The sequence below is a fragment of the Limanda limanda genome, chromosome 2 (genome assembly GCF_963576545.1).
Source record: "Limanda limanda chromosome 2, fLimLim1.1, whole genome shotgun sequence".
Classification (NCBI taxonomy): Eukaryota; Metazoa; Chordata; class Actinopteri; order Pleuronectiformes; family Pleuronectidae; genus Limanda; species Limanda limanda.
Window position 1 is genome coordinate 10,864,488 of NC_083637.1, and position 60,948 is coordinate 10,925,435.

General features: G+C 42.4%; 1 protein-coding gene across 2 annotated transcripts; it reads right to left on the reverse strand.

Annotated features, from left to right (window-relative positions):
- Positions 1-29,208: 29,208 nt before the first annotated feature.
- hhip (hedgehog interacting protein) lies at positions 29,209-60,424 on the reverse strand. Of its 2 annotated transcripts, XM_061067462.1 has the most exons (14): positions 59,558-60,424; positions 55,484-55,676; positions 50,866-51,010; positions 49,321-49,522; positions 43,412-43,563; positions 41,915-42,088; positions 41,646-41,789; positions 41,362-41,480; positions 40,083-40,206; positions 39,652-39,797; positions 38,464-38,545; positions 32,017-32,165; positions 31,681-31,812; positions 29,209-31,257 (listed from the first exon to the last, which is right to left on the reverse strand). In XM_061067462.1, exons 1-14 carry the CDS (start codon positions 59,852-59,854, stop codon positions 31,100-31,102), a joined length of 2,217 nt encoding a protein of 738 aa, XP_060923445.1. In that variant the 5' UTR covers positions 59,855-60,424; the 3' UTR covers positions 29,209-31,099. The 2 variants fall into 2 exon arrangements, with proteins under 2 accessions (XP_060923445.1, XP_060923446.1); XM_061067463.1 differs by having other exon boundaries at positions 31,190-31,812; positions 59,558-60,423.
- Positions 60,425-60,948: the final 524 nt, after the last annotated feature.

Here is a 60,948-nt window from a genome sequence, read left to right on the forward strand (position 1 = left end):
TGATAAACTAGCTTCCGAGTTGTGCCAAGATAGATGCACTGTGTGTGAATGGGTGAATGGCGATAACCTGTTCTGTACTGTCATCAAGAAGAGCTCTATATAAATACAGACCTTTTATCATTTTACCATGATTAAAGCTTGCAAAACTTCAATGTTCACATCAGCACCTCCTCTTGAAAGATTTATCCTTTAAAAAATCTGTATTCTTCAGGACTGTCCCATACAATCGATGTGTTGCTGTAGAATCTTGTTTTGTGTTGTTCAACTGTGTTTTGCTTTGAGTGTTTTGATTGCATTTTTTTACATGATCATTTGAACATTCACTTAATGAAAACATTGTCTGGTCATTTATAGAAAAGTAAATAGTGGAAATGTTTTTTGGATGGCAACCGGACACTAAGTCTGACACGATGCCAAATTAATGTTGCCACCCTCAGACAAACGTGGCTGTAAAATATGTTTTGTGAGCTGGTGCTTACTTGAGACAGAAAACAGCAGCGAGTCACAAAGCAGAACATGAAGTAAAGCACACACACGATCGACCTGGGAATTCCCTCCCAACATGCACCTGGGGACAGAAACCGTACCCAGACACTTTGATGATGTCACCAATCATTAATTGATCCCTGCGGTTGCAGCAGTCATGTGACAAGGTCAGACGTGTGTGTGTGTGTGTGTGTGTGTGTGTGTGTGTGTGTGTGTGTCTGTGTGAGGTTTAATAGGGACTCGAAAAGGATCACACTTTTACAGAACATCTGCTGCCTTCGAGACAATGTCACCTCTCAACCATTTCGCTGTGTGAGTTGCTTTATCCATCTCCTGACTCCTCCTCTCCTCCGTCCTCAGTTTAAAGACTTGGCCCCTGGGGGGGGGGGGGGCATCATCCATCGATTCTTCACTCCTGCTCTGTCCAGTCAGCTGACACACCTTCATCAACACCAGATTTTCTGTATTTGTAATTGATATAGTCACAAAGTCCTTGTATTAACTAGATAAATATATGGGGCATTAACTTCAACCTACGTAAGTAAATCCAGCAAGACTGATTTGAACAGTTTTTACAATTACAATTATTTTTAATTTAGGTTTTTTGTGTAAGTCAACCTGCAGAGAAATAACAATTTGACCAAACAAGTGTAGACAATTGAGAACAACAACCAAGCATCATGAGAAAAACTGAAATGAAGACAAACAAAAAAATTGAGAAATAAACTAATAATTAATAAAGAAGGCAACAAATCTAAACAAGGATTACAATGAGTTTGCTCATAGTAAAATAGGTGTTGTGTGTGTACTGAGGGTAGTTGTGTGTGTATTTGGGAGGGAGATACATGATGGATATTTTATAACGTTGTACTCAAATATACACACAGTATCAAAACAATCGCATGAACCAGAGATGCATTTAATACACTAATTGATAATATACAAATAAAAGTGTTTAAACAAAGAAATAATCACGATTTAAATTTGCTTGACATAGTTATTAGTGAAACTCATTCGTTACCATTATTCATTTGTGTCTTTCACAAATCAAACAATGATCATTTGAACAGATGGAACTGATCCCTGCGACGCAAGAGGATGTTAAAGTAGATTCTGAGCATCACCCAGTGACCAAGTCTGGTCATTACAATATTTTGTCTCCAGGCTACAAGCTTCTCAGGATCACATGAATCAAGCTTTAATGGTGCATGAAGAAATTTACCCAAATATTCAACCTTGTCTAATGGAAGTATCCAACAGCAGTTTATATTTTATTGATAATTAAATTAAAAAATTGGGCCTAAAATGTTGACTTTACGTATTCCAATTACATATTAAAGATCCATGTAAATTATTACATAAGTTCAATGTAATGGTCACTTTTAATTAAATGTTTTCTAACATGTTGAATGTGACCCTAGGGTGAATAAATTGTGTGTTTGTTTTACTTTATTTAATCATATCACTCTCAGGTTATTTGATTAATTCACACTAACTCAACATGTACATGTGTACTTGGCATAAAGTACCTAAATGTTCAGTGTGTAAAATAAAGTGACATCTAGTGGTGAAGTTGCTTATTGCAGCTGAATACCCCTCCCCTCCCCCTCCCCTTCCAAACATTAGAGATAACCTTTGGTAACCTTCAGTTGTCATAAAAACTCAAAAGCTGTTTTACCAGTTTGGGCTTCTGTAAAAAACTCAACGTAGAGAGGTACCACTCCTAAGGTAAATATAAAGTATTTAAATATAAAAGGCCCATTCTAGGGTAAAGAAAACAACAATTTGTACAATTTAGATGAAACTCACTAATGAAAATATCACATTTTAGATACACTTTCTGACAATAGATCCATTTCACCTAAATCTTACACACTGGACCTTTAAGCTGTGTTTGTTCTGATTTTCCTGAAGCTGCAGGTTGTCACAACCCGGCTCTAGAGCCATGACAAACCGGAGGAAGACACAGGAAGAACTTGTTTATGTAAAACATATTAGAATATTTAACACCAATGAACTAAAGGTACAGTAAAGTCAGTGGTGAGGGTGCATATATGCATGAGAGAGGTGTTGGCTGTATGAACACACTCACACACAAACACACACACACACACACACACACACACACACACACACACACACACACACACACACACAAGAGAGTTCTGTCCAGAAAAGGTTATATCTTATAGGATGGCCAGGTCCAGATGCTTCCAACCAAGGACATCAACAAGACTCCGCCCTCAGAAAACCTGCTGCATGATGGGAAGAAAACATTAAAAATTAGCTTCTTATAAACAAAACACATAAAGATGCAGGAAGGGACATGTCACACAGGGTTTACTATAAAAACAAATTGCATTTTGGATCCTTTAAACTCTCAATTTTTCACATAATCCCATCACAAAAAACAATTCTGGTCACTCAAAATGCATTTAGTAAGATTAGAAGCATTTTCCTGCAGTTCAAATCTTTGGATTTGTGAATGCACATGTGCTGGTTGTCCATAAGATGTCAGTGTTGCACTGCAGACAGTTCCCTGCTCCAGGAGGCCGTGTCTCAGGCTCCTTGTGGAGTCTCTTGGCAGCACCTGAGTCGAAGCTAAACATTGGTTCATTTGGATGGAAAATCAGACTCTTGCTTCACGAAACATTCCACATCAAACTATTTAAACTTTTCTGTCAAAATAGACAAAATTCTTTTTTTTAAAGACCCTTTTTAAACTGAAACATTTTGCCAGTAATTCACGGAGCTAACGTGGATGACAGTGTTGATCTCTGTGGAGCCAAAGTAGACAGAGTGAAGCCTAAAGTAAAACAATATCTTCCCCGATGGTTCATAATGTCTCCGCGATGGGACCCACTGCCAGCGGTGGTTGCAGTGCGGTCAGGTTGAGGTGAGGTTTTGGGGTTGTCGGTTCCTCCTCAAGTTTAGTTTAAGTGGAAACTGAGGTTCGGTTTGGCCCGGCTCGTATGGCTTTCAGAAATGCAGCAGGAAATGGGGAAGTTTCATTGAGCAACACTTTGTCTCTTTTGCTTTGTCACAAGATCAACAGCGCTGCAATGAACACAGCATCAAATTATGTCTTCCTCAAAATCCTGTAAACACATAAATCATGTTGTGCTCCGCTCCTGTTCCTGTCACAACTGTTACATTTGACTTCAGATCAAGTGCAACGAACATGCAAACTGAGCGCCGCTGCGGTAATAAAACAATTTCCACCCAAGTTTTTTAGAAGAACACACAGTTTTTATTCCTCCATTCCACTCTGAGATCTTAGAGTGGGTCCCTACAGGGGACAGGGTGTGGTGGCGGCGCGGCGGAGTGATGGGAAGGTATTACACAGCGTGACTACAGTCGCTCTCTGTGTCGAGGTCTATGTTCCCCGGACGACTGCCCTTGTGAGATCACCGGCCACTGACAGGGAATTGGCCGCAGTCTGCTCTCACTGAGTGATTCCCCTGCGGGACGACCTGCCAAGAGACGAGCCTGCCAGCAAGCCTCTCATACATTCCTCAACATGGTCACCGCTGCCAGCTCGGCCAGTCTGGGTAGATGCCACCCAGTGCTTCCTCCGCTGCCCCAGACACCTGAACTAGCACAGGAGTGGAGGAGAAAGAGAGAGAAGTAGCTGGACGGGTGCACGGTGGGAGTGAGATCTCTGTTGGGCAGCCGGCAAACAGCCACTGCAGCTGTTGTGGCCTTTTCCACAACGATTCCACTGTTCCAGCTTCCAGAGGAGCGATGATTAAAACTGTGCCCACCTCTCCTCCAGCCAGAACTTTCCTTAAACACTCACATATATGCACACATGCATCTATACGTATCTATATGCATCCCAGCCTTCCCACCGCAGCAGCTGATTTGAATTAATTCACTATTGCTTGCTCTACTGATTGTTTGGGGCCAGCAGAACAGGCTGTAAACACAACAATGATATATTATCATCTTCTGGAGTTGATGTGAGATACATTTAGAAGACAATAGCTAACATTAAAATTCATTTGAAGTCTTGTATGTGGCCGCCTTTCTCGAGTGACTCCGATATTCACAGTCTTTAGCTCTAAGGTAAATATGTAGCTTAGCCACTATATGCTAAATGCTCCACTGTATTCACCACCTATGGTCGCTAGCTTTGATCAGGTTTAGTGTGGAGGTTTCATCAGATCTCCCCTCAGCTGCCTGTGTCTGATCTCAAAGCTGTGAGAGCAGGAATCTCATTGAAGCAAAACAAACCTGCAGATGATAGAACCAAAACAATGAGCTGAAAGAAGCTAAAATGATTTGTAGAGTCGTAGGGAAAAGTTGTGGGTTCATCGTATGACGACACATCTCCACCTCCTCTTAAGATCCAGAAATGAAGTCAAGGTTTTCAGGAAACGAACCCCTAGGGAACTGAAGCTGCAGTAGCAAGGTCAACCAATCACAAGTCAGTCTCAGCTGTCAATCATGACATTTCACACAATTGATTTTAGTTCTCATCAGTGGAATGTAAGCTACAATGACAGAAACAGTCTTTGAGAAAAGGAGAGGGGGACCAAATTGTACTTTTCAATTTGGTCCATGTCCCATCGACTAACATTTGGGAGGTAGGATTTATGACCAGCCACCAGGTGGTGATCTTGACACTTTGGCGTTTCACGTTTGGGGAAGTGCCATGTCGTCCATCTTTATATACATGTCTATGGATCACATAAGCATTTTTATTGTTGTTTGATTCATTCTTTTAATCAGTTTGTTGTGTAGAATATCAGAAAAGTGATGAATGCCCATCAAATCTTCCCAGACAATGGCGGCAAATCTTGCTGGAACCAGTATGCTTGGCAATTATTGACTGACAGATAACTTACAGAGTTTGTAATTTTTGATCAAATGACAAATCAATGAATCGAATTGATGTTGCACTAAACCAGAAAGAAAGCTCTTCTCTCTGCACCTTGGAGGACTCACACGATGTAAAAAGAACAGAAATATATTGCCTTTCTCAGCGGTTGGGCTCTAATTGTGGCACAAAAGAATAATGAAGTGTGTTGGCCTCTTTGGTCCCAGCTCCCCACTTCCCCTCACCTTCTCCGGAGTGGGCATTCCTGTATAGATTAGCTGGAAATCTTTCCTGTCCTATCGAGGATAATCCCCCCCGAACAAGGCCGCCCGGCTCTCATATTAAGAATGATTTAGGCAAAGTGGATTCCGGTCAGGTCAAGTCTCCACTTTCATGTTACGACGTGGCTGTTCCAGTTGTTATATGGACCTTGTGGGGAGAATATGAGCAGACAGAAGAGAGGAGAGGAAAAAGAGGGCAGTGTTTTTTTTTACTGTTCAAACAGAGTTCAAAGTCATCACGTGGACTTGAAACATGAATTAAGGTCGGTGATACACTGACGCTCAGTCCGTCTGAAAGACAGAGGAAGTGTGTGTGTGTGTGTGTGTGTGTGTGTGTGTGTGTGTGTGTGTGTGTGTGTGTCTCGAACAAGGGTGTCTGGGAGTTCCATTTTTTAAGACGTTTGAGGTTTTACGGATATTTCCACATCAGGTTGTTTTCCTTCAGCCTTTGACACACACACACACAAACACACACACACACACACACACACGCACACACACACACACACACAGGCCCACACATGCACACACATGCACACACATATAATGGTGTTTCCATGACTCCAGAAGACATAACATTGACTTGAATTGATTTTCTGGAGACTTACCTTAACCATAGTGATTACTTGCTCTAACCCTAACCCTAACCTAAACCTAAACCTTAACCTTAACCTTACCTGAAACTAACCTTAACTTGACCTTAACCTAACCATATCTCAACATTAAAACATAAAAACATGTCTTCACCTTAAAATGTAACGATTAACATCATTGGGACTTGTTTTTTGTCCCCATAAGAAAGACATGACCCCATAATGTGACTGTATGAACATATTTAGGTCCCCACTACATGAGTAATACCTGGAACACACACACACACACACACACACACACACACACACACACACACACAAAAACACACATAAAAACACACACACACACACACACACACAAACACACACACACACATACACACACACAGCAGGATTTTTATCAGGACTACATAGAGAATTACAAGAAAAAACACATGAAGCCTTTTCCCTCCTGGGGTCACACAGGAGAGCGTGACTCAAATGCATTACTCCACATAATGTGATTTAAAAGTGACTGAGAGGACACGGCTGCCTTCAAGATAACAGGAAGCTTGATTTATCCCCATGGTTGTAGGTTGGTTAAGCTGCTGTGGTGAGAAACTGAAACAAATGCGCCTCGTTTATTTCCTTTATTTTGCTTTTATTTTGGGCCGAGATTCACAAATACAGGGAATGATGTGGCAAAAGGAGCCAATAAAGCTCAGTTTTATTTAGTTCGGCTCATTTTAGCAACATTCAGTTTTGAATAAAAGGAATCTGAGGAGGTTGCTGGAGGCAGCGAGCCGTCACACTCTCTACACTGGTTTTGTAGGCAAAGGCAAGCAAGGAAAAATGGCTTCCTAACAAGATTCATAATTTTACACAGAGGGTTCAAACTTTGCCCCCCCCTGAGTGGGAGTGGTCAGCATTTATAATTTCAATTCATTCATGGAAACACTGCACTGTTTTCTTCCTTATAGGAGCATAACAAGAGAATTTGCTGTGCAAAAGACTTCTCCGACGGAGCACGGGGAAAAAAAGACTGGCTTATTTCAAGTTAAAGTGAAAAGGACAGTATGGGCAGGACAGGGGTTTTAGTGGTTTTTACAGTTCAGCGGTGGCGTTTTGAAAGCGCGCTCTTTCAGCAACGTGGGTGGCACGGTTGTTCCTAGCATCTCTGCTATTGTGTTGCCATTGGCTCTATGCACTTGTCAGCATCATTGCTCACTTTCTCAGGATAAATGTTGATTTTGCTTTATGCAAGGGAGAGCCGAGGCAGCAGCGCTTTGATTCGTGAAATTGCCATGGCCTCGGTGTGAGAGCTTGTGTCACTGCAGACGTCCAAATTCCTCTGACATGTTTACTGTTTTCTTTTATTTCGCAGAGGCTATTCTGCGCCAGCGCCACCGCTCCTGTTGCAGCGCCTCCATGTGAAATCCTGTGTGTCGTGTAAACAGAGGACCAGAAAATAACAAGCACAAGAAAAGGGAAAATTTTCACCCCGGCCTCGTCTTCTTCTTTTTTTTCCCCTCCCTCGCTCCCTTCAGTGTGCCCACCACTTGTTGTCCTTTATTTGTAGCCTAAGTGCTTTGGCATTAAATCTTATTATTTTTTGGTAAATAAACCAGTTTTTGGTCGGAATTACACACAACTTGGTGTGAGGTCCTTTTCAGAAAGGGGCCTGGATCCTTTTATCCAAAATGTTTTCTATTTCTGCTTTTGTAAGACACTTTTGACTGCTTTGAAAGGGAGAAACCAGGTTTTTCTTGCATTTCTGGGGGTGAGGTTGGGGATTTTTCTCAGCATTGTGGTGAGATTTATTCGAAGAGGCTGCATTTTTGTCTGATTTCCCTCTTTGTTCTCTGTAAGTAGTTCCAGGTCCCCCCTAATGTGCGCTGGGCTCGGTGATTTTGCACATGGGCGTGTGTGTGTGTGCGTGAGCCGGGAGCACATGTGTGAGTGTGCGTGCGCGAGGCTGAGGCGGGGACTTGGTGTGACACCTGCTGTTGGGATGAATAGGGTCAGTGGCAGGGCCCTTCAGCAGGCAGCAGCTGCTTGTTCTCACTGCAAAGCTCGACTCTCACGGCGTTCTCTAAAGCCTGCTCGACGACCACTGAGGCCCTGACTCCACGACACATAGTGCCCCATTCCACCATCGCCCATCATTACAGTTATTATCTTCAAGTATTGCAATTCCGCCGCTCCCGGGGTCACGATCCTAAGCGTTCGGAAGGAAATGTGAAATTGACCTGAGGAAAACATCAAAAACAAACTTCAATTTCCAGGCTTGCCCTCTCTGAACACAGGAAGAGGTTTCCAGACAGCTGCTGACAGACACAGATACTTGGTATTTGGTTGGTCTGACCTGTCTGCGCTCTCTCGCTGTGTGGTAGTGACTTAGTGGGTCTGAAAACATTCCCTGTGGCACAACAGAGGAAGAGGGCAGAGGATAAACAGTGAGGTATGAAAACATCTGTCTGTGTGCTAGCAGCGTTCAACACATGCCTGCAAAAACCTTTCATCCATCTTTTTGTTTTATTCAATTGTTCAATTCTTTATTTAAAATTCACAGTAGATATCTTTTCACCCAAATTCCTAAGTTTAGAGACATTGTTCCTTATCTAGCCACCAGAGGTCAGCCTTTTATTAACAAATTCTAATGCACTGCGTTTTAAACCTGAAGAGAACTCACACTTTCTGGAATATTAAATAAATTACTAATGATGCGCGTGCAGTGTTTGTATCTTTTGCACAGCAGGTTGTTGCCGGCTACAAAGTTTGTCCCACCGGCAATAACAGGGTTGAAGTTCCTGTGACACCGGTGATGCCAGTGTGAAAACCCCTCTGTCATCACAGGGCATTTGGTTCTTGGCTCACAAGCAAAGTACAGAGTACGTCCCTGTTGCCGTGTGTTTGTTAAATGATGGGTTTCTTCAACAGACGACAAACAGGCAACACAACTTAGCCTTGCTGAACAGGAAGAGAAATAACAGGTTTACAGGCCCAAATATTCCCAGTTGTCTCAAAGCATTTTCAACATCACTTGACAAAAAAAATAGCCAGTATGTTCTGAAAACCTCAACGAATGGTTTTCAATGATTCTCTAGAGTTTAATGTCCCTTTGGTTTGAGCCATGTAAGGTTCGAGCGGTGGCTCTAGGACGAAGGTCTTGTCTTCGTCCTTCTGGAGAGTTTGTAGTTGAAGTACATGAGAGCCTTGGACTGGGGGGCTCTCCTGGGCCAGCAGGTGCGTCCGTTGCCAGAGAAGTCCCCCAAACACTGACAGGTGTAGGAACCATCTGTGTTGACACACTGAGCGTGGCGGCTGCACCGGTGAGACCCGGTTAAACATTCGTCCTTATCTGTGCAGGGGAATAGAGGGAGATAAGAAATGTGAATAGGTGACTAATGCTTGTGAGATATTTAATCATCCGTTTTTTTTGTTTTCACAGCATGAATTTAAGCCAAAGCTGCTTCATAGTTAAGTCACATTAGATCAGTGTGTTGAAGGGAAAAGGGTTTTTCAGAACCGTCTCTTTCAAACCTGCTGGAGAGATAATGTTGCAATGCTCATCACATGGATGAAAACAGAAAACAGCTCGTGTGTGAGTGGGTGAGCTGCGAGTGATCATCAAATAAACATGGTTTGTGGATCCTCCGCTGCCAAAGCACATCTTCACTTGATCCCCCTCTCTGCCAATTAACGCAGATGAGGAGAACATGTGGAGCCGTGCAGTCGTTTGCAAGCTGACATGGAACTGGTCTGAATGTGGCTTCAAAAATATCTTGCTCATGGGCGAACCCTGTGAGCGAGTCCGGGTTCTGATAACACATCATCTTAACATGAGAGCTTCCCCTCAACTTCAGTGTTTATTTACACAAATGATGTCAAAATGTAAAAAACATAAATCTTATATTCAATAGTGTAGATGAGAAACCACCTGCCTCAAACAGACCAGGTTACTTTTACCTCGACATTGCAAAGAGCCCTTGAGCGTCCCCATCACAAAACCGTCCTGGCACAAACACGTGTAGCTGCCAAACGTGTTCCTGCATCTCTGCCGCGGTGGACACGCGTCCGTCTCCCTCTGACACTCGTCCACGTCTGCAACAAAACGCAAACACGTGGCCGACACCAGAGACACGTTTGTTTAATTTCATTGTGAAGAGGAACTGTACAAACTTTCCGTCCTTCTTACACACACATAAGGACTTTGCATTGACTTATTCATTCTGAACAGCTTAACCAAGATATTATCTCTAACCTTAACCATGACTTGTTCATGTCCAACCACAGCTCACATCTTACCCCTAACCTTAACCAGGACCTCAGAAATGACATCTTGCCCCATTATGACAGGGCTTTGGTCGCCATGAGGTCTACCGGTCCTGACAAGGTTGCTGTTTATGCTCGAAAAGGTCCTACAAATGCACACACACACACACACACACACACACACACACACACACACACACACACACACACACACACCTAACCTCTCAAGGACAAGGTGCCCAAATGTTTCTTGTCTCTGCTCAAAACAATAATTACCTTCAAAAAGACTCGAGGGGCACAAATTAGTACTTTGACCTTGCAACCACCTCTTTGTACTGGAGCTTTGAAAGACACACTGCTGTTCAGAAACGGGGAGTGACCCAAATGCACAAATGCTTTTCTTGAGGTGCTGTGTCCCTTGAGACTTATGCACTGTACATTTCTCAGTAATAAACAGATACAGCTCTTGAAATAATCTCACACCACTTTCCTGAAATCTGTTTAACCACCACCTATGTGAATTATCCTTATTTTAACAGAATAGTCTCTTCTACATGAGGGCATCTCTTTTTCGAGACAAAGACACAAGCGCAGATTACTGCATGAGAGTCCCCAGTGTGTGAGAATGTCTCTTTAACAGCCGTGAGAGAGGCTGAGGAAGGATCAGTTCATTACAGGACAGGAGGCGCCGGCTGCTGCCGAGGTATCGAGAGGGACTTCTGTCAGAAAGGAGAGAGTACAGGGTCCTGTTGGTTTTACATCAGGTAATTAAAGGCTTCTTTTTGTTTTGTAGGTGGACAGTCCCTCTGCGGATGTGCCATCGGAGGGCCAGCTGCAGGTTGAGGACATGTGTATGCAAATGAAGACATCTAGAACACATATCCCAAAAGAGGAGGTGGGAATAGAACCGGAAGAATGTGCTTCTAAGGCTAAGGAACGTGAGAAGTTACATATCTAAACATGTGAGGCGTCTACCTACAGGAGCTGTGAGTGGTTCACCGTGCTAATGAGCTGAGGGGGTGTTTTGTGAAGAGGCTCTACCTTCACAGGTCTTGTTGTCAGTGGCCAGGTGGAGGCCGGGGGGACACAGGCAGCTCGGCTCCCCCCCCCTCTCCATCTGGAAAGCAAACTGGCAGCGTGGAGAGGAACATGCGGCCGCTCCTGGAAGACAAACAGGGAAACACTGGCTGAGGATCCAACCGAGAAACGGGCCACTGGATCTCACACACACACACACACAACACAGACACACACACACACACACACACACACACACACACACACACACACACACACACACACACACAGACACACACACACACGAGTACAGGCTCGGCAGCACTGGGAGCGGTAATGAAGCCGTGAACAAAAATGGTGACCAAAAATCTGTATCTTACATAAATCACACATTTACATTGCTGCACTTGAAATACCACCTCACCACAAAGCTATGTTATGATATCACTTTCTATAACATAAACTGTGAATATCTAAACATTTACGTGAGCTAAGCAAGGTGTGTCAACTCGGTGCCAAGTCCTTGGATACTTTAATCTCCAATTATGGTATAAAGATGGCAGATGGGCTTTGGTGGAGAAAATGATGCAACGTCAGAAAAAATCATCCGTCAGCTCAGAGATGTCCTTCATGTGTGTTTTTTTAAATACCGGCCTGTTAGTTTTAAATGTTCTGTTTAAAGAGGAAATGACTCACTGGTGCAGGTGGATCCATCTGCGGCGAGCGTGAATCCAGGTTCGCAGTAACAGCGATAGCTACCGTGCGTGTTCATGCAGCGCTGGGAACACGGCCTCTCCGGCAAACCACATTCGTTCACATCTGGAGTCAATAGGAAACATTCTTCAAGCAGCGTATAGAAGTCCTGGTGCTAAATGATGCAGAGCAACACAGGTAATGGTGGAGAAATTAAAACCATAGGTCCGATAATGGTTAAACTCTACCTTCATCACACAGGAGGCCTTTGTAGCCTCTGGAGCACAAACACTTGTCTGGTCCCACACATTTTCCATGTATGCACGACTTTCCGCACACAGCTGTGGACGACAACAGACAAATATTAAAAAACAAAATCTTTTGATGGTAGATGTCAAAATTAAAGCGCATATGTTTTTGTTTATATAGTAACTGTGTTGGCAAACAGTTGCCTATTTAAATGCTGAAGAATGAGGGTTCTCCACTTGTAGAAAATTAAGCTAAAATATCCTGGTGTGCTGCCATCTTGCACTTTTGACGTCATAACAAAAGTATTAAATTATTTATTAAAACCAAACATATACATATCATCGCTGTGATAAGCACCAACTAAAATAACAGCAAAAATGATTTCGGATGTATTTTTACTTTCTTCCATGTCCCATCTACTAACATAGAGGTGGCGGGGATTATGACCTATACTGTAGCCAGCCACTAGGAGGCGTTCATGATAACTAGGCTTTACTTTTGGGGAACTGTTCTGTCGTCCATCTTTATTCTGTAAAAAAAACTAAAAAACTTAAATAGGTTCAAAACGCTGTAACATTTAGTAATTTGATGCATTGGCAATAAAACAAAATTGTATATGTAAAAAATAAAGTATTGCATTTAAAAATCTACTTGGCAAGAAACAGCCAAATTGACTTAATTATTTTAGTGTATCTAATTACAATGTATATAGATTATTAGTGATGCAAATGTAACATGCAGTTTTTAATGTAGTTGTTTGCTGTAGAAGTAAAATGACCCTGAAACTACTTCAGTGTAGTTTTTAGGTTAATTTACTTAGTTTGCTCCACTGATACTGATAAAGAGGAAAAGATGCATGGACATGAGGGTTAAAAACTTATATGAAGGAAGTTGCCAAGAAAACAAAAACCCTTTGGTCATTACATTTATTTCCTTGATTGTTTTGCTGAGATGCTGCACTGATAACCTGTGACCTCTGGGTCTGTGTCATTGTAGCTGTCACTAATCGGCAGAGCGACTTACGCTGACAAATGCCGTTAACATTCCTCCATCCCACACAACAGGAAGTAGTTTGACCATAGCTGCAGAGTCCCGGACGGGCGCGACCCCCGCTGTGCTCCGGCACATCCTCCACTGACCTGTGGAGACTGGGACAGAAGGTTATCAGATCATTAAGCATCGTCTCGCCCTCAGGGTTTCACATTCCCAACTCAGACTCATTCCCAATTGTGTGAAGACATTTTTTCCTGGAAGCAGTTGCAGTGTAAGTTTGAAAAAGGACAAGCGATTGCAAATCACAAAAAGATGATAAATCAAAAACAGGTAAGGATGGATGTATTGTAAAATGGATCAATATGGTGGATGCACACATACTGTAAGATAGCTTTCAAATTACTTACATTCACCTCATTAGTGGGGCTTTATTGAAGGCACAATATATTTTGCATACATTTTAGACTCACTGCGCAAAATAACAAAAAACATGATAGTTCACTTGAAATACTTTGTATTTGTTTCTAGTAATTTAGTAAAAAATTTAATCTAAATTTCAAATTAAGTATAAAGTTTTGGAGCATTCCTGCTTTATTCCTCTGAGACAATTGACAGTAAAAGGTTGACCTCCTGTAGGGGCATTTGCGCTTATATCCAGACTATTGTTATCTTTCTTAACTATTGAAATATTTAACTTTTTCCCTGATAGAAACCTTGAAATCGTCTTCTTCTTCAAAAACATTTTTGGGCATTTTTCATCCTTTATTGACAAACATGAAATGGTGACTTCCTTAGCTGGGGGAAGACACGCATCAAAAGGCCGGGGGGGCATTGAACCTTCGACTGCTGTAGGAGGATTCAAGCCTCTGTTTGTGGGGCGCTTGCATATGAACTCATTCTAACTTTCTCACTGCTTAAAGTCAAACTTCTTCTTGTGCTGCCATTTCAACTGCAATCTCAACTATATGTGTTCTGAATTCTGCTTCGGCTACAATTTCACTTGCTTCAAAAGTTAAACTGCGTTGAAAAGATCAAGTTTTTCAATTTTCTTCAGAGAATTTGTTTATTCCAGTCTTTCACATCTTTGATTACACATATTCTAATCACGTATAACAGGATGTTGGCAGATCCATGCACTGGAAACCACTGTTATTATGAAACACCTTCCTCATTCCCTTATTGAATTTCTCAGAAAACAGAAAAGAAATTCTGAGCAGCAATAATTCCTGCATCATTAAAATCTGCTGTCATAAACAAAAGTGCAATAAACTATATGGCATTCAAAAGCAATGAACAAGCTTCACTCAGAGCTGCTGTTAAATCTCCTCACACCCACACGGCAATAAGAGCCTGTTAAATGATTAGACCCGGGCCAAGTTTATTTCCTACTTGGCCTGAGAGAGAGAAATCCACAAACCGACATCATCCTCACGCAATATTTATCTCCGGAAAACTAAAGGAGTCCATATTGTTTAAATAACTTTAAAAACAGTTAAAAAATGGATTTTCTTTCTTACCTTACAGAGATGCTGATGAAATGCACCATCACCACAAAGACCGGCCGGCTTATTTCCACCATCTTCTTCCACCACGTTTTAACCTTTTAAGTACATATTTGCTTCTCCTTCGCTCCGACACCTTCCCTCTGTCACGGAGGCGCTCGTTTCGTGATGTGTGTGTGTGTTTAAAAGGTAATTTTGGACTTGTTTGTGTCGGTGTGAGTGTTTGAGGTGTGTGTGTTTTTTCCGGGGGGGGGGGGGGGGGGGGGGGGGGTCACATGGTGTAATTGTAAGGTGCTGAGAGAAGGAGGAGTGACAGGTCACCTGTGTTCAAAACAGAGAGGGCCAAAGGGGGGGGGGGGGGGGACAAAATGAGAAGGACTTCAGGGGAATTATGTGTTGAAGAATGCAAAGAAAACACCAGTTAAATAACTGAGTGGTGAAGCAATGATCTGCTCAAGGTCCACTTCTGCTTCACCAACAAGAACCAACAAATAGTTATTGTTATGTCTTCTGGTGTTAATGGACACTGGGAAGCAGAGAAACAGGAGGTGATCGAACTTTACTGAAGAGTCAGAGAACATGGAAACACAACCAAAGCTGCTTTTAGTCGAGCAAGTCCGGCACTTTTTGCGGATGTGAGAACATAAATTGGAGCTGAAGACATCGACGAAGATGTCAACTTGTAGAGACAATGAGATTTGAGAGCTTTTGGTGATGTAGACACACTTGTTGTTGTCTGCATGTTCCACCCAGGTGCCCTCGCCTCAATCTGGTGAATGTGTCTGACCTGTAGAATCTCCTGGTATGATCCTCATGTGTGAAAGGCCAAGGCTTCCAATTTTCCGGACATTTTCCAAAGTTCAATCTGGCAATCAATCACTCTTCTTTTTGTTTGCTGCTTGTCACATGAAAATACGTTTTATTAAAACAATAAAGGAATACTTAAAGTCAACGACGGACACAGAGGATGACTGAGTGTTTTATAAAGACTGGGGCCGAGATCTCAGGGTCGGAAATAAGCGCTGGCAGCTTCAGAGGTCGGGCCTTTGAAGCCGTAACCATTACCAGCTCTGATCAGAGTGCAATCAGTTGTATTAAGCTCAAAGGCGGAGTCCTTGTCTGGACGCCTGGTGGTCCACTCACCACACACACACACACACACACACACACACACACACACACACACACACACACACACACACACACACACACACACACACACACACAAGGCCATGTTGCGTCTGTCTAATGAATGAACATCAGCTGTTAGGAACTTGATGTCATGCTTTCGCTTCCCTGCAGCGCCACTGAAGGATCTGATTAGACCTCTCTACACCAGGGCCAATGTTATTTTGCCTGTTTAACCAGTTTACAGCGAACCAGAGTCTTCTGCTCTCAATTGACGCCGAAAATTGTGCGACCTCAAAACAACAAGCGGCAGATCTTTGGCAGCTTCTCCCAAAACCCACTCAGCTAATTATGAGATTACTTTTGGGGGTAGGTGGCCCCGGGGTAGAAAAAAACGTGATTGCATGAGGTGATGGACGACAAGAGCTGGTGTCTGTTAAAGGTGACGTGTGTGTGTGTGTGTGTGTGTGTGTGTGTGTGTAAAACTTGTGTGTCTCAGTTCAGTTTCAACTCTGTATCTCTCCACAACCACACACACAGACACACACTCTGTTCCTCCGCCCAAACCTCTGTCTTGAATGTTTTTTGTCAAAGTTGTCACCACCACACATCAGCAAGCGAGGTGGAAAGAAACCATAAAATAGCTCTGCATGCTCTGCCTTGAATTAGAGCCAAACCTCACTCCATATCTGTCATAAACGATACAATTAAACTTAATCCCGCCTGCCAAAGGGGAAAAGGAGCGAGGGGGAACGGAGTGAAAGAAAAAGAAAGTGGCCGTCAACAGTAAAACAGAATGATAAACGTTGTCGGTGCGAGCGCAGTGTGTGGCAAGTGCAAGGGTCTGATCAGAGAGCTGTGGGCTCTGCACCGGCTGCCAGCATGGACGTGGTGGGAGAGGACTGGGATTTCAAATGTGTGTCCGTGCCAAATCTGCAGATCTCCCTCTTCGACCACATTAGAGGTGTAACGCACTGGTGGTCTTTGATTCCTCAAATTGAAAAGGGATGCCCCACAAAGGGATCCGATGTCATTTCAAGGGGCCTCCCCCCCACCCACCCCCACCTGCTCAAAGAATATTACATATCGTTCATAAATGATGAGGTTGGAGTGAATCCCCCTCTCCCTCCCCCACACACACACAATGTGAATATAAGATTCCTGGAACAGTGTTGGTGGTCAGTCACACACGGCACATACAGGCAGCCCCTTCTGCTCTTATTAAAATGTACTGTTTCCTATGGGATACCGGCATGCGGCTGTACTACTTGAGAATTCAGATGCATTTGCAAATTTTGCTTGAGGTCACCTAGCAGTAAAAGAAAAATACCCACCAGCGCACTGGAAAGTCAAATTAAATTTAATGTTATAACTGCTCACCGTCGTTTCAGAGTTAAACACAGACACTAATGACTTTATTTGGACTTAAAATGTCAAGAGGCTGCTAAATATTAAAATGGCAGTAACTCTTTGCCCCCTTTCCCTTTAATCCTTTTAATGCTTTATATGTTGTAGTCACTGAAATATTGACACTTTCCAAGGAAGGTACAGGATTAAATCCACTGGGGCAGTTCCAGGTTAGTTTGGCCGGTGGTGATGCTGGTTGCAGCTTTCTGTCTGAAACTGTGAAAGTGACCTGCAGTGATAAGGTCAAGTCAAATAAAGATCAGCTGCATGGACCCAGTTCACAAAACCCTGAAGCTGCAACACCGCTGCTGCACAAAGAGCTGTTCACCTGATCCTTCAGAGTTCAGGGGACGAAGCAGAACCACGAACTGGAGAATCAATCGTCGTAAACGTGTTGTTGTCGTGATCATCGACATCTCTTACGTTGAGAAGTTCCAGCTGCTGCTGCTGCTGCTGAGCCCCTGGCGGAAATACACCAAATTTGGCACTGAGCTTCCTCAGGCCCTGAAACTGATGAGAGGAACAGTTCCACATAAAGACAGAAAGACAGAAAGACAGAAAGACAGAAAGACAGAAAGACAGAAAGACAGAAAGACAGAAAGACAGAAAGACAGAAAGACAGAAAGACAGAAAGACAGAAAGACAGAAAGACGTTTATGGAGTTTGTAGGTAGATGTGAAAACATATATGAAATAAATTACTTTGAGTGGACACCTACAGTTCTTTTTTACTTACTACATTATAAACTTAAAATGTATTAATTTACAAGTAAATGGGAATACAGTGTATCCTTATAAAATTACATTTACAAGTTTTAGATTTACCAACACTTCATATACAACTACATTATAAACTTAAAATGTATTAATTTACAAGTAAATGGGAATACAGTGTATCCTTATAAAATTACATTTACAAGTTTTAGATTTACCAACACTTCATATACAACTGTGGGCAGGTTCTCTATTCACACTGGAGCCAGACTGGCAGAGATCTGAGATAAACAAGGACACTGGTAGAAAAGGCGTTTTGCTTTTTGACTTTTCATAGCAGTGAATACTCACTATCCCTCACACATGACAAACAAACTGCAGATAGTGTAAACTACTTCCTTGTCTTTATCCATGTATGCACTTGTAAGCAGATGTCCACACATGGAAAAGTGCAGAAGTACATCTGGTTTTAATACACATACATGAATGTACATTATGAATGTGCAGTATGTAAGAATGAATATGTAAAGGTTATACTGGTATGTGCGTGTTTTCTTTCACTCCTTTTTTTCCTATTTTAAACATTAAGATCTGAGGAGGAGGTGTGGTGTACAAAATGGTGATGAATAAATGAATAACCATAATCTCTGGTGTATGTCCTTTTGGGGAAGTCCGGTAACATTCCTATCAGAGCCCATCTATGGAGAGTTTGTCCCCTTTCCTATTAACGGCTGCAATTCAGCTGGAGGAAGGTAGTCTTAAATGAACTGGAGAGAATGGAGCTAAATAAATAAATTAATCATACACACATTCTTCTAGATTAAAAGCCCCACATTTTATTAAACATTTTGCAAATACAGGATTGATTATTAACAGGGAGGGTGACTTCCCGCTTATAATGCATGTATCTCAATAAGGATTTCATGGATGCAACAGGAAATCCTTCCTCGATATCTCCTGGAGTCTACAAGCGGTGAAGTCACATCACAATGTAAAGGAGGATGAGGAGGATGATGAATTAAGACAAATGGAAATCGGGGTAATGTGGCAGCTGCTACTGGGTCATGCACTCTGGCGTTAATGACCATATACACGTTAAAAACAGGCTCTGGTGAAAGCCGTTAAGTTTCATGTGGTGCATGATGTCACAGAACGGTAAAGCATTGATTGAAAAAGCACAAATCTAATCTAAATGAACTAGATCTGTTGTTTCTATTATACCGAAAACATAAAGACCAATTTGTTTTAGGGTTGTAGCTCCATAGGCCCCCATTCATCCTGGACCACCCAGAGAGCGCCCCCTACACAACCTGGAAGTCGTGAGAGTGGAATATCTTTGTACTGAGAGAAAGAGAAATTCTCTGGCCGTGGTGATCGTGGGTAGATGGTGTTTCTCAGATTTTGGGTGTAGCTGTGTCGAGACTGTCATCACCACCGAGCTACTATCGTTTTTTTGCTTAATGTTTTTCACAGGTGACCTCGGAATGATGGACAGTCCGGGGTCAGAGTTCCGAGGGGGTCTGCAGAAGGGGGTCGTCCAGGTGTGAGGGGTGAGATGCTGGAGGTCAGGTGTGAGGGGTGAGAGGGTGGAGGTCGGGGGGTGAGGTCAGCGGGCGGGACACCTGCGAGGGCCTGATGAGGACAGCAGTGAGGTGGAACGAGGACGATGTAACAGATTTGAGGGCAGAAAATCGGGTGGACACCTCCCGCCATCCATCACCATGCTGCCGATCACCTGCATGGCTGCAGATGGACCATCTGAAATCATCTGACTCAGTCTGATCCTGCCAGTGATGGTTGATGTAAAACCACAAGTAGACTCCTTATTGGATCCATAGGAGAAGCCATAATATTACATTAATTTCATCTTCCCTCATTAGAATGAATAAAACTAAGTAAAGTAGCTCTGTGAGTAGTTCAGGGTTATTGAACACGACTGGGGGCAAGATTCAACATTTTCATTTTAATGGTTCAATGTACTGAGAAGAAAAAACTACATTTGTTAATTTCATTGACATTTCAATGTCTTCATGATATACATGTGGTACAACAGGTGATGACAATAATAACCTAACACAGCTGTAAGTGACTTATAAAATGTATTAAATGATCAAGAATAATTTAGATCAAGATTTGCTCGTTTGACTTTTGGACATTTTGATAATTTGAAGAGTTCAGGGACCCAAATTTCTTATCCTAAACTTTTAATTTAACATGGACAAAGGTGCTTTATAGCAGGGGGCGGAGCCATGGGACCAGGGAGGAGGGAGCATCCTGGGGAAGGACTGATCACTTCCTGTTTCCTGCCACAGGAGACCGCAACACTACCTTCAACCCTAACCCTAAGAGTTCACACTGGTTATTATTTGAAGACTCAATCCAATAAAACAATTATCATAGTTGCATCATTAAAAAAGGTGAACCCCACTACAACACAATTCATTCAACACAAGGCTGGATTCAGCTCTTGAAATTGATTGACAGCTCTTTTTATAATGGAGACTACACAACAATGCCTGAGTATTTCACAACAGTCACAACAGTAACATTTACCACCACACATGTAAAACAGAGAATGTTTTGTCTTATACGATGAGATATTAAGGTTATGAACATGGATAAACTGTATGATTATATAATTTCTGTAATCACAAAATTCCCTCCTTCCCTCATTCCTTCCTTCCATCCTTCCTTCCCAGTTTGTTTGCGTAACAACCTCTTCCTGTCACCACTTTGTCATGCCTGTTAGGTTATAGCTAAACTGGGAGTACACAGTGTACAGAGAGGCAGTGCAGCCATTAGACACAGAGCTTTGCAGAGATTAAGATGCAAACCAACCACCACAGGCTGTGTCGGTACCAAAATGAGGATTAGGTCTTTGTGAAGCGGCGAAGGCAGCAGCACCAAACAAGGCTTCACCGTGCAAAGGCACCCGAGTATCGTCCAGGAACATTACACGCCATATGTGTTTGTACCTGCTCATGAGTGGGCAATATTTTCACAGAAGAAATGAGCAAAATTTCTAATTTAGTTCAATATTTCACTGAGGGGAGAAAAAAGGAAATGTTTACGCAGGAATCTTCCATTTCTGGAATAACAGTGACTTGCTTTATTTAAGGCTCATTCTGTAGAGTGCACTATGACGCTGGAGTTGGAGTTATGAGGCTGCATTTGTGTGATTGTGTGTGGGTTTCATTGCACTGAGCCATAAAAATCTGCTTTTTTTCTGTTTATCCCAACGTTCTTGGCTTTTTGTTTCACAGTAAACGTGGATTCATTGGACAATTCTTTTCATTTTGAATATTGGCTCATTAAAAAGTTTCTTCAAATCTTAAAATCAGTGAAGGAAAAGTGATTATTTGCTTGTCTGGCAAAAACATTTTAATGGTGTTCAAGGCTGTACTGTACTGCTGCTTTGAGCTCATTACTGAAGTCAGCCTGTTCACATGTTAATGATATTAAGCAGACATATTGTTCACATCTTAGTTTAGCAGGTTAGCGTGCTGATAATTACTAATAAGTCTTAAAATAAAATATATTATAAAATACATCTGGGGCTTTTTGCATGCAGTAAATTCAAGAACCAGATTTAAAGACAATCCGATCAATAGTTTCACGTAAAAACTGAAATATTAAACTCATTTTGGGGGTATAGTCAAAGAAGGATTGTGTTAATGGAAAGCAAAATATAGGCGAACCCCAAACAGAAAGAAGAAAGCGAGAATCCTGGAAGATAGCTCCCATCCTCTTCTCAGCCAGTTTGAGACTTTGAGCTCTGGGAGGCGCTATACAGTCCCTCTAGCAAGTAGAAATGTCAAGTACCATAAATATCCTTAACTCTACAAAGTGACTGATGAGATTTACCCATGTTTATTGACATAAACTGTTTTTTTAATGTATCATATGACCCTGCCCATGTGTTTGTTTTACTAATTGTTTGTTTGTTTTTCTCGTGTTTGGTGAACATTCAGGTGACGGGTGAAACTAGCTGAGTTCAGTACATGTCTAAAAGCAACCGACCTTATGGGAACCGCCTCCTGGTTCAAGCTCCAAAAATGATTGCACAGGTAGGAGAAAGAATTGACTTAAGAAGACTGTGAATCTTGATTTAGATATAATATGTTGAAGTTATTGTATGATGCTGGATGATTTACGTTATGGGTGTTTCTGAGGGAAAGTTGGCAAATATGTCTTCGAACATGGTCAATGTGAAATTAATATTGCCTACGAAAGGGGCAGAAATTTTTAATGGAATTTACTCAATTTACTAGATTCAATTTTATCTGCCGTTGTGGTCAGGTGCCTGTTGGGTGGGCACTTTGAATCAACGTGCGGACCTTTTCTAGTTTTTCCCATTCAACATGGTTAATACACACACACGCACTGTTTGACCCCAGTGTTAGCTCGAGTGTTAGCGGCGAGGCTGCGGCGGATGTCCCTCTGTTGACTCTGAGTGATGTAAGCTCGAGATGAGCTTTGCAGATTAAGAGTGAAGGCAAACAAAGGGCCCTGCCAAGATGAGCCACAGTGTATACAGATTAATATAACAATACAGCCACACGAGCGCTGCCGTAAACCATTTGCATAACTCTTTTTAAAGTGTTTTGGAAAATTTTCTTGCTTTGCTTTGAGGAGATACCCCCCCACCCCACACACACACACACACACTCACACACACATGGAAACTTATACCTAGGTGGTCCATTCCCGCCGGCATCAGTTGTTTACCTAGCCCTGCTGAGGATCACACACGGACCGGGGAGCAGACAGCGAGCGACGCACATTCGTATAGATCGAACACACAGAAGTGTGCGATACGATGTAATCACATGCGATGATGGACTTTCCTGCCACTGCTCATATACACTCACGGGTACATTTAATTTAGTTTTTTTCTCACTCGTCTATTTTGTTTAAACCCATTTATTGTGGCACGAGAACTGATGAAGAATTACTTATGTCAGGAGGTAACATACAATCATAAACAATAGCAGCAGTCAACAAATATGTAAATCAAACAGCATTTTTTTCTATCTATCTATCTATCTATCTATCTATCTATCTATCTATCTATCTATCTATCTATCTATCTATCTATCTATCTATCTATCTATCTATCTATCTATCTATCTATCTATCTATCTATCTATCTATCTATCTATCTATCTATCTATCTATCTATCTATCTATCTATCTATCTATCTATCTATCTATCTATCTATCTATCTATCTATCTATCTATCTATCTATCTATCTATCTATCTATCTATCTATCTATCTATCTATCTATCTATCTATCTATCTATCTATCTATCTATCTATCTATCTATCTATCTATCTATCTATCTATCTATCTATCTATCTATCTATCTATCTATCTATCTATCTCTCTCTCTCTATCTCTCTATCTATCTATCTACCTATCTACCTATCTATCTATCTATCTATCTATCTATCTATCTATCTATCTATCTATCTATCTGAAATTACATATCATCACTCACAGAAATCAGTTGTGTGGTCTGTAGTCTGTGAGACGTTGTGGTTATTGGATGAAGGATGGACGAGCGTTTTTTACTGGGTTTCGAGAAAATGTGCCGTGAAGAACAGAGTAAGATGCTGTCGTTGTTGTCGGTGAGGAGGAGGAGAAGTTGACGGACAGAGGCTTTGGTTGGTTGGTTTTGGTTGAGGCTGTGACGTCCCGGGTCAAAGTTCACCAAGGTTGAACTCCACGCGAAGCCCCACTGCGGATTTGTGTGTTTTATTTGTTTTTTATTCGGGCCCTCGTTTGAGCAGGAGACAAGGTTCACCACTGATATATTTGCATATGTGTGACCATGTCCTCAGTCTCTCCTCACAAGAAAAGCACAGAAAACAACCCAACCAGGAAGAAATAGATCATAAAACGTCCAGAAACCCATTTACTGACACACTAACCACTAACACACACACCTGAGGGTTCTCCTTTAAATATTCTGCGTAAGCATCGTTTTCCACAAATTTTCTCTGTTACAGTTTGTTCCCTTCGAAGCACAAGACCTCACACTCACCTCTTATTTTTTTAAACCAGCCCTCATCCCCATCAGTCTTACCTGTCGCCCAACACTCTGCGGCTCTCAGCCCTCTGTGGGGGTTTAGCATGTGTTAACATGACAGATTGAGCCCCAGTGGGAACCTTAATTGCATCATTTCATGGATGCGAGTCAGTGCTGTGGTCCGGGAGAGTAAACAAGCTCTGAATCCAGGAGCCGAAAAATTGAGGAAGGAGAGGGATGGAGGGGGGAGTGATGGAATGAAGAGTGGATGGAGGGATGAGGGAAGAGGAGGACAAGGATGAATTGCAGAGCTGATGTAGAGAAGAGAAGAGGAACTGCTTCAGGAAGGGGGAGATACAGCAAAACAGAGGTATGAACTGAGGAGGTGTGAAATACAAGAGATTGGGAGAAGAAAATCCCCCCCCGTTAATTAGAAAAGCCGACAAAAAGCAACAGTCTACTTCCACCCGAACCTGCTCCGAGGTGGTCGCCCAGTGCGGTTTGTTGTGTTATGTGATAAGCTGAGAGGTTAGTGAGGCGGCGGAGGAGGGAGCGGCGCTGCTGCTCGGAAAGTGTGTCTTCATTAGTAAGTGATCGGGGGGGGCCGGGGAATATGAGATTTCAGCTGCCTCAGTCGTGCGTTTCAGCAGCAGCAGTGAGTAAACCCAGAGTAAACACATGAGGTCACACAATACACCCAGCAATTAGGACTGTGACAAAACCAGATATACAGCCGGCGGATTGACATGCACACACACACACACACACACATGCATGTACACACAGACACACACTTGCACTTCAATCTCCAGCCTAACCCCGAATCCTTTATGGGTTTTAACCTTTTAATGGTGTTTTTTTACTCTGCGTTTTTTTTAAATTTTTAATGAACCCTCCTGGGACTTTGAAGGATCTTAAGAAAGTATTTTAATACTTTAACTTCTTACGCCTGTTCCCCCCAAGCAATACTCATTTAGAGTTTTGTGTTTTTAACCTAACCTAACCCCAACCCCAACCCATACACCATCACAACTAAATGACTAACACTTACCTAGTTCTAACCCCTAACCCTAAGCCTAAAGCCCTTCTTAACCCTCAAGTTGCCCTTTGAAAAGGTGAGGACGGCCCAAAATGTCCTCTCTCTCCTTTGGGTCAATATTCAAAATGGTCCTCGCAAAGATATAAGCACACACACACACACACACATATACGCACACTTCACGTTTGTGCAGCTATCTTTATTAGGACTTTGCTTTGGCATTCAACTGCGAACAACCAAACCAAAACCTTATCCATAACCCTAACCATTACCAATTTATACCTAACCCTGACCTTAAACCAACCACAATTAACATCTTACCCCTAACCTTAATCAGGAGCTCAGATATAAAGTTTTAAGTCATAAGAGTGAGCTTTAGTCCCAGTGAGGTCTACTGGTCCTGAAGAGTTATAAGTCCTTAAGAGGTAACAAAGTAGTACACACACACACACACACACACACACACACACACACACACACACACACACACACACACACACACACACACACACAGACACACACACACACTATAACCCTAACTCTAACTTAGCAAGACACTCATTGGCATTAAGATATTCATTAGCCCCTTATCTTAACCATCGTAACTAACTGACAAACCTTTACCCTATCCAGAACCGAATTCTAAACCCTAATACTAAACCCAAGTCTTAACCCCCGGGGTTTGGAAAACGAGGGACTTGAACTCGACTCTCATTCAGATAAGATAGCAGCTATCTATGAGGGACTTTGCTGGTCCAGGGATTTAGGGTTAGTGTTAGTGTTATGGGTAACCACTAAAATAGTCAGCACACATTTTTGGCCTATTACATTTACCAGCATCTGACCCTGACCATCACAGCTGAATGTCTAACAGTAACTCTTACCTTAACTCAAACTAAACTTAATTCTAAAAGTCTTAACCTGACTTGCCCTGAAAGTGAGGACCGGCCAAAATGCCACCACTCTGTCATATATATATATATATATATATATACACACACACACACACAAAAACACGCACACAGGCACACACACAAACACACACAAGCACACACACAAACTTGTACTTCCATCTTTGTGAGGAGCCTCATTGATGTAATGCACTCCCTCATCTCCGACCCAAACCCTAAAACCAAGTCTTAATCCTCAAACAGCCCTTTGAAGGGCTCACAAAGATACAAGTACAAGTACACACACAACCACACACACTAAAGCAACCACCACAAATGTTTACACAGTCCAGATCCAATATTCTCACATAAATCAATATGTTGGAACGTGGGGGGGCCCAGTTTATATTCACCATCACAGGAGAGCGTTGCCAGTGTGGACAAACACAGAAGTTAATGCACCAGATTAATCAAAGTTGCTCCCCAGCCACGATCCAGCCCTGACAAGACATCATGACCTCATGTGTTAACACATGACATCAAATGCACGGCGCACAGTTAACAGTGATTTCCACTGAGTTGTGGTATTGTGGTGAAGCCGTAATGTACAGTTAGATCACAGTGGAAACAGTGGTTCATGGTGCAGGGAGAGTCAGACGAGACCTGAAGGGATGTCACAGTCGCCGTGAACATCAGCAGACGTTTCCAGAGAGGGGGGGGGGGGGGGTCGACATGGGTGGTATCAGAGGAATCAAATCATTTGAGTCAACAGTTAGAATAATGGGTCATAATGTGGGTTCGATGAAGGAGGAGTGCCAGACAATGGGAGGATGGGAGGTGGTTGTGGGGGGGGGGGGGGGGGGGGGGTGTTAAAGAAAACACACTAAAACATGGTGGTCCACATTCGAAAAACAATAATTCTACCAGCTTAATTCAAAGATCCAGCCGTTTTTATGCAAATCGGAAATATTGATTTATATTTTTCTTTATAAATAGAATTGCAGTATTAACAAGTTACTGTATTAGTCCCATCAATATCCCTTATTCTGGGCAGATTGTGATATCACAAAAAACAGCTTTAGATGGTGCGTGTAACACGCATCTGTTACATTTCCTATATTAAAAATAACCAAATTAATATAGAAAATTGAACTGATAAGCATTAAACAGACTTTAGATTAAATAATCTGCAGCTGGATAACAGGTAAAGAAACAACAAGTATAACCATGTGAGAAAACGTTTGTAGGGAAGCTCTGTTGTTGCAAAATAAAAGTATCTAAGTAAGTATTCAAAAGACAGAACAGATATAATAATAAAAATGACAGAATAGAAGTCGCTACAAATAATATTAGAATGATGAATTTAGAATACAAATAAATATGCCATAAATTTAGGACGTACAAATTACAGACCAGACAAAAGGAACAGAGCTGAGATTAATGAATTGTTCACTTTGTTCTGGATGAGAATAAGAAGAATGACGTCTCCTCTGAATCACGAGGCTATTGTTTTGTTTTTTTCTCCGCTCTCCTCTTGTTACCCTATAAGTATTGCTTGTGCTGCCTCTCTCACTCATGTATACAATATTATAGCATGCACTTCCAGCCATCTCAGTCCTACAAATATTTGGTATACAGGCTCCTCATGTTTATTCAAAGTACTGGGTTACACTGTTTGGGAGAGATAGCCAGACAAGGGCCCTTTGGGAAGGAAAAAGAAAACTATTCCAAATGAAAAGTAATGATTCATGCCACAGATAGTGTATAAACTAAAATATACGCTGGACCTCGCTGCACTATTGGACAGTTCCACCTTATGCAATTTTGATTGGATCGTAACAGTGCATAGACAACTTAGTATTGCATTACTCTAAATATGGCAGTGTGTGCGTGTGTGTGTGTGTGTGTATGTGTGTGTGAGAGAGAGAGAGAGAGAGAGAGAGAGAGAGAGAGAGAGAGAGAGAGAGAGAGAGAGAGAGCGGAGTGAGGTGGGTGGTCTCCACTCACTATCATTATACAACACAAAGCCTCATTGGTATTTTGAGAAGGAAATTAATATTGCCATCAGCACTGGCTCTTACGTGTGTGTGTGTGTGTGTGTGCGCCTCCAAGCATGAACGTGTTTGCGTACTTCCGCAAAACAAAGTGGAGAATTTCCACTTGGGGGGAGGAATTTTTTTTAGCATTTTAAACTTTGAGCGATGCCATGACGCTGCATGACGACATAGCAGCCATCACCAGGCTGTCAATCTGCAGGCAGCTTTTTCCATTCAGGCTGCAGTAAAAGGAAAAATCCTGGGACCGCAACCACATTGGCCCTCATTTAACTTAAACATTTTCTCAACGTCCTCCTCTTTATTCCTTTTACCTGGCTGGAGGGGAAACAAACATCAGTGGAAATGTTGCAGCTGACTTACTGGTGATGCGACAGTTCCCAGCATGGAGCCACGACCATATAAAGATCTTCCTCCCCAAATAGCCAAAATATTCCGGATGCTACCATCACGTCATTTGGAACCAATTTGTCCCTCTGACACACACACTCGAACAATCATGCGTCAGTCCGAGCTGTCAATCATGACTTTTCATCCTGTTATTATAGCAGAACTAATCAAAACCAAACTTACTGGTAACATCAACACTTCAAAAAACATCAGTGTGATGAGAGCTACCTAATATCACAGATAGCATCTTCGAGAAAGATGTATGAGATGTGCATTTTTGACTCTTTATAGTGTGTCCGACCCGCTAACATGGAGGAGATGTGGTTTATGACCAATAGTGCAGCCAGCCACTAGGGGGCAATCGATACACTTTGGGGAGCTGACATGCCTTGCATCTTTATATAAAGCCTGTTTATCATAACTAAAATCTGTGATTCAAATGACAACTGGACAAACCGATTAAGATCCTGTGATGTGACTGAAAGCTCTTGCACAGCTACTCAAGGAACTTTTTATAATTTTATTTTAAGTCTTCAACAATAAATCAACATACAGTTAAATATTTAATTGGGTGGGAAGCTAGTTCCTGAAATTGCTAGACAAATAAAACTATGAATATATACAAGCAACAATGTTAAAGCCCAAACAAAAAGAGACAAAAGTTTTTCAGACATGCTATAAATTTTAATAGACATATTGATATTTCTGAAGAGAAACAAAGTTATCCCTAGTTTTATTTACAATACAGGAATAAAAAAATTGTCACATACAGTACAATGTAAAAACAACATAGAGAACTTAAATAATTATTTTATTTGTGTAACTACTTAAATAATGAAAATGGTTATTCTATTCACACCACACCGTCTCAGCAGCTACAATGCAACTTTCACATTAAGTGCTAAAAAAAAAAAGGATAATTTTCCATTTTACAGCATGAATTCCATTTTGACTCATTTCGACCAGGTAGAGTTTTATTTCAGCAAACAAAAGTGAGGCGGGAGATGAACAACAGATACATCTTTTATGGACAATGAGCGTCAATTAATCATTATACTTGGGAACTGTTTTTCAAATAAAAGTCGGGGAGGAAGCAGAATCTAAAGTATTTGCCTTCAAACCAATAAAAACAATAACTGATGGTTCTGTGAAGTATGTTTTTAAAGGAATTTGAAATGGCAAAGGATCAAATGTAAAGTTTGTTGTAAGATTTGTAATTAGTCTCCAGGTAAACTTGGCCTGCATGTGTTTGTGCTGCATGTGAATGGCTCTGAATGAATCAAATTAACACATTAACACATTGATGTGGGTCCAGACAATCCCAGCCTGTGTTTAACTGTTTTCTAAGGGAAACGTTCAATCTTGCCATTTTTGTCAGGCTTATCTCTATTAGACAGACCCTCAGGTAAATTTGAAATCTGCTCTGCACAGATAAGATCTGACTCTGACTCCGAGCTGCTTCCACAATGACTTGGTGGCCCGACAGCATCTTTGAACATCTCACAACAAAGACACGTTTCTGACAGTCGTAATAAAATCATGTGTCAGGGGGAAAGAATTAGATGGACTCAGCCAACTGCTGTGAAGTTCTCAAGGCAGGCACAGACATGCATTACTTTCCTATTGGAATAAAACAAATGTAGAAAGAATTGTATCCTCACGTGTCTTTCTTATTGAAAAGCTGCATATGTATAAGTACAACATGAAATGACATGAACTGACAAGCTTAGTGTAAAACTGCTTTCTATAAACACCATTCTCTCCCATATATTATTACGCTTAAAAAAATAAACCCTCCTCTATGATAACAATAGTAATGCTATAGTTTTTTTTTGCAATGCTAAGTAGTACTTAGGTAAGCTCTATTGGAAATATACATCACTGCGCTATCTCTTCCCTTTGTAGTTTTGAGTCCGGGTTCAGTTTCAGTGTGTGACACCATGGAAGGAGTTTGTTGAACCATACCTGTTCTAGTGTGTGTGTGTGTTTGTGTGTGTGTGTGTGTTCGTGTGTGCGTGTGTGTGCATGCGTGTAACTACTCTCATTGCTCGTTTAATAAATGTTTAAATTCATTTTGAATAATAAAGTTAATAAAACAAAAATGAATACAGTGCATGGGAGCTAATAACTCCATTCAGATTGTATGAAACTGGCGTTGACAAAGTACAATGTTCTCACTCAGTCGTTCCGATTCCTGCATTAGGTAACAGTCCTCTGTTGTAGATCTATTCTGTACATTGATAGCAAAAGAGTGTTGCAAAACAAAGTATACACACAGTATACTGTTATAGCTTTTTATGACAATGTGCCCGCAAACTAAATACAACATCAAAAGTGAGACAACATGGTTTTATCCCTCTTGTGTTAGTGCCTTTAGAATAGTTGAGCACGGTGGGCTCTGACCCATGACTCTCAGAGACTTCTCAGCTTTTTACAGCTGAAGCTGGGGTTCCTTATAAGTCTGTGTTTTGTGTATACACATCTATTTTGCAGGCTTTTGAAGGGACCAAGAACACAAATTGGATCTTGAGCCACACCACTCCTCCTGAACAATCAACTGTCTCCACTGAAATGCCTCAAACTCCATTTTTTGGGGGGGCTCTTGAGTAAGGCAACAGACGGCCCCTGAATAGATCCAAAGTCCTGGGTTAAAATGGTCTTATTCCCTTGGAGGTTCTGTTCCTGTGGAGTCGGCCGTGTGCCGACGTTTGCTGAACGAGAGAGGAAATATATTAGTGGAACTTCCATAACTTGGCCATGCTTGTCAATCATCTCGCTGCTGTCTGCAGGTCTGTCTACAATGTGAACACGGCTTGGATGCCAGGCCTGGTGCTCAAGAGCAAGTAGCTTACAGGCGAAAAGAGGAAGAGTTTGGTTTGGTGATGTGGATGAAAAGAAGTCTGACGGGGATCCTGTGTGTATTTGTATGTTATGTATACATGCCTGTGTGGGTGTGAGGGAGGATAAGAGGCCATATTAATGACACCTCCTTAGAGTCTGCTGGTGGTGGTAGGTAGATTTGTGTCAACTTGAGGATGACGGCAGGGAGCAGCCCCCCTCTGCGCACCCCTATACGATATAGCTGGTCAGATCTAGGAGGTACGAGGTCATGTCAATGAGGTGGTCCAGTATACCGTCTTTCTCTTGGTCGTTGGGCATACCCCGCTCACTCTTCTCACACTGGGCGCCGGAGTAGCCGCTCTTACACAGGCACTTGTTGGGCTCCATACACACTCCTCCATTACGGCAGGCTGGCTCACATTTGGCTACATCACATGGAGGGAAAAGAGGAAAACAGAGGTGATTAAAAGGCAAATAGGAAAAGTTGAGAAGAGACACCCAAAAGGTCAAGATTCTGATGATTTAGAGGAAATACTGTGGCAGACCTTCTGTGAATCTTGTATATTACTAAACCTCATTTGGAAAAGAACTCGTGGATTTGTCCAGAAAATACACTTCAAGGTACTCACCAACTCGGCAGAATGGTCCCTCCCAGCCTGGGCTGCAGCAGCACTTGCCAGTCGGAGTGCAGTGTCCGTTCTTACAGTGTCTGGAACAAGCTGTCATCAGCAGCTCTGGAGGCTCCACCTGACGCTGGCACTCCTTAGGGGCGTGAGGCCTGCAATGGTGGTTAAAAAGAAGGAGGGAAAGTCAGTGGCCTGGTAATAAACTACACATGCTGGGTCAGGGCTTATTTTCATATTACTGCTGAACAAAATTGTTCAGAAGATCCCAACTCCAGTAACTCGTTCCCCAAATGCTGTTGTGGATCATCCTAGTTGTCTCATATGTGCAGGGATAGCCATGTCAGGGAACAAGCAAGACCAAGTAGCTGTGTTCTTAGATGTATTCTGCTGAGACTAAGGGGTCAACAGGCGGAAATAACAGATATAACTGGGTGTCATCTGCATAGTAGTGATACAAGAAGTCATGCGATTGGTAAATTTGACCTAAGGTAGTGTTGCACACTGGAAAGAGAAGGGGCTCTCGCATCCAGCCTTGGGGTACCCCTCTAGAGGAGGGGATGGAATAAGGTAATTTATACTTGTCAAAAAACATTGCACTTTGCCCAAGATGCCCATACTTGAGAATACAGACACCAGGATGCTGAAAGGTATCAAAAGCTGCCGATAGGTCCGGCAGATAGGAGCTGAGGAGTGAGCTGCCACAGTAGCTGCCCTTAGGACTTCTGACACAGATAACCGCTGTTTCAGTGAGTAGGTGCTCTAAAAGAATGAGAATTTCCTGAGACCTGATACCCTTAGATAAGAAGAACCAAGACCAGTCGATCGTTCTCAACTTGAGCAGCATCAAGTGAAGGCCGAGTGTTTCAGAGAACTGGCCACTGAAGTGCGATCGGTTCAGTCAAGAAGGAGGCAAAGATACTAGTTGAGACGTTCTTGTCTGAAGTAGGATTCAGTCAAACTTTAAAGGTCTAAAATAAATATAATTTCAGGTGACATACAAGGATTCACCTTAAGTTTTATGGACAGCAATTTTGTAAGAATGTATGTGTTGTTTTAAGTGGGAAAGCAGTTTTAAATGACAAATAGTACTAAGACATACACGTTTTTAAATCCTTGCAGCAAGTTAAGATGTGTTTATATCTTTATAATGTGTATATTTTCTTCCTAGATGTGATAAATTCATAACATGTCAATTGGGAATTTACTGTTTAAGATGAATCAAAACACTTCAGCTGGGATAATACCCATATTTTTATTTCACTCACGTTTTCCTAATTTCGCCCTTCTTGAAGAACAAAACACAGCATGAGGTCAACACAGGGCTGCCACAGATATAAACACGATTTGGAAAATGCACACTCTCACACATCTCCACGCCATGTGCGTAAAGTCTGAACACCACAGAGACATATTGTGATCGTTCCATATTAAGACAAACATGCAGACACGCACTGCAGCAAATGGGCTGAAACAGAATCATTTCATATCACGCTCTACAAATCTGGAACTAATACCGCGGCTGCGTAATCAAGTTCAAATTTGAAGCGTGTGTTACCGCCTGTTGCCCATCGGCCACACACACATTTGTCTGTGTCTGTGTGTGTTTTTGAGGAAGAAAGAGAAGAGGAAATATAGACTTGTATAGCAAAAGATTCTGTTGTACTGAGATAAACAGCCAAAGAGGCACTATTTGCTTAACACAAAATCTTTCTCACAGGCACGATATGGGGAGTCCTGTAGACGGATACTGGTATGATGACTGAGAGGCACTGGGCAGTGAGGTTAATTACTGTATGTACATAATCCCAGTTCATGGGAGAACGGGCCTCAATGCTCCCCTATGCAGAACAAATGGTCAATCAGCATTAGAAACCAGAACCAGGTGGAGGTTACATTCTCCAACCAGGGCTGAAATCAGCACTGTCTTTCATTAACTGTATTACTCTTAGATGCCCTAGCTCTCACCTGGTCTGACCTTTACTAGTACAGTAAATTTATATTTGTGTTCTACCTACTGTACAGATTTGACTTTGTGAAAAGATACAGATTCCAGGTCCCAGCTAGGAATCTGTCAATGAGTGTAACTACAACGTTGTGTAATGATGACTGCATTTATTTAACTGAGTGAGTGTTCACTTCCCAGTTTGATAAATGTGTTGCGAGGGCTCTGACAGACACACTGACTGATGGCAGTGACAATACTGTGACTGTGCGCGTTAAAGTTGCTTTAATTTTGGAGGATGGAGGGTGGGTGGTGTGGGGGGTGTCGATTCCCATGCTCCCATCAGCACCCAACTCCAGACTCCATCCACACTGGCTTTTGTTGTTGCAGGCTGCATGTAGTTAAAAAAGAGCGAAGGAGGGAAGCAAACAGAAAGAGAGGGAGAGAGAGAAAGAGTAAGAGTCCCTGGAGGATTGGGGGGGTCTGTAGCTAACACTGTTAATAGTAGGCAGGGGTCAGCAGCGCTACTAAACAGTTTGTACGACTGCCAGGGTGGCTGTGAAAACAGCACCTGCTGGTAGCGCCACTTGACAAAGGCAGCTGGGTCAACAGCCACTGTGGGAATTCATCAACTTTGGGAGGGGTGGTGTATGTGTGAGAGCGAGGGAGTGGGAGAAGGGCGACAGTGCTCACACACGAGGTGGCTACACTGACAGAGAGCGAGATGACGAGGAGAACAAAAAATGTGATAAATACATTGCAAATCCAGACTTAATTAAAAATGAAAATAGAGAGGAAAGCAAGTAAAGCGTGCGAGTTCAGGAATGACTGAAGCTGAGACAGAGAAATAGAGAAGCTGTTACGGGTAAAGAACTGAAATCCGTCCTGATAATAGCTAAACATTAACAGATCTTAACACATCCATTCGGGGCTGTGCCGTCGGAGCAGTGTGGCTGCTCCACCTCAAATTTGTTCCTGATATCTTTGATTATTATGTGTGTGTGCGCGCGCGTGTGTGCGTGTGTGTTTAGCTTGTTGGCTCTCAGGGGCTATTTGATTGACACGAGGTATATGTGAGAAAAGGGCTGTGGAGTGGTGTACATTGTGCACACCAACAATGGCTTAATCAAACGGCCCAGTGTGGTCTCTTTTGCTGTTTTGTCATCTGACTCCATTGTTTGGGGGCTTCTTTTGTAGCTTCATTCCCTGTTTTAATTGTGCAGGAAATTTACTGTGTATTGTAGGAGCCAGGGCTATTCAGTGGGACTGGCAAGCAGCTTTGTCAAGGGGAGGACCACAGCAGAGATGTAGGAAGATTTAGGAGGGATAAGAAAATAAAGAAAAGGCTTCTTTTTTCTTTCTGCGGCGTGCTGGGAGCTAGCATACCACACGCTCACAGATGTGCATGTTCGCGTGTACCCACCACCCACACAGTCAGATACAGAGAGGCACATATACAGATAAATATATCCACAAATGAGCACCCGCAGTCTCCTTCTCCTGCAGATCCAATGACTTGTGACTTCCATGCCTAATGCAGTTCATAAAAAAAAAAGAAAAAGATCCCTGGAACTTATATGAAGTTCAGAGTATCCTTAAGGTCTCTGCTCAATGTAATTGAATAGGTCCAGCCAGCAGCTGACAAAACCTGGACGTGTGAAAAGTCCATCGTGATAAAGCTTCTCCTCTCCTGAGAGGGGCTATAACAAACAGAAAAGCAAATTGCATTTCACACCAGAAATCAGCAGGAGGTTTTGGGCTTTATTCATATTAACATTACGCTACTGCCAAGGACCAACAGTCAGAGCAAGACAGATTCTGTCCATGCATGGATGGAGGGCAACATGTGCCTTTAGAGTAATATAATAAACATGTAACTTTATTACGTGGCTCCCGTGGTGTATTATTCATCCACAGAGGGACTGAAACTGATCCCCGTCTTGTGCTGCATCATCATGTCATTGTTTGTAAGTATGTTTCTTCTCTCAAAAAGAGAAGAATCTTTCTTGCATTATTTGTCCCTGGCATAAATATAATGCGGTCACTGTATACATAATTATGTTATTAAATGCAGACTCAGAGGGAATGAATAGCGGCCAAACTTGCCAATGAATACCTGCCTGCAATATTAGATTTGTTACTGAGTTTGAGGGCTACTGCTTCGTTGAATTACTGTTGTCGGCTCATGGGGGAAGAAGGGGAAACAAAACAAGCTAAATCTATATATTCACATATTTTACCTATAACATTAAATTTATTTTTGATTGATTTTAAGCCTTTTTATGTGTGATGTACTTTGAACAAACGTCTTTTGCATTAAATAAAACAAAGGCTACTCATTCTTCACATTTTAATTGGTTATTCAGAATCTAAACTTTTAAACCTTATTCTGAACCCTTAAATACATCTTCAGGTCATCACATGGAGATAATACGATTTGAGATATTTCTATCCCACTGCTGTACCACACACGGGATCTGTCTCGCTTTCCCTTCTTGCTCCTACACCCTCACACCACACCCATTCAGCGTGTTTCAAAATGCATGGTGGCCTATTTATTATTGGAGGGGTACTCCAACTGACAAACAAATACCTAGAAATGAAGTCATCTGGTCAGGACATGTTTACACAAACACTGCTGAGGGATTTTATGGCTGATGTTTCCCTGTTAGCCTCGACCGCTCTCCCCCACAGTTCCTCCTTCTCCCCCCCTCTTCTATGTTCCCAAACACAGTTGATCAAAACACAGCGCTCGATGCTATACTCGACCACAAAAACCACCATACTCTAAAACAAACCTCTTTCTGAGAAAGCTGTAGGGTCCAGATGTCCCGGCAGTATGGAAGAGAAAGAAGGGGAGGACCACCAGACTTGATAACGCGCTGAGGTCAGACACGTTAGCTACCCCATTTACTCTCCCCTGTCACCCCCTCTCCGTCCTCCCTGTAACAAGATCCTAATAACGAAGCCAGAATGTATTAGGAGTCAAGAATCCAACACCACAGGGTCCAAACAGACTAAACAGGTCCAGCTGATGGTGGAAAGAATTGTTCTTCGGGAGAAATGCATCCAACGGCCATGCCAGAAAACATAAATTTGGAGTGAGCCACCAGGGCCCCTTTGAAACATCTGTGGTGTAATTAATTGTGTTAATGCCTGGGTGGCACTGTCGTCACCCAGGAATAATCAGTTGTGGATTTGTTTCTATTATTATTCGGAGGTATGCAAATTCGCTCTCTCCGAGTCTGTTTCTCTTTCATTATCTGCCTCTCTTAATCAAATCTGATCCGGCCTGAAGAAATATTATTCATTTGGGACTTTTTCCTGTGCATCTAGTGAGTTCAGAGTTGGGCATGACCCACACAACGACCTGAGCAGATGGTCTTTACCCTGCGGGATCTCACTGTCAACTTCCTACCATAGTTCTGATAAAAAGATATGAATATGGGGGGGGCGCAGCATTAAATCTAAGAGGCGATTGGTTTCAATTACAAAGTCTGCTTATGTTTGCAGTGATTTATTTATTGCCATTCATATATCAGACAGAAAAGCTAATACATCCCTCCTGTGTCATGTGGGATGAATTCATGCCACGTCTGCATATTTCAGGTCTTGAGTGACAAATGTTTTCTGCGTGTACTCGGTTTTGCACAAACAGTTTACGGATCCATCATTATGGGAATCATTTCTAATACTGTGATGCATGTGGTATGTATTATGACACAGACACACACACACATTTGAATTATGAAGTTGCACTCTTGCACACATTCCAGTTGTTTAACATCAACTAATTAAGCACACGACTGGACGGAAATGGTCTAGATCGCAACACTCAGAGACTAACACCATTCACAGGATGACGAATAAGATGTGCACTGTGTTATAAGTATGAACATGTGCTTAAAGTGGAGGTCTCTTTGCTTGACAACAGGTGCCTTTGTAATACCCTTACTCTCAGCAGAATAAACCCTGTCGCAAAAGGCTCGGAAAATGACCAGCAGCCAATAGTAACCAAAATTAACATTGGCAGAAGCAAAGCAGGTGGTGATGTGATGACTTGTGTGCAGGGCAGAGAGGTTCTGGTCACACTGACGTGTTTGGGAAGGGGGCATGTGTGCAAAGTGAAGACTTCACAAAAGTATGTTACTGCTCTGAAAAGTTATTATTGATAGATCCATGGCTCCTGAATTTGTCAGATCTCCATATACTGTATAGCTGCTTTCAGACCCGTACTGAATTCTGGATTGTCTCCTGAAATTATCCAGAGGGGGTTTCTCTAGCCAGGCCCCAGTAAAAACTCTGGATAATTATCCAGAGGATTCACTGTGAGTGAGTGGAAACATGGATAACACTAAGCTAAAACTAAAAGGAATACAAATATACAAATGCAAGGATTAAAAAGAGGTGTCATACACATAGAAGACAGAGACGAAGATGTGAACTTGGAAAGACAAAGAGATTTGAGAAATTGGAAAAAAACTAAATGAGTATTTATTTGACTGTACCTTTTGGGATCCACCAACTTGAAGAGTTTCCCACTATGCGACTGTGCCATGTTTTTACTGCTTGCCAGGATGTAGACTTCGCCTAAAAAAGAAGAACAGACGGGTCACAAAATCCATCTGCATGATTTGCGTAGCATTCTTTATAAGGTGCTGAATAATTCTTGGTGATTAACCTCAAGCTTAAGGTCACAAATAAGTGCAAAAACACTTCAACATCAATTTAGTTAATGTGCAAGAAGGAGAAAAAAAGGACTCAGATGATGGATACAAAGATGTGAGGAGAACCGTAAGAAGCGAGTGAAGCTGAAGCTTCTGCAATGCCGCACTTGCCAAAGGACATGAAGAAATAGTTTAATTGGACAATTGGATACTCATGACTGGGAACCAGGCAGATAATTTAATGAGGAACAAGCCTGCGAGAAAATTCCATAAGAGGACAAATTGTAAACACGTGTCTGTGGGGCCCATACTTTGAGACACACACACACACATCCTTCTCATCCCCTCCACAATCCTTCCACCAGTTCGCAAATCATGATCAATTGCAGAAATAATAATAAAAACTAATAACTCCAAGACGTGGCAGACACTGTGATTAAACATTTCTGATGGCTGTGTCAGTGATCCACATCGTGTTTTCATTGTAATCAGAAACACCAGGGCTGACAGTTCATAATTCTGTCAGTGTCTGGTGGGGGTCAAACTGATGTTGTGTATCATATTGACCCGCTCACCTCAGCTCGCCCTATCTTATCTTATCGCTGCAGCCTCCAGATAAACAGTAACACATCTCTCCTCCCCTGCAAAACACTGCTGTGTAGGTGGCCCGGGATAAGAAGTGGGTCTTTGCAGTATTATTGCTATCTTATGGAAATGACAATTAATCCCTAAGGAAGTTTATACTATTTAATAACCTGCTGGGAATGTGACACAGAGGTAAAGTCAATCAGGGACTGGTCTCCCTGTTGTTCTGAATGTCTTCTTGTTGGCTAGGTGCTCTACAATCATGTTTCTATCACAAACAATGACTAAATACTCAACAAATTCTAAACCAGGATTTTACATGATTTTGACATCCACTGTTTTGTAATTTGAAGTCAGAAACGAAGAAAAAGGAAAGACAGAAAGTGCAGAGAGAGCAAGACTGAGATTACAGGAAGAAAAATGTCTTATCAATGCAGCACTGACCCAGTTCGTCCTCTCCGAAACCAAAGATGTGTCCCACAACCATCGAGCCACAGGAGCCGGCTGAGCCCAGACACAGAGCTTTCTCCTGCCACTGTTCACCACTTGCTGATGTTGACAACACAGACTTCTGGAGGATCCGCAAGTTACTGTGGGAAACCAAAACACACAGAGTCGGGTTATTTACTACAGCCATTGTATTGTCAGTAAATCTCATGCACACATACTGTATCAAGCCTTGAACAGCAGAGGCCATGAGCCTCATCTCTTGCTTGAGTTCAATAGCCACTAGATTAAGCTAGTACAATATATCAAATACAAAATGGAACCAGCTTTCTAACATAAAGTACACATTGAGGTCATTGAAGATTTCACAACATCATGTTACATTATTAATCAGTGCTGTTTCCAGAGTCAACCCTTTTGTTACTTACCCATTTTTATCTCCAAACACATAACTGCCGTACAGTCTTCTTGACTGGCAGCCCCTGTAGATGAAGCCTCCCACAGGTGGCGCCCCCCCACTGGACTGCAGGTCATAGACAGAGGGCTCATTTTCTAAAGGAAAAGGATGTAAAGGTCTGATTTAGCCGCTTGTCATCATCCCTCTGCTTTTCGTGAATGCACACATTACCAGACTCATCATAGAATATCCCATCCCGCTGAGATAGAATGTATTTATTACTAAATTCATCAAGCAAAATAATAATTTTATGATTATGACTTATTTTCTGCTTGTAACAATTTATGTCTGGAGCAAGTGTGGTTTTGTTTCTGTGGGAATCGTGTGGTTCTTATTAGAGACACTCACTTCTGTAAGAACAAAGAAAAAAGTGTAAATCTGGTTTTAAGTGGCACAGGAATTCACAAGCGTGATGTTGCGGCCACGTGGCACGTTTTTTTTTTTTTACAATAGTCTTGGCAGGGGGAAATATGAATGGAGGTTCGCTGCTTTTAAAACTTTATGATCCGAGGCCTGGGGCTCTCATTCCCTAACTGAAATCCCTTTGGAGTTTGGGTGCCTGGCTAAATCAAGGACGTTGCCAAGTGAGAGGTTGGTCTGTGACAAGAACCAGCACACTGAATGGGAGTGAGAGATCAAGGTTGAGAGATGCATTTGTGTTGCCAAATCAACTCCCATTGTGGAAAAGATAACCAACAAACCCAGTTTTATTTGGAACAAATTGCACCAATTTGTTTTCTTTGTAGGCGAGGCTTTGTCAAGACACTGGTGTTATTGATTATTCTCTCAATGTGGGATGAATTGGGCCGCTCTCAGCTGCGTTTTCAACAATGTGAAACCATCATCGAGACAGTGACTGTTGTAGACAGCTTTAAATCTTACTTGTGGACAAATCCTCACATTCCCTTGGCAAATCTGATCTCCACAAGGGGGGAATTGTACGAGATCACATCATTTTCACATTTAAACTTTACTGTCTCTGCACTCTACCCAGCGCATTTTGTGAACTCGCTGCCAAAACACCATGTTCTCACAAAACGAGAGACATTTGTAAAGACATGTCATTTTTAGTTGAATAAATGCAAAAAGTTACCCAAGAGGTTAATAGATCACCATTTCTTTCGCAAGACGTAATGACGGCAAACAAAACTCAGAAGATTGCACTCAGATGTTTTTGATCGTGAATTGCATTAACATTGCAAAAAATAATTCACTCCGACTCCAAACTTGTCAATACAATGATAACTCACCATAATCTTTCCCCTTGGTGATCTCCAGAATTCTTCCTGATGTTGTGTTTTTGCCACTGGCATCTGTACAGAGGATTAGGACAGTGCCGTTTTCTGTCTGAAGACGATCCACTGCACACCTACAGTACAGAATATAGGATATCAATACAGGGACAACACCAGCTAACTACAATGTAGGAGATCTACATAAGATCATACATGGTTGTAGCTGAGGTTTGAAGAGAGCATCTTTTTTCCCCAGGAACATCTGTTAAAGAATTCAATCGTTTAAGTGTTTCACTCACCTGCCTGGGTCATGTATTCCATGGGCAAAGATTTCAGGTGGCTGGTTGGTGCTGTTGAAATACGGGTTGTCCCGTGGTATTGAATATGGTGACGTACAACAGTCCGTGTCCACATCTACCCTGAGTACGGACCCTGTGAAATCACTGGATTCAAACACACAAAAAAAAAAAAAACTTCACGATGGTTCAAGCTAGAAAAGGATTCAATCTTGGGATTTTAGGAAAACAACTCCAGCATTCATACATGATTGTTTGAGTTGTGGTCTCACCTTAGTCCATCCATTTCCTCCATGTCATCCAGGGTGATCATGCCATCTCCCAGGATGATGTGCAAGAGACCATCAGGGCCGAACAGCAGTTGGCCTCCGAGGTGCTTCCTATGCAGTTCTGCTACTTCCATTAGCACCCGGACTGTCCTGGTGTCCACTTGGTTTGGGTTTTTCCTGAGGAAAACGTGACACATCATTGTCAATGGTTCTGTCGTCACGTTAAAACAAGTATGATTGCTATGCGGCAATGTGACAGTTAACCCAAAAGTGCAGCTCAATTGGGAGAAAGGTCACTGAAAAAATTTGATGGTTTGAAATATGTAGGACTATACATTTTTTCTCTCATGAGCACACACTAGAAAATAATTGGTGTTGGTGGGAAAACGCTGACATCACACCCCGAAAGAAAATCCAACATTTAACAAGAGACATTAAGTCTGAATCTAATGCGAAACCTCATTAAGGAAAAAGGTGGAGTTGTGGGTGAAACTCTGAAGATGTTAGCGGTTTCAAAATGTTGCACAATTCTTTGTGCAAAGTGTGGATCTGGCTTCACAATATCAGCCGCAAATATTACATGATGTGTTATTTTGGTTACTCCTGCAATTTAAAAAAAGCTGTTTGCCAAAGAAAAAAAGAAAATTTAACGACCATCAAGTACTTTAACTGTCATTTCTCTATTGGAACCTCAAATTAAGGACTGCAGTCACAAAGACTGCACGCCAAGACTATAATTTAAGATTAGATCATTAAGTCAAACATACAATTGTGATTATGCAAATTAAAATTCAACACTTAAACACGTTCGTGAGAAAAGATTGTTTTCAAAATCACGGGTCATTGTGAAGGGTGTGTGAAGCATCAAGACGGCAAGAGGGAAAACACTACTGTCATCAGGCTGCGTGTTGCAAAAGAACGGCAATCACGTATTTCAGCACCGCAGTGAGAGTCAGCTCGCTGGGACGTTTGACCTACATTCTTAATCCCCATAAGACAGAAATTGTTTTCATTGCATCTTTAGAAAAAATTACTCTGTGTCGCTGAAGCTTTTCTATTTACTGTGATTAACCTGGTTCCTGGTAAAAACTGTGTCTTATGAATGTTGTTAGTTTAAATAGACATAATGTCAATCCCTCGAGGATTCTGTGATCAGAGGGATTTCTCTTTATCTTGCTTGCATGAGGGATTTTACCTATTTAAACATTTCACTATTCAGGAATAAGACAATTGATGATTGTGAGAAGTTTCACTCTCTTTCACTTTCTCAGATCGCTGCAAACTGAACACATTGTAAAATGCATGCAAATTTATGTATCATAGTTCTGTAATATGGACGAATATTATAATTTTTTGTTGAATAGGTGCACTTTGCATGTGCTGTGTATAATAATCCACAGTCATTACAAAGTAAGTTGGTGAAGACAGTGAAGCAGTGGAAGGTTATGGGCCCTTTCAGACATTTGAGCAATACATACACACACACACTTCTCCCATTACCTTGAAACGGTGTATTCAACCACACGGAGAATGTGGTCGTGTGGTCCGATGGCCCAGCGCTCTTGGTTGGTGGTGTAGGAGACGTAGAGTTTGCCATTCTTCTTGTAATTGGGGTGGAATACCAGGCTTAGCAGGCCCCTTTCATCTCCGCCCTGCAGTCAGATGAGAAACACAAAAGATCCAGGAGTTAATTATGTCCCTCCTCGGCTTCTGCTCGCCTGTGTGTGGGGTTGGAGTCGCCCCCCTCGGTCATCTTCATCATCACCAAGACCACTAACATGCAATCCCTCACACACCCACCACCCCCCTACCCACTTTAATTCTTCCACCTCTCTAATCCCTTTTTTTATTTATCCATCACATTCCCTTTCACACCCCTGCTATTCTCTCATTCTTTCTTTTTCTACCCTCGCCTGTTTCACTTCACACCTTCACCAGCCTCCTTGAATATACCATTACCAACCATTATAAAGCATTTGACTCTGGGTAGAGCTGCACCTCCTCTACAAACCCCCCGCCTTCACCCCGTCTTCCCTCCAGCCTGGTTATGTGCGCTTGTCCTCAGGGTCGGGGGCCCCTGTGACGCCCGGGCCCTCCCGGTGGCCTCCATTGTGCAGTGATTTGTGTGTGTAATCTTTGGGGGATATCCGTGAATGCTACGCTGAGTGGCTGAAAGAATTTATTAGCTCACTCACAGTTCATAGAGAGCACAAAAGTGCAGAGTACTTCAGTCCATGCTTTTTGCTCCCCTGTCCCCTCGCTCTTTTCCGGGTTTACACAGAATCCACGCAGAATTCGAGGCTTGGGTGGGGGATGGAGTAAAAGAGGAAAAAAGAAACCTAAACAAGGAAGAAGCTGCCAACTCCCACTGTCTTGGCAACATGTTTAGAAAACATCTAAATTGCTTGTGTAATATGTAAACCTTTGTCTCACCCCGGAGGCAGCTACATCACTTGTCACCACCCTGGTGGTCCTCCCATCATAGTTAGCTGTAATAATCAGCTATTGCATTTCATTCCCTAGGCAAGAAAGCCATGCCGGCCCTTTATTTATGTTGTACTCCGCCTCACTATTTCTTCTTGACAAATAATAAACCGAATGCCAATCTCAGGTGTGAAGAATGTTTAGAAAGTGGTTCCCGTATGCGAGTGTGTTCTTCCAAATCCACTGGATTCTTTTTTACTTTCACAAAGTAGTAAAACAACAAAAGTCAGCATCTCGTCAAAAAACTCGTCCTTCAGGTATTCCTTCTCAAAAGAGTCAAACAAATCTTGGTGTGAAAAGGAGTAGCAGGCGGTGGGTAGGTGTTGTCCACATCACAGGGCAAGGAACATAGATTGGTGCATCTGATCTTGTAGTTCTGCTTGGATTGTGTTAGTCCTGTCAAACACAGCAAAGACACAGGCCACATGCAGATGCAAAAGAGATGACTCTTTGCAAAGGAATGCACTCGAAGTACCAATGAGCAACAACAGGGGCCCACATGATAAGCCACAGGGGTTCTATAAATCTGAATTTAAAATGAAATGTTGTGAAAGTTGACAAATAAATCTCCACCCCAAAAGGCAGGGAATTTATGAGCGCTACTTAATGTCAGATCATTGAAGTCAAATAAAAAAAGGAGTTATGTGGGAGTGAATGCAGAGCACTATACAGCTGCACGTTAGTTGGGAGCAAAGGTGAACGCGAACTTTCATCATGGAAAGAGAAATCCTGCACCTCACCTGCAAAAGGCTGGATCCACATGTTGGATTCGAGGGAATGCAGTGACCCACAACCACAAAATAAAGTCACCACAGGGAGTGGGTCAAAAACCACAAATCCAAAGAGGCTTAGATGCAGAGCCAAAGGGGGGACCACCAGGATACACAGCAGTTAAATGGGCTGAAATATTAGCTGCCTTGCTAATGACCGGCTCCTTCAGGGGAAGGGCGAACAGCAGAACTGGCACCATAAGAAACAAACGCTGCATCAGAGAGCTTTACACTGCAGAGCTAATCCAAGGAGATACCCTGATTAAAAAAGACAAAGTGCCAAACTGATTATGGTAAAACTGCTGCCAAAGCTGCAGTAGGTAAGATTAGCTTGGCACAGCCCAGGGACTAATAAACAAGCTTGTTTAGAGAATGCACAAACTACAGGTTTCACATAGTGTAGGCTGAGAAGTTAATTTAAAGGATGCACTTACATAATAATAATTCATGGCTTTAATTAAATTAATTAATAACATATGCATCATTGAATAGATTTTCATGAACAGTATATAAGCATGAAGATCAGGGAAAATGTAGAGGTTGGCTGCTATATTTAAGCTTCATCTCATATCTCTCGGACTTTTGTGTGGGGTTTATTTCTACATATTAATGTTTCTGGTTGTCGTGCCTACCATATTCAAACTATACAGATCACTTTGCTGAGTTAACTTAAATAACATCCCCTCCATTTCCCCCTAAAAACGTCTTTTTTTATGACCACCATCATTCACCCACAGCCGGGCAAGGGTTTTCTGATTGAATCTCCCATGAGGTATTATCTCTTCATTTTTCACAAACACCTGCCTCTGCATTCCTCTTTTCCCTCCAATTCTGCTCTCTGTGGGGCTCCGGCTTTGGCACTGTCAAAGAGTTGGCGTCACTCCACAGAGAAAGCAGGGAGAGTGAGGTTGCGGGGATGAGGAGCCGTTGTTATCTCACATCTCACGGTGCGTTACATGAAATGCTGACCCGGTGTGAGTGGCAGCGGCGGTGACACACAACTACGCTGTGATTCCCAATTCCGCGGGGGCAGCTGTCTTTTGAGTCTTGGTGACGCCGCATGTGTCGGCCCGTGCATTGTTACCCTGAACCTTTTGATCCTTCCTCACTGGCTCGTGGGCATTACTCCATCAAAAGACATTCCACACGAGTTGATTGGAGCACAACAATGTCTACGCCCTTCACTCAAAGACCATCTGAAGCGAGTAAGCTCTCACAATTAAACATCCATTGAAAGCCCTCCACCTGTTGATACAGAAATCCAACGGCAAAAACGTGGGGATCCCATAATACAATATTGCTTTAACCAATAATGTTATAAAACCCAATGTCTGAACTGTTCGATTCGCAATAACAATATTTTTGCAATATCTAATGACTGTATAATGTGATGCTATCTATCACATCGATCATAAACTGATTCAACTCAATATGCGAAATATGTGTGAGCTAGATAGTTAGATAGATAGATAGATGGATACTTTATTAATCCCGAGGAAAATTTAGATCATCCAGTAGTTTATACAGATAACACTTAAACACCTCATTGACATACATACATAAATCACATACGGAGAATATACGGAGAATATATTACAGCCTCACAGTGGAGACATGTAAATTATTTAACAGTGATTGGTAACATCACTTATTTACACCATATTATCTGAACTGATCTGTACGATATCGATTCAATAATCCTTTTAACTGTTATCATCGGTAACACTACCTACATATCCAAACACCCCCGATCTGAGGCATAGAAAGTTCTTAGAGAGACGTAAAATGTCAGTAAGCACTTCAGATGTCATGAGCAGACATCCCACTGTCTGAAGATAATGATGAGATCAACACGAGTGTGACCCCACCCCAGCTTCTCCGCAGAGTAAATAGTGAAGATGAGCGAGGCTACTTATTTTTAGTCTGGATGGGAGCAGCCCAGACTCCCTGATGACTTTGACAGTGCAGAGCAGCAGACTGAGAGAATAACACGCTTTGAGTTATTTCTTTAAGCATTGATATGTTTTGGAGCCCCCCCGCTCACTACTGTTACACAGGCTAATACGTGTTAGTGCTACCAGATGTCTTCATGTTTAAAAGCCACTGTCACTATCACACAGACCCTTGAGTTCTTTACCGAAGCTGTACAGGGCAGGATGCTGTCAGCGGAGGAGGCAGCTTGGCGTATAAAAAAACACTATACGCCATAGAATATAGAGGTTAAGAAAAAGGTATGGTGTGTTGTGTTTATGTTTAAATGTTAGTTCTGTTATCTTGTATGTTGGAAGCTTAGCTCTCCAACAAAACAAGTAGATCTCAGGAGATTCGAGTCGTACACAACCTGCATCACACTAAATTTAACTAAAATCATCTTAATGTACCTTTTTAGTTAGCTGCATGCTGGTTCTAGAAGCGTTGAAATATAAATATGTTGGTTATTAACTTTCTAGTCATGTGGTGACAGAGGTGTATTGTTTAGTCTATGAGTTTTAATTGACTGTTCGTTATTTTATATATTGTATTGGTTTTATTTATAGAAAAAAGCAAACTGACTGACAAGTGGAGTGTGAACTGCTAATGAAAGTGTGAGAAATAGTGAGTTTCTTTTAAAGTTTTCCCTAAAATATTCACATTAGTCTTGTAAAAAGAAGTTTGTATTGGGTGTAAATGTGTGCAACATAAAAATATTGGTCACTAAATCTTGAAAACAAGATAATGACATTGATAGTATGTGTAGGAATTGTGACTGTGTGCGTGTGTGGTTATGGTGGTGGTGCGGTGGGGACTGGAGTAAAGAGATTGAATTTCAGGAGAACACCCACAGCGCAGCTCGGAGCCCACAACACCGCAGCGCAGCATTGTTTCTGTGCAGTTCAGCTTAATTGGCACCGGGGGAATCCGTGGAATGGGGGGGGGGACAGAAGAGCAGGAGGAAACACAGAACATTACAATCAAAGCATGTGCAGGGGGCCGATGATAGACCTGCTATCTGCCCTGTCTCCTGGGTGCCTGGGTTCCTCTCTCTGTATAAAGGCAGCTCCATCCTGTTGATGCTGCCAGTAAACACCTCAGCCCCCCCCTCCCCCCCCGGTCCCGTCTACCCCGTGTGGCCGGGAGCCCGTTCTGGCAGCCAACATCTCAGAATGGGACCCCTGGGGCCTGCGGGGGATTGAGCCACGTCTAATTGTCGTGATGACTTTATCCAAAACCCTATTGGATTGAACGATGATAAGAAAGCTGAGCTGAGTAGGGAGAGGAGCATCCTGCGAGGAGGAGCAGCTGCATACTCAAATGCTGTGCTCGGTTTGACTCCTTGTAAGCAAAGGGTCTTGTCATTGGAGGAGCAGGAGGCATGCGTGATAGATAAACTTCCTGTCTGGAAGTGTGCCTCCTAAACGTCCCAGCTTCCCCATCTTCTGGTGCGATCGAAGACAATTAGTGAACCATTTTCAAAATTCTTAATCTGAGATTCAGTAATGATTATGGATACAAAAATAAATATCAAGTTCAAATTACAGCAGAGGTTACAATGTCTTTGCAAGGGAGATATCCAGAGAGATTTCTTTACAGCAAAATAGGGCAAAAAAGTATCCCACAAACCTTTAAAAAACTTATTTGAATAGTTTTTAATGGCCATTCAAGGGTATTGAGTTAGGCAGAACTAATTAAAGTATTAAGTAAGTCACCATCGATATTAGAACCCTTAAAGGAACAATATGGGATAGATTAAGAAAGCCGTTAACCCATCTTGTGATAATTAGCAGAACATTTGCAGTGAGCTCAATGTGTGCTGTACATACAGTTAAATAGCAGATAATAGCATAATGATTAGGTGCCATCAGATTTGATGAATGGCTGCTTGTTTGGTGCAATTACATAATTGAATGCTAATAGTGAGCAGGCACTGCTTTCAAGGGATTTGTCTTGGCCGGAGATGTTCCCCACACGATTACATAGGTGCAAACAGTTGCGCTGTAAAGACGAGGTTTCAGGCTCTACAAAATTACTTCCCTACTTTAGAAATATTTCACAAAAATATTTCATACTTCCGTCAGCCAGATTCCTTCCATTTTCTCTTTTTCTCGTTTTACATCTGGGCTCGAAATCGAATCCATATTATCATACTGTAATTCCGTCAGGTAGCGTCAGTCCTACCTTCAGGCCGTTCTGCACCAGCTTGTGGATGTCCAGGAAGGGCTCTTTGATTAGGTTGAGGTCATGGTTGAGTATCCGGACAGTTCCCTCCCTCTCCAGGACAAAGAGCCGCTGAGATCCGTCCCCACAGTGCACCACGGACACCGGCTGCCGCAGACCGCTCAACACCTCCTGGGCACAGTAGCAGTTGTGTTTGTGTTTCCTGGGTAACAAGGAAGATACAGAAGATCAGAGGCTGATCGGCAAGGGAGACAAGGGTGAAGTTGGAGTATTTGTAGGGAAGCTTAAAAAAGAACCAGCAGTATGTTTACATTCATAATCATTTTCTATTGACAGGGATCTAATTAAACTTTGGAATTAAACATCTATCACTCTGCTGTCTAGGGCAGTAGATATACAGTATTAAAAGCTCTACTACATTCACTTTTTCAATCTCAAGGCTTGGTTTTGACATAGGAAGTCAGATGTTGCATTTCTATTTTCAAGATTTTAGATGGCCAAGTATTATTTACATTTTAAGGAGGTTTTTTTCAATAAATTGTGCATTCTTAAACTTAAAAGCTCAGCAAAAGTTCATTTTTCTTCCTAATTCCAACCAGTGTCCCTTAAGTGTAAAGACCAAAGTGATGTGTGATGATATGATAATAATAAATATGATGATATACCAAAAAGTTTATTAACACTCCCTCTTTGTGCCGCATAAAGAGCACATGAACATTTGAGCTCTGGCCCAAATAAACAGGGCATATTTGTGCCTGAGTAAACGGGAAGCAGATTATTTATTCTGCAGGTGGTTGCCAGTTACAGAAAATACCATAAACCAGAACAACAATAGTAAAAACTAAGAGCAAGGATTTCTCATTTTGGACTAACGACGAGGTGGAACTATAGTATCAACACAGGAATGCGAATATGGGTGACAGCGTCATCATTTCCAAAAAACTTTATCTCCATCTTTCTGCCTGTCCACATTACAATGCATTTTCAAACATCTCCATTTTAGGTGCTCAAAAAATCTAGAATAGTGTGGACGACCGGGATAAACATACAACCAGTGATGCATTTTTATATTAAGTAAGTTGTGTGGATGTAGCCTCAGAGTTTAAGGTGCAAAAGCATCAAACTATTAGAAGTCATTTGACTGAATGTTGGTTGCTGCTATTCAGGGGCAAATGCTGAAGCTTGGTGTTCTTGCCTTAGGGAAAACAGAGATGAAAGACAGCCCCATCCCCACACCCACCCTACCCCCCATGGACAAAAGGGCAAAGCCGCCCTGTGATGTACAGACCTTTGCAGTGAGGAAGGCCAACAGAATGATGCAGGATAAGCATTTTCATTATGTGAGCAAAGCTGAACAAAGGCAGTCAAGACAAACTTTAGGATTAGACGAGTAATTCTGACGCAAAGTATGGACCCACGTCAAAATCGACCACTGAACCCAAAACATGTGACTGCGCCTGTTACTACAAAAACAAAAAAAACAGGGCTGAACGTCATGAATTTGAACTTTCCTCTCAATCCTCAAAAAAAAATGAAACCACAAACCTGCTGATATCTTCTAGTTTCTCATCTCCCAAGTAGTTGGAATCTTGCCCTTGTGGTTGCTTTCGTTGAAAATCTGGAAAGCATAGACTGGCATCTCTCCTCCCATAGTATTGGCAGAACTCGTCCACATCGGCTTGAAACAGTTCTGGCAAACAGAAACAGACAAAGGCTTACTGTACATTCTGCATTGTTACATGACTTCCCAATCTGGGCCAACAGAGCCACAGAAAATCTATTGGATACTCTCCCAACCTTGTTTTTAATGGTACATTATGTTGTAACTCGTGTCTGCATTGTGTGTGTGTTTGCATGCACGAATATGAGCGAGAACGAAAGAGTAAACGCGAGACAGAGGAGGAGAGAAAGGATGTGATGTGTTTGTGTGTTGGGGAGGGCTGAAGATGTGCTTGACGAGCCAAACCAAATTCTGGCTAGACTGGGCTGAAATGAACAAGTGAAGAGAAAGTGGGCCAAACCAAATGCATCACACATTTTACACGGTGAACTATGCCTCCACCAGAGAGAGAAAATGGAAAAGCATTCTCAATTCTAGTTGAATTTCTCTGAGGAAAAAAACTGAGCAACACTTTCATTAAAATCTGTTCTGCAACAGAGTAGTAAGAGATGAGGCTCCTGGAGGATCACTTCATTTATCAATAGGAACTTCAAATAGTTTGTTTGGAGTGATAGTTTACACTGTGTGCCAGTGTTTGATGAATTTTAATGGCAAATGGAAAGTAAAGACACACCTTGGCAGTGGCTTTACGACACATCAGGTTTCATCGGAAGGTGGAAATCTAGGCTGCATTACATGATTAAGAATTTGAACCGAGCCCAGTATGAAATCAGGCTCATTGGTCTTTTGAGAGTTGACTTGGTATCTTGGTGGTTACTGATGCTTTATCCGGAAAAAACTATAGATTGTAGACCTTTACCATAGTATTAAACGGCTTATGATAACTATTGGATGTCCCATTTAAAATCTCGACAATAGAATTCCACTTTTTATTCAAACCAATATGCCTCCTTCCACATTTTCATTATGAGGAAATGGGGCAAACCACTAAAAATACTTTCCTGTATTTTCTGCAACTAATTACAGTATAAACAGAAAAACCAAACCCAGGCGTTGATGCCCAGACATGCCAACACAAATCAACAAAGGCCTGACCTTTCAGCTGGTTAAGTCACATTCTCAAATCCAGCTGGTTCGAAGGTTCTGCTCAAACAGTCAGAACACACCCCGAACACAAGCTCAATCAAATTATCAACAAAAACTTAACTACATTCAGAATGAAGAAAGAAGGTTAATGAAAAACACTGACACTAAGACTGAGATACATTTCTTACAATGTAAAATTATGGTATTAATAACTTTAAGACTACATTTAAAACAGCACAATTTGTGGTACACACTGTGTCACATGTCAAAGTTCACTCCACATTAGTTATTGACAGTTTCCTTTTTAAAACTGAGTTTATTCAACTAATTGGAGCTAAAACCCTTTTCCTTATTGCCTCAATTCTTCGACATGCAAACCTGTTCCTGTTATACGACCATTTCAGACAACTCTGACTGTTTTGCATTACTGAGCAACACATGGGCACAGCATGGGAAATGAAGTAATCAACCTGTTAAATATGGCATGTAATTCTGAATAAACAAAAGTGTTTTCAGGGTGAAAGATATTCTTTGTTTCCGCTGCCAAACAAAGGCACGATGTGTCCAAATACTGACTGGTTGTATTTTACTAATTCAGCATGTGAAGTCAAGGTAAAAGTGCCATCACATCATTCCTCATTTCCCGTTGGCCTGTTAGTTTATTCAAAATGTTTCATTGCCAAGGCAAAAGTAATCTGCATAAACATGAGAGTCGTACACGGCTACGCCTCCAGTCACTGCAGTCACAACATTATTCCCGGGCAAAAAGCAAAGTGTGCAGAGGTTCTCAGAGGCCCTCTGTGACCTAAAAACAATCCTGACATTATTGTTTCCTTTAGTCGGTCCCTCGGAGGACAGAGGAGAGCAAATACACCAGTGATAAAAACACAAACAGGGCTCTCCCTGTGCCTACTTTCATCTCCCTCTCTTGCCACACACCGACCGCAAGGGCTGACCGCACCAAATACTGGAGGTGATAGGATATCCCCTCAAACATCTAAACACAACATGGAGATCAAACACACAGAGAAACACACACGTCCCTGGCTTTACCACCCACCCTCTTGTGTCTGCAGTTATCTTAACCATGCTGGTTGGGGACCTCGGGTGCAGGGTGGTGGGCCGGGGGTGAGAGAAGAGGGGAGGAGGATATAAGGAAAAAAAGGAGTGCAGAGAAGGTGGGGGGCCTCATGGAGAGAAGTGAGAGTCAAGGCAGTAAATGTCTTTACGGAGAAATAGGTGCTAAGCACATGGCCTAATCAAGGGCCCGGAGGAAGTTTCATGGGCGCGGGATGACAGTTATGGATGCTGTAAAGGCTACTGTTTCATTTTAAAACCTGTGGCCTGCGGCTTTGAATTCACAAAGGTTAAGGACATGTCATAACGTCTCATGTCTGTGGTCACATTCAATGTTACTGCTCCGCGTGATAAGATCCAGATCCACAATTTTCAAAATGTTTTCCTTAAATGTTGAAAAAAATGTCTGTTTATGCAAATGTGCAAATGGAAAAGGAGAATAAGAGAGGAATGGAAGTGCATGGAGAAGAAAAGATATGCAAAAAAGAAAGGGAGAGGAGAAGAGGATAGAAAGGGAGGAGAGACAGAGGGAGGGAGAAAGAGGGAGAGAGAGAAAGAGAGAGAGAGAAACAGAACTGTGTCCATATTCCTGGCTCCCCAGTGTTGAAGTTATACTTCCATCTGGTTATCTTCCAAGGCAACCTGGGTGGCCCACCCTAAGTACTTGACATCTTGATGCACTTCAGCAGTTTTACATACACACAACCTTTGTAGAAAAATAAATGTGTCATTCGTCACCACATATGCTGATCTGTGGAGGGCTGGGTGGGGGGGGGGGTGTGCGGGGAGGAGCACGACAGCAAACAGAGGGAGGGGGATCCTTCTCATGGATTCCTCTCATGAGCTTTTTTGGTTTGACTCTCCGAGCCCATATGTCTGTCAGCTTATGAGACAGTAATGTCATCCCAGACACGTCTTCTTCTTCCCTCCTTTCTGTGCTCTGCGGGACTCCGCCATCCTCAGTGTAGAGCAAGTGTACGCGATATGCCGGCAGGCCATTAGACCGAGACTTGGATGGACTCGGATTGGAATGTGTGTGTTTGATATTTGACTTGAGCTCCAGCGCACCATGTGGGTGGGTTGCAGACAAGTGTGTTTGAAACTGTTCTCTGTTTGCAGATCTCGGAAGATCTAATCAGCTTGTGGCGACAGAGATTGGAAGAAGACTTGGCTGGAGGAGAAGAGACACTCAGAAAGTGTTTGATCATGCTTGGTATGCACTCTGAAGGCACAGGTACCAGTGATCCTGCATCCCTTCAAAGGGAATTCTTCTGAAGACCAGATGCTTTCAGGAGGCAGAAGGGCTCCTATCATTTAACAGAAACATATCCAGGAGGAAAACAGTTACATCAAGGTTTTTTTTTTTCTTCCCTGTTCTGTGGATCTGTCATGTCTTATTAGAGCTCTTAGTCAGAGACAGCAGGGGCCCATTAAAGCAAAATTTCCACCAATATTTAAATTAATGTGATTTTAATACCTCAATGAAAACACAGCGGTGGCCTAAGAGCACGAGACACATGTTTTTAAGTGACGGTTTATGTCTGAGGAAGGTGAATGTTAGGTAGTCATGTCTGGACCGCAGCTAGGGTGAGTATGCATCCCAAATACAGAATCAAGTCCAGGAGTTGAGTCTGCAGAGAAACAGGTCATAAATAGTCCAGTCAAGTTGTCTGGTACACCGGTCATACTGGACTTGCATATAGGGGGAGTTTATTCCCATGTCTACCTTTGATAATTTAGTATTTTCTTTTTCAATTGTAGAGAAATGCCTCAAATGTAATCTCGGTAAGCTTATGCAGCAAAACATGTATTTCCCTAATCTAAACAAGAACAAATGTTTCTGCACATAATGCCAAAAACAAAATACTGCAAAATAAGTAAATCGCAAATCTCGCTCTGCTATTTTCTGAATCAAACAAGCTGGATCAGCATACAGTGTTTTTGTGTCTGTATAGGCAGAGAGTGGTAATTTAACTGATGCATTAGAGTGCAACAGTAAAGCAAAGAGAAGGCAGCGAGCAAGCAAACGGGTGAGACAAGCTCAGCAACAAACGGAGGTGAGGTCAGATGAGGTAAGATTTGGATAAATAAATATTCACCGACCAGACTACTGACGCACCATTTCTTGCATATGTCCAAAAATCTGCCACTTCTACATGTGCAGGCTGAGTCTCAATGAGAACATGAATTTTAATTTATCCCAATCAGAAGGGTCCGTTTCGTTTCAAAATGTAGGAGGAACTGAAGAGAGCATGTATAACGTATGCCTGCTTTCACAACCTGTATTCATGTGTATATATTTGCTTGTGTATCGCCAGGTAACCGAACAGGAGCTGTAATTAAAGTCGCATTCACAATCATTATTATCTGCGTAATTACCTGGTATGTGCCCCCTGCAGGTATAGTAGAACTCGCGGCAGAAGTCCTGGCAGAGCCGCGGCAGGTCTGGCTCCCTGTGTGGCATCTTATCCATGTCCGAGGAGTGGAACAACACCTGGGCATTGGGGGAGCAGCGAGCGCACTTGATCTCCTCCAGCAGACGTCCACATTCTGTGTTGTTGGTGGAGAAAATCTGGAGACCACACGCAAACAAGGGCCAAGGCATGATTAAAATGGTTTGGCTGTAAACTTTTACCTCTGAATACACATTAGCCAGTCAAGCCAACATTTGGAAAATATTGACATCATTTACATTACACCATGTGGCAAGGAAAGTTCAGATGGCAGAGTGCGTTTTCAAATGTTCATCATCAGAAAATCCAGATGACTTGAGACGCTTTTTAAGATTTTCAAGAGCTTTAACCACTGATCCCAGTGAGCCCAAATGAACTTTTATGGGCAAGTAAAGGTTTGTAATTGACTTTGTCAATGTGTACGTATACAAGCCCCATGCAATGTGTAACATTAATGGTTTTAATTAAATGTTTAGATTCTACTCACAATAAAAAACAGATGTCGTAGCAGTTTCCACCCCTCGCCACATTTTTCCTTTTAACAAATTAGCCAAACCTGCCCCCAGGTACCACACAGACAGGGATCAGGGATTTCTAACCAACAGAATTACTCTTGAGATACAACAGCACATTCAGATAGCAACTGTATGTTTACAACACCCTGCTCTCATATGTCACATGGAGAGTGAGACGGTCTCTGGCTGGCAACAAGGTGTGAAGCAACCAGTTGTTGCTGCTTCCTGCTGCCCGAAGCATTACTTCACACATCACGTTGTATGTTATCATGGATTTTGTTTATATTCTTCACTATCTTAGCAAGCAGTTAGGTTCGGACAGTGACGGTACAGTCTGGTGTTGTGCTGAACAGTTTGTTCAGACAGCAAATTTATTTTTCATTGCATCATCAGTAGAATGAAGAAATAAGGAGATGGTCACTTGCAGAGTATGAAAGTCTGCAGCATCTCTTCATTACCAGTATCAACGCACCACAACTCACACTGCAGTGGAACTCCAAATTCACACAAACTGAATTATATCAAAACCCTGCAACTGGAGAATTTGAAGTTAACCGACACTAATATTTTCACTTTTACTATATGATTCTAACAGAATAATATCACACTATAATATCAGATCTGCAACATCCACTGCTATATCATCTGATATCAATTTATAAACACTGAGGTTGGAACACCCTGTGTGTTTGGAGAAACAGACGGGGAAATCGCACTCGCTCGTTTAGCTGCCTACTCACCAAAGTTCACAAACAGTAAAAGTCAAATTGTCGACTCCCATGTCTGACAGATCTCAGGGCATGAAATGAATGAAGGCAAATAAGAGCCTCAAAGGCTGAGTTGGGGTCATTACGCAAAGGTACACAAAGAGTTAATCCAAAAGAAATTAGCAGAATTATTTACATAACAAATTAGCTGTAATATAACACAATGTAATCTGTTTTAGGTCAAGAGCCGTGCTGCTTGGGCAGTCAGGCAGGGAGGCAGGCAGGCTGGTAGTGCTTTGGCTCTGTGTGAGGTCCATGTGTAAACACCAATTTAGAGATAGACAGACACATCATTCCCACTCTGGTATCAACAAATTAGCAGTCTGTCGAAGTCAATTACACCAGCGGACCCAAGGCCAACATATGGACGCCTTACACTTCACTCTGATTGCAGAACAAACTGCAACTGGGGAAAGAGTTTCTGGTTAAGTTGCACAGAGCTGTGTTTACCCAACAGGTGGCAGAAACCTCTGGCTTAAAACCCTGAGGGTCAACCTGAAAATATCCTGACATGCCAGAGTAAATCAAATCCCTCGTCACTAAAGGCAGAGTGGAGAACCAACTGAAGAGAGACAAATAAGCGTATCTGAATTTCCAAAATAAACTCCAAATTGAATCATATCATTGCTCTACATTTCATCAAACTGTTGACAAAAAAGGGAGCTCCCAGCTCTGGCGTTGACCCTGTGTGTGTGTGCTGTGTTTCTCGCTCTCCCTGCCCTCCACACTCATGCCATGTAGTGTTGTGGGCATGCCTGCCCTCCTGATCTAAATTGCCCATTGATTCCGTGTGCCATGGGCTGGCACAGGGTCTGCGGAGAGTAGCATTTGTGTTCTCTCAGCCGTGCCCTGTGTCCATATGTTGCTGGGACAGGCTCCAATGTTGCCATCATCCAAACCAGGAACAAGTAGACCTTTGTTTGTTGTCTTTTGCTGAATCTCGGCGAGCGTGTTCCTCAAAAGCAGGGAGGAAAATGGCAATGAGGCTCAGCTGTTGCACTTTTGCTGAGGACACGCTAAAGCGCGTCAAGAAGGGAAACGTGGAGCCTAAATGGCGTAAGATGAATTTAAATGTCAGTAGCTCACATGTCGCTAAAGTTGGCTTCAAGCTAAGCAGCAATGGCTTCATACGGCAGAACGTAGGGATTGTGTTTTTGCTGCAAATCTGCATAATGGATTTTGCCAAATTGCCGGAACAAACATATTAATAGAGAATGCCACACTCGGTAAAAATCACTTGTCTTTAATTTGTGAGAAATCTGTGATGCTCTGCAGGCCTCATATGGTCAGAGAGACTGGGGGAAAGAGAGATAGTTGGGGAGAGAGAGGGAGAGAAGGGGGGGGACACTAAGCTTTAACAAAGCACTCCTCCTCAGGGGAATAGGTGTAAGTTAGTTGGCAGGAGGATATAGTGAGGGACACACACACACACAGACTCACACACACACCCTCTCAAAGGCATTAACACTTGGACAGGGCCGATGACTGGGGGAGAGTGATGTTCTCCAGCTTCTCCCATTAGCGAAACCAACTAACACAATGGTGTTGTTGTTATTCTTTTGCCATAATCAGAAAGGGCTCCGTGTGTGGGCAGTGTAGTGGGGAGGAGGAGAAGTCGAGTTCGTCCTATTCACTCCTCTCTCTCTCCCTCTTTCCCTCCCTCTCTCCCTCCCCTTCGCTTTTTTTATTTGCATGACTTGAGCAAATTAAATGATGCAATATGGCTTTTTGTCGCGAACACAAAGTGAGATACCACCCAGCCACTGAATATTTCCAGGGCTGGTTTACATGAGAATGGCCCCGGTGAGGATCCAACGGAATCCTCAACACAAGTTGCAGCTTTTTCCTCCCACGGAAAACCAAAGCAGACGTTGTTTTTAAAACACGACATTAGTAACACACACACTTGTGCAGACACACACACCATCCCCGGTGGAGAGGGTCAGGTGAATAAAGAAAACAGAAGCTAGGCTAACAAGCAGCTAGCTAACATTTGGTTTAGCTTTTTCACGCTTTAACGCGACAAACAAAACAAAACTTTACTCCACGTAAACCACCGACACCGTGGCCGCTGTCAGCTCCCGGCTCCGGGGCAACAGCCGGGGCAGGGAGGGGGGAGGTACAACAAGAAGCACAGCCGGGTTCCCTACCTTTGAAACGGGCTAACACTTTTAAGCTAGCAGCCGTTTCTTCTCCTGTCAGTTGTGGCGTAGTGAAGCTACGTGAATCGGTGAGTGGTCACCATGGTAACGCCGTAGCGCATTGGACACGCTGAATTAGAGTTGCACCAAGATGTGTTTAAAGACACCGGAAAAAACTGAATAAATATATATTATGATGATTAAATTATTTTGAAGCGGTTTAGCAAATTAAAAAAATAAATAGTGAAGTTCTATAGATAAAATCAACTGGGGAAAAAAATAATTGAACATTTTATAAGACGCTAGAAATATCAAGGTGTATGTCACAGGCTCCTCATTTATCCCTGATGTGTGATGGGTCTTAAAGTCCCTGTGGAAACTTTAAAAAGAGACTTTTCACCGGGACAATCAAAGGCAACACGGCCCAGGGCGATCCCACCCCCCACATGACCATCCCCAAATTCAGCTTCACCAAGAGGCAGCGTGACAATACACGAGGGGCTGTAAACGCACCACATGAGGCAGTAAAAGTAAAAAAAAAGCCCCCCCACCCAGCAGCAGCTTCCACTGGACCTACCCGGGCATCCCTGCGGTGCAGGATCTGGTAGGCGGCTCTCCGGGTGGGACAGCAGGACACTCGGGGGTACAACCTGTGGCAGACTTCTCCTCCGCTGCCTCCGGAGCCGCCGCCGCCGCTGCCGCTGCCGTCGAGCAACACCTTCCTCTCCCTCTTCTTCAGCCGCTTGGGCGAGCTGCCGTCGTAGCAGCGTCTCCTCCTCGGGCTGATCTCGCCCCTCTCGCCGAATTTGGCGTCCCCACATTCCCACACGTTCACCGCGATGGCCAGGACTAGCACGAATTGCAAATGCTTCATAGTTTTTTTTTTTTTTTTATAGAAAATGAGAAATCATAAAAATCAAACCCCCCCAAAAAATGTTTAAAAAAAATCCACACCTCCCTTTCCAGAGGAGTGAGCTTAACCTGCAATGTAAGGTATATATATATTTGTGTTATATATATATATAGTTTAAATCTGGGTTCTAGTTCTGCGAGCCAATTTACTAAGGAAATAACAAAATGAGCAGGTGTCCGAGTTTGGATTCACTGCTGTGGACAAATCATCAGGTCATAAATAAGTGTTGCTTCTGCTTCTGAAGCGCAACTCGGAGCAATTCAAAGCACAAAATGAAAAGCAAAACAATGTCACAATTTATCCTGATGGACGCAGACAAAAAAAGAAGAAGAAGAAGTCAAACCCCCCCCCCAACAAGAAAAACAGCGTGTTCTGCAGAGAGAAGCCGAGTGGTTCCTGTCAGATGTAATTCCTCAGGAGCGCAGCGCGGCGGTTTGGTGCAAAACGAAAAAAAAACACACACGCACGTAAGAAAAATAAAAAGTTGTGTGTCACTAAAGTCCTCGGAGCGCTCACATGTTTCCCCGTGCTCGTGCCTCCTTCTTTTTAACCAGCGCGCGAGAAGAGGAGCGAGCGCGGTGACGTAGGGGGCCACCGCGGGGGCGCGCATGCGGCGGTCGCGGCCCCCGCGTCCACGCCGAGGTGAAGCGGTTACCTGGCAGAGAGAGAGAGAGGGGGGGGGGAGAGAGAGGGATGGGAGAGAGAGAGAGAGAGAGAGAGAGAGAGAGAGAGGGATGGGAGAGAGAGAGAGAGATAGAGAAAGAGAGAGAAAGAAAGAGAGAGAGCGAGAGAGAGGAATACAGAAAGAAAGAGAGAGAGAGAGTTGGATTCAAAATAAAAGATCGTCCATTATTTATTCTTAAGATTATACAATGAAAATAATATAATGACTTATTTTAATTGGCAAATGAAAACACCAGCCCTGAAACTAACTTTGAGAAAATTTATTTCCTGATGATGCTTTTATTCTATTGTTAGAATATGTGTTAGGTGAATAAGGCTATAATGAGGCTATAATAAGCAAATAGCTATAAATATAAAATGCTTTTTCATAA

What these genes read in the sequence shown, in the direction of transcription:
- hhip (XM_061067462.1), bottom strand. Translation starts at nt 59,854, where the DNA reads ATGAAGCATTTGCAATTCGTGCTAGTCCTGGCCATCGCGGTGAACGTG. An exon ending in TGGTGCAGAACGGCCTGAAG is followed by an intron (nt 43,564 to 49,320) that starts GTAGGACTGACG and finishes ATCTGACTGCAG; the next exon opens with GGCGGAGATGAAAGGGGCCT. An exon ending in GTGTTTGGAGATAAAAATGG is followed by an intron (nt 39,798 to 40,082) that starts GTAAGTAACAAA and finishes GGTTTCCCACAG; the next exon opens with TAACTTGCGGATCCTCCAGA.